Source organism: Silene latifolia, chromosome 1 (assembly GCF_048544455.1).
Source record: "Silene latifolia isolate original U9 population chromosome 1, ASM4854445v1, whole genome shotgun sequence".
NCBI classification, from domain to species: Eukaryota; Viridiplantae; Streptophyta; class Magnoliopsida; order Caryophyllales; family Caryophyllaceae; genus Silene; species Silene latifolia.
The window spans coordinates 116,495,552-116,567,640 of record NC_133526.1 but is presented as its reverse complement, the minus strand read 5'-3'; the positions used below and the strand labels follow the sequence as shown (position 1 = coordinate 116,567,640).

The following is a 72,089-nucleotide window of genomic DNA, read 5'->3' as shown; positions in this document are numbered from 1 at the left end:
ACTCATCACCTTCCATGATTCTCACCTGGTGATAGCCTTGCCTAAGATCAATTTTAGAAAAGATTCTAGTACAACTTAACTCATCCAGCATGTCATCCAGTCTAGGTATGGGAAACCTATACTTGATTATGATGTTGTTGATGGCCCTGCTATCAATACATATCCTCCATGTGTCATCTTTCTTACGAACCAGCAATGCTGGGACAGCACAAGGGCTCAGAGATTCCCTCACAAATCCCTTGCTCATCAATTCATCAATTTGTTTCTGTAGTTCTTTTGTAGCATCAGGATCACACCTATATGCAGGCCTGTTAAAGAGTACAGATCCTGGCACAAAATCAATCTGGTGCTCAATCCCTCTTAGTGGAGGCAAGCCACTAGGTAACTCAGCAAGAAAGACATCCTGGTATTGCTCCAACAATGGTCTAACTTCTGCTGGTAGCTGGTGCTCCATATCCTCATGAATTTCTTTGGACAACAAGATGAGAACAGGCTGTTCTTGTTTTATTTCCTTGACCATTTCTGCTTCAGATAGGAATAAAACCCTACTAAGCCCATCAGTCACACTTGGACTCCCATAGTTCTTCTGATTAGGTGGCAAAGGATTTAAGGTCATTTTTCTGCTACATTGCTTAAAGGAATAGGTGTTGCTCCTTCCCTAATGGACTGAGTTCTTATCAAATTCCCATGGCCTCCCCAATAACAGGTGACATGCATCCATGGGGACTACATCACACAAGATCTCGTCTTTATAAACATTGCCAATTGAGAATGGAACCAAACATTGTTTGTCAACCTTGACCTCTACTCCCTTGCTTAACCATCTGAGTTTGTAGGGATTGGGGTGCTCCTGGGTGCTAAGGTTAAGTTTACTGACCATTGTGACAGATGCCACATTGGTGCCGCTTCCACCATCAATAATTAGGTTGCATACTCTTCCCAGAATGGTACATCTGCTCCTGAAAATGAGGGACCTCTGATCCTCCTCCAAAGGTGCATGTTGAGAGTACATCCCTCTCCATAAACCAGACTATGGCCTGTATCAGGGTGAGCCATGACCATGGCCTCGGTGGATTCCTCCTCAAGGGTTGTCTCCTTAATCACAGGATCCTCTTGCTCATATTCAACTGAGCCCTCCTTTTTCTCATTCCTCTACCTCCATTGCTGTCAGTGCTCTCTTAGAAGGAGAGTCCTTCCTGAAATGACCATATACTTGGCATTGGAAGCACTTAATCTTCTCCTTGGTCAAATGTGGGTTAGATTTAGGGAACATGGGTGCCTTCCCCTTGTCTCCTCCTGTTTGGGACACTGGCTTGGATGTCTCAACAATCTTAACACCAGTGTAGGGCCTATAAACAGGTTTTGGTTTGGGTGCAGCAGGTTTAGACATTCCTATTTTTTCCACTCTGAGTACTAGGTTAACAACATCATCATATGACCATAGGGGTTGCATTCTTACCTTAGTAGCAATGTTTTTATCAAGTCCTTCTAAAAACCTAGCAATCCTTTGCTCAGGTTTCTCATTAATCTCACATTGCAAGGTTAATTGTTCAAATTCCCTTAAATAAGTTTCAATGGGTCTCTCATCCTTCCTAAGCTTAGACAACTTAATGAAAAAATCCTGAGTGTAGTCTTTGGTGACAAACTTATACAATAATTTCTTTTTAAGTTTGGACCAAGATTTAACAGGTTCCTTCCCTTCCCTTAATCTCTGGTGTTTAAGGTTATCATACCACAATGAGGTCTACCCCTTTAATTTTAACACAACAACCTTACAAGCCTTAGCATCATTGTAGTTTTTATACTCAAATATCTTTTCAACATCCCTAATCCATTCTAGCAAGTCATCAGGGTTAAGACTACCAGAAAAATCAGGAATCTCTACCTTTAGATGCTTGTCTGTTTGCTCAAAGGCTTCCTCTTATGTTCCGATGCTTTCATCTGAATCTGAGCCATAGTCCTCTTTATGATGTGGCTGTCCCCTTCCTTTTCCCACATGAAACCCTCTGGCCCTGCCTCTGCCTCTACCAGGTGGTCTTCTCCTTAGGTCGGGGTTTGGAATGCTTTCCATGACAGCATTCATAGCATTAACCATCACATTGACAGTTCCTGCTAACTGTTCAATCCTTGTTTCAATTCCTGCCATTCTCTCTTCACTCATGGTTATTTTTTGTGTTTTTAAGGTAGTTAGGGATAATGAACTCACTGTTCTCTCAACCCAAGACTAACGCAAAGGTGGAATTGTGTTATAACCTAGCTCTTGGTACCAATTTGCAGTGTAAAACCCAGGGTTTCACAACAATGCTAGGGCTGTTTGCAGGAGACACTAAAAATATCAAATGACCATTAATAATCCTGAAATTTTGTGACAATTAAGTTTAAGGGGAGAACTAAAACTGCGCCAAATTTCAAGATTTATACTGAAGTTTAAGTATTTTTAAGACTACTCAGAAACAGCATGCTCAGGGAATTGCAGACAAAGGGCTGGTTATAGTGAATGGACTGATGTAATTGAGAAGGGGATATAGTTAAGATCCTAAACTCCCACAGAATTCTCACAGGAAATTTAAGAGATTAAATTAAGCAAATCTAGACTCAGAATACACAGTTAACACAGGATTGAAAGCCTATATTGCACAACACAAATAATAGGAACCACAGGTTCATATTAATTATGCTAAGCTGACTTTGATCAATTAGCCACAGAGATCACATGCGAATTGTCAGGCCAAGGACTCAAACTACAGTTTAAACACAAGTTTGAAGATTTTAAGAGAAGTATCAAGGCTAAATTTCATTCAAAAATAATCTACTTCAAACAGTTGAGACACATATCCTTATATAGGCCTTGTTCTACATTACAATTCGAATAACCTAGCATCCAAGGGCCAAGATCTCTTTTAGAATAAGTAAAAATAACATTAAATATATTACAAGCTGGAGTTTAAGGTAACTAAGTGAAAATTAAAAGCAATGGGGTAAAACAAACTGAAATAAAGCAGAGATGCAGACTGATATTTGTCCACTGTGCACAGGTTGGTGTTTTCTCGTTGGCTAGTTGAGTACTTTCTAAAGTCAAGGCTTCTTTTAGTTTTCTGTGATTGATTTCGTGGGAGAATGTTGCAGTGGTCCTTCTGCAACAGCCTCAAAATTGCCTCACCAAAAATAGAAAGAATGCTTTATGCTTTATCAATCTTTTCAGTAGTATGTGACTGGTTGTCCATGCTTGTTTTCTATGCTGATTTTCCCTTTGCATTTACTTGGCTGATCTTGGATGTTTAGGACTCTTTGTAGGACTTAGTTTAGGCTCACCCCAGCTGGCCATATTAGCGGTTGAAAGCTGGACCTATTGAACCTCTTAACAGGTTGTTCTGGTAGTGGTGCAGGTGTGGTGTCCTCGCTTGGTTTGGGTGTGGGAGCCCTTGACTCAGCACTTGCTGCAATTTCCTTTATGTTATAAACAATTTCATTTAAGCATTTCAAGTTATATTCAAGTTACATTTCAATTTATTTCCATTTGTTACCTTGTTCTTCATTTCCAAGTTCTTTTCCCATTGTCAAGGTAATCTCATTTCTAATATTAGTTTTGTTATTCATTTGTCATTTCCATTACTAGTTAGTATGTTCATGTTTATCATTTCATATGTCATTGGTTTAGTTTTCATTATGCAAGAGTAGTTCATTTGTCTGGGGAATAGAGAAGTCATGCATAAATAGTTTTTGCAATTGTTGAATTAGGATGCTATATTAATCGTATAATAATTTCTATCACGTGCTTGTATTGATTTGTTAGTCTTTGATTGTTTGCCACTATCTTAGATTAAATTTGTTAATTCACTTTTATAAGTCGAGAGGCACGAAATTTAATTAAACTAAGCATGTTTTAGTAGACCGATCTAGCCATAGCGAGAGCTCGCTAGAACCCGTTCTATGGTTGACAATAAGGCTGAGAGGTGGTTGTCTCTAAGTCTAAAAAATTATGGTATTATCAATTTCCTAGTTTGACATGAGCATTTACATAATTTGCATGTGACCCGACTTCCTTAGGCTCTTTCTTTATTATTGATTTCTTTCATTGCTTTATCATTGTTTTACAAACCCAACCAAACAATAAATTGATAACCGGCCTTGATAGAATTCACTCCATGACAACCTGTTTAGCAACTCCCGTCTCCTTGTGTTCGACCCCTATTATTACATTTATTTGTGTCTAGGGTATTTATCTTTGTTAGGTGTGCGACAGCCTACCACGTTTCTAGGTACTTTCCACCACTTATTCACTCTCATTAGATATTGTACCTCCATTTGAATAGTCTACAACACAGACAACGTTCTAGTACTCTCCTATCCTCCCTTCCACACAAACTCTCTTGTTGTCACTCCCACTCAACTCTTTGACACCGCAACTATTTTCTTATCGTTCCACATTCCAAATCTTGACATTATGCTAACCAACATCCATGAACCGTACTCGATAAGGACCTCTCTCACATGTCCTTCAAACTCTGTTCACTAATTATGAGTCCGAACAATCGCTATGTATCCAACCTTGATCGCACTCCACTCATCATCAATAAGTTGTCTCTGATGATCAACTCACTCAACTCAAAACTTTGAATAGGCTAACATATCTTCCTAGTGTTCCCAAATTCTCAAACTTGATGACTCTATCCAATTCCATACACTCGGAGCCATATGCGAAACACTAGGGAGAGAAATCACTCTTTTGGCTCCTCAAGTTTCTTTATGGCATCGACATGTCACAGAACCCATTTCACATGTCAAATTCCGGGTGGGAGTGATGAGAATTTAGACAACTTGGAGATGCGTTAAGATAACCAACATATTGAAAATATATTTTGACACCATATTTTTAAATCTTCATACAAACAAGTTCACTTAAACACAAGTTTTTTTCCGGGAAAGGAAGCTTTGGTAGAAGTATGTCACAACCTAATCCCAAATAAAATGGTGATAAACATTTATCAACCTTGACACCATATTCAAGAGAGAATTCACAATTAAATTTTTCTGGTATACTTTCACATTTTCGAAAACTTGGAAATTTCAAGACAACTTTTTAGTTCAAATCAAGTTGACACATTATTAACAAGATTGAAGAAACCAAGGGATAATTCATGGATGAACCAAACATGAAAATAAAAATTCTGGTACACTGACTACCCATTTTCAAACCTTTTGTGTCTTTAAGACGGAAATTTTCTCAATGTAAGGCTTCACAAGGTGTCATAATGAGGAATTAACACTATATGAGACAAGTAAACCATGTTGAGAGCATAAGAATCAAAATTTTAGCATTTGTTTCACTATATTTCGAAAATATTAATCCCTTTGAAATAGTAATTTTCACCTTAACCATATTTTGACAATACCCATTAAGATCCTTGCCTAACAATTTCATTAAACAACGTTTAAGATGCAAAAACAAAATTTTGCCATGACTCATTGGAATTTTGAGGGCCTTAGTCGAAATTTTTAAAACGAAATTTTCGTTTTAAGACAATGTATAGCTTAACTAACAAGGAAAATGGTATTATAACATAGTTAAACCAAATTTTAAACATGAAAACTCAAAATTTGGACATGGTTTCCCAATATCCGAAAATTAAGACAAATTAGCTGAAGTCCAATATCTGAAAATTAAGACATGGTTTCCCCTTTGTTGATCAATTAAACCCAACAACAAGTACAAAATCCAATTATTGACTCAAGAACACAAATTTCCGAGTTCATCAATGGTGGGCAAAATTTCAACATAACAATTTGATTTTTGGCGACAATAATGGTGTAGAAGGTTTATAACTATCATGAATAAACAAAAACGTGTAAATAATCCATAAAACTTGAAGCATTTACTGTAGATATGAAGAAAATCTATTTGGGGAAAGAAAATGGAGAAGGATGAGCACACTTACATTGTTAAATTAGCGAAAACTAAGGGAGAAGAATGGAATAGAAAACTTGAATCCAAGCGACAAACAACTACAATGGAGTTTTAGAAGTATTTTTAGAAAAATTTTAGTGTTGAAGATGGGAGGAAAAATGAAGATGTGCAGAAGATAAGATAGAGAAATAAGGAGTTTTTACACGAGTTAGCAGCCCGTCAGGTCCACTCGGTCGAGTATAGAGTGCACTCGATTGAGTGCAGTTCCACTCGATCAAGTGACCATCTCCAGAAGTTTGCCAGTTTCTGGGATCGTCCACTCGGTCGAGTTTGGACTCGTACTTACTCGAGTGACCTTCTACGGCTTCCAATTCTCGATTAAATTCGAATAACGGTATCCGGCAACACAAAGAAAGGTTAAGGAGTCCACCGTCTATCGGTGACTCTCTCTGAGTTAGCTCTTACGGCATCATACTTTTCGTCCTAGGTACATTACCTTCATACTTGTCGCGACACCAAAACAACCAGTACTCAACCTGCTCCCCATATGATTGGAATTATCATATGGATCGACACAGACCACCCCAGAAATAGGTGACAATTACACAGAAACACAAACTGGTGAGCGTATCGTTGTCTGCTTTCAAACACATTTATACCCAACTACTAGCATAGCAAGAAATTCGGGGTCGATCCACGGGACGGGGGTACTTGTATTGTTCAATCTAATTGTAGTTGTAATTAGGGTTGTCACAATTGAAATGGGTTGATGATTCTAATCTAATAAAAGAAATGGAAGGTAAACAAACAATAAAACAAAATGATTAAAAGCACTAGGATGTCATGGTTTCATAGGGGATTCATGGTGGTGATCATACAAACATGTTTCCATAGTTGCAAGCAATTATTGTTGTAGAGGAACCGAGTTAGTTTATGTCTTACGGTTCATAGGAAGATTTGAGTCCCGGAGTCGAGTCGTCTAGACTGTACAACACCTACAAGTCAACTTACTTTCTTCCTATTCACTTCTATGCATGGTCTAACAAGACTCGAGTTGGTTTATATCTTACAAGTCTTGTTGAATAGATAAGAGATGGGTAAAAAATGCAAGGTTTCATAGTCTAGCATTTCATCAAACATAACATGTGCATAGGTTAACACTACAACAAGTAAGCAATCATATGATAACATATTAGATTAAATATGGATCTACCCCCATGTTATAGTTCCCCTAATCCCCCACTAATCCTAGCTAAGAGACTACTCACTACTCATCATGATTATTATGCTAGCAATGGTGTCAAACATCACAACACAAATGAACATGATGATTAAACAAGAAAACAAACAAGAGATTAACAAGTAAATAAAGAGGGATTAAGAGTGTTACCAACTTGGAGAGTAAAGATGAACATAAATAAAGAAGAATCCTTGAATAAAGATGAAGACTAGTCACTCAATCTTCAAATACATACCCAAGAGATCCAAATGTAAACAACTTGAATTGAACAAAGGAAATGGAAGAACAATAGAAGAAACCAATTGATTAATGGTGGAGAGTTGTCAATTCCCCAATACAAACCCAAGAATTCTTCAAGTGCCAAGCTAAATCTAAGATTGTATGAGAAATTATTGAGGAAAGATTAATGTATAATTTGTGGAAAGATTAAAGGGTAATCTATTCTAATCTACTCCTAATGAGAGCTTAATCTAATCTAAGACAGCTTAATCTCTTAATTATTAGAAATGGAGTATATATATAGTGGTACATCATTAGGTTAAGTAAGGTTAGATTAGTAAATAACATTTTTAAGTGTTGAATAGAGCTTTGCATGTCCCGAGGGACATGCGCGTCCTAGCTTGCAAAGAAAAGCTTCCTGTAAAAGAATCCGCTAGACCCGAGTGAAAAATGCGCATCCTGAGCTTCAACTCGAGCGGGTTGAGATTGACCCGAGTGGGTTGAGGAACAACTGGAGCGGGTTGTTCTTGAGCCGAGTGGGTTGAGCTGCAGTTTCCCTTTTTCTTGCTTTTAAGCCTATGATCCTTCTATATACTTTTTATTCCTACATCCTTGGTCATCATTCATGACTCCCCTTCATACTAGTCCATCTAATATCATCAATAAGCCTCCGAATATGCACGAGAGACGGGAATTTTGCCTCATTATCTTCTTTCCTACAAGACATATAGAATGCAATAGGAACGCAAAATAGGAAGGAATTGACGGATAAAATGGCTATGAAATGCTATATTAGTATGCAAAATAGGTTCAATTAGGGGACTAAATGTGCGCAATTAAGAGCCACATCAAACATCCCCAAACCGAACCTTTACTCGTCCCGAGTAAAGAGGTGACTAGAACTAGACCTTTATTTAAACTATCCTAATAATATAACTGATGTCAGGCAATTAGCGGGTCTCACTCCGCCCCTTCAACTCACAACAAGACATCCTTGAGGTAAGATGCCTTCTTGCAAAGCAAGGTGGGGCTTGCCAAAATGGCGATACATCCAATCATTAAGCACACAAAATAAGTAATGGATGCATCTACAAAAGAATAGCCACTTTCCTCATCTAGGTAGCGGAAATCATCTACAAGGGAAGCAATTTAAGGGTACACACTCCATCATAGATATTGGTTCTCCTAGTTACTAAGTCCAAGAGGATACAAACAAGTCACCTCCAAGTTGTGTCAAACTAGGGTACCTTTGTTCACAATCGCTAAATGCTTTCGTAAAGAGTAGACTCCTTATGGTGTTAGAAACACTGTAGGATCGCGGAATTTCCCCTCTTGCTTAGACAAGAAGAAGGGTCATCCCCTCTCCACCATGCAACAAAAATGAGATCAATGGATAAAAAGGATCAATATGCTTTGAGTTTCACAATGGTAGTTTGCTTTTGATTTGTTTTTCCCCCAAATTGTTGTGGCATTTAACTTTTTGAGAACATTTCTTTGCCATTTTTTTTTATGTTTGCCATTTTGATACTTGGCAAATTTTCAATCTTTGCATTTTTGAACATTTTTCAAAGTAACCCCATTTTGTAGCAAGTGTACTTTTATTGAAGCATAGGAGTTTTTTTCTCTCCTCATTTCATTTGATGCAATTGCAAACTTTGGACATTGATAACTTGAACTCAATTTGGTGATTTCTGTGCCCATTCCCTTTTTGTTGACAAAATAAGATGATAGAAGTGTAAGAACGGTTGCATGGGTTCAAAGGTCACCTTGGAATAAACGGTAGCCAATGAGTTATCACACCACAAGGTACTCTTGACTAGGCCTTAGTCCATGGGTCAAAAGATACTAGTATGACACATCCTAGGGTGTCTTGAGGGTATTCTAGCAAACAAAGTCTCAAGGAGAAAAATTATCTACAAGGGGCTTATATACACTTTTCAAGTTTCCCAAATTGGCATTTTCACAAAATTTTCTAACCATACAAACTACATGCCATGATGCAACTAACATATATACAATCCTAATGCATATGCTTCTATCAACTATTTATGTCACATAAACTAAATGCAATTCCTAACAACACATCGATACACAAACCGCAACAACAAAATACACCACATCCTTCTTGACATGTAAGCCCATCCTCCTCATAAAATGAAAAGAAATGGAAGGGAAAAATGGATTAGAACGATCATACCAAGCGGTCTTCATATTCCCTTGCTAATGCCTCAAATGAAGTGTCGTATCTATGTGAGAAGAGGACAAAAACACAAGTATATAAAATTCTACACTACTAAATTAAAGAACATGTTTTTGGTTTTTGAAGTTTTCAAATTTTTATGGATTTTGTTTTTACGAAATTTAAGAACATATTTTTTAGTTTTTTCGAACATTTTCAATTTTTATGTGTTTTTGGAGTATAAATTCCCACCCCCACTTTATTTTGGACATTGTCCTCAATGTACATATAGGAGTAGGAATGAAAAAGAAATACATGTTTTTGGATTTTTAAAGTTTTTTTTTTTAAGGAAAATTGAAGTACGAATGCAATGATATGATATGAATGAATGCATGCGTTAACTAAATGCAATTCTAGATGACATATATAACAAATGAATGCAATCTAAACTACACTAGATGATGCATGTTCTCTATTAAACTATGGTCACCTATGATCAAACCTCCTCAAACCGATTTAAGCATTATTTCTAGTGTAGAAAGTAATAGGTTTGGTCATTAGTGACTATGCATGAATTCTATTCTATATGAAACTAACTACATGAATCATGTGAAATATATTACAATGTAAGATATACTATATGATTAACTATGATGTATGTTACTTCATGGTTGAACCTCCCCAAACCGATTTTAAACACTATTGCTAATGTAGGAAGAAAGGGGTTTAATCATGAGGTAACTGCATAAATGCAATAAGGAAAGAAAGGGCTCTTACAATCATTGTAGGAGATGAAGATGGTAGATAGGATGCATATACAGCCATGCCACGAGCCAAATAAGAGAAAAAGTTGAATTTCAGGGTCAACCCGCTCGAGACAAATATAACCCGCTCGAGTTCAGCCTCAACCCGCTCGAGTTGATTTCGATGCGCTCGGGTTGAAGGATGGGACGCGCGTTTTCTCAGGAATCCGCCCAGATTCTCTGACAGGAAGAATTGTTTTATTTCCTTAGGTTTCAACTCGCGTGAGTTGATGTCGGGCTCCACGGATTTCAGCAAATTTTTGACCCAACACCTTTTTGATGATAAGAAAGATGTTCACAAGCCTAAATCCTCCATTTTCTTCATTTCTTTACATTTGCTATCTTGTCATTTTCATCATTTTCCTTCAAAAATGCTCAATCAAAATATGAGACCCCTTCTTTTCCTCTCTCATGCGATGAATGCATGAAAGATTAGAATTATATTACAAATGGTGGTTTGAGATAGGACACCACCAAACTAAGTCAAATGACAAATTTCATTATCCATGGAGCTTAATGTTGTTAGCAACCGATCAAAAGCTTTTGAATAGGCCTCAAATAAGCATAAGTAGGACCTTGGCCACTTCAAAATGGAATAGAGCCAATCCTCCACAAGGGGCTTTTCATTGAAATTTCTCCCCTTCACCGTGGCCTTTTTATCATAGCCTTTTTGGCTCTCCGAATTAGCAAGCTTAAAATTCTTGTCATCGGGAGGCTTCCATTCTCTCCCGTCTCTCTCAAATATGGTGATGATGATAGCATTTTGATTTATCAATCCTTCAAGAATAGAAGGATAATTCTTATAGCATTGATGATGGGATAGCTTAGGAATTGAGATTGTGGGTGCCAAGTCTCCACAAGTAAGCTCATTCATAGCTTTGCTCTTGAGCTTCTCCGCCAAGTACCTTTTATATAACAATTTGACTTTTTGGAGAAGGTCTGCAATATCATCTCCAACAATCATAGGTTCCATGTGTTGGGAAATGTGTCCTCAACAATAGTGCGATCACATGATTTAAATATCATTATTAAATCTCATTTTAAAGAATACAATTGGGAAGTATTTTTACTGTCAACTGGTCACCATATATCGGTAATGATTGGCGACTAGAGTTTGACATTTCCGTCATCGTGCGACGGTGGTGATCGATTGACCCCTAGGTCATACCTATAGGGCGACACTCTTAATTGATTATTTAATTAATCGTATAATGTTACGAGTTAATTAAATTACTTGAAAATTGACGGACGATTTTGGAAGTAAAATTTACGTATCACATTAAAATGTGATTAAATGAGATACGGTCTGAGTAATTGAATCGTATCATTACTCGGATGAAATTATTGTTTAAAGAAACAATTGAAATTGAATGAATTTTTATAAATGCGATTTATAAACGGTAAAATTTTTTGGTACAAGTAATTATGAATTACTAAGTCGATTTTGTATATGACGTATTTTTATTAATACGTTGATTTTTAATATGTTAAAAATACATAACAAATTTATGTCACATATGACATGTGACATATTGACAATTGACAAAAATAAAATGGATTCCATTTTATCTCCAAATGGACCGAAATATGGGTGTGAGTAACAAATTGTATTGTGTTAATTAAGATTAGTGGAATTCATTATTATTACTCTAATTTAGGCATGCATACCTAGTGTCTTTTGTGTAAGAGCACAAAGACCATGCATTGGCCATCCCTCTCCACCCTACCCGGTTTTCCCTTGGAAAGAACAAGGGTTCTTTTGTTTTATTTTATTATCATTCACCATATGAATGTGTGGGTGATAATTATTATTCATTCACTTGATAAAAATTATTTTTAGAGAGATAAAAATAATACTCTTCCTCTCCTCTTCTCCTACCCGGTTTTAGGAGCCAAAAACCAAATATTTTTGGGTCATTTTTCTACTACATTAATATTATACTAGTTCATGTAATATTAATTAAATTAAGGGTAAGCTTTGGGTATTATTCCTAAGGAGAGATCCTACACTTGGATCTTGTTTCTTCCATTAAAGGAAAGCTCAAGAACAAAAGAAAAAGGAGATTTCTTTTGTGCCCATAAGAACCGAAATTACTATGTAAGGGTGATTTCTTCTTTATTTTGTTAATTTGTTTGCATGCATAAGACCTTATTAATTTTATGACAAATTAGTTGAACATATATGAGTATGTTAGTATGTATATAGATCTACATTTCCTTCAATTGGTATCAGAGCCACGGTTGTTTGCATGCAAATCGGTTAAAAGTTTTTCCGAGTTATAAGAATAACATATAAAACTTGTAAAAATTTGTGTTATTATGATATATCACGAAATTAATTCATGCATGTTAATATTTCTGGTCCTAAAATGTTTTAGGATATTTTGGTTAATATTTCGGATTTTTATTGTTCATATTATACAATAATGGCATTTAAATATGTTTTTATGAGTAAAAATGTCATTTTCGGTCTAAAATTAGCTATACTTCGAATTTTCTATTGATTTTTGGATATGTTGTCACATATATTATTTTGAGATAACCTGTAAATTGTCATAATTTTTGGACTTGTTATGCTCGAAAAATGGATTTTTCATTATTAAATTCGGATTTAGGTGAAAAATAGGTTAATATGAGTTAAATTTCGAATCTGGTCATAGAAAATTAATATGTTGTCACATGCAATTTTACAAGATGTGTGTAAAATAATTGGATATAAAGAAGTTTTTTTGCATGATTTATGGATTTTTGAAGAAAAATAGCATAAATAGTGACATTATTAGTGAAAAATTAATAAAACATAATCTATGACTTAGGAAAAACGTCTAATGTTGCATTTTATTATCTTTTTCAGATCTAAAATTGAAAAGTTTATGAATATAATTTTTTCCATGTTTTTATGATTATTTTATTAAAAATCGATAAACCGCAACATTGTTTTTCCGGAAAAATTTCGAAATTTTTAACCTAAAATTTTGAACATTATGAGTGTCATTGTATTTTTCCAGAATGTTCATGAGTTTAAATTTCAAATTTTGAATTTATTTGAAATTTTGTGATTCATTTGAAGTTTATAGCTTATTTTTGTAATTTTTGGTCCATTTATGAACAATTTTATAAAATATGGGTTAATTATGGTCAAATTATTAGTGAAGACTAAATTTTGAGTCCTAAGAGGTTAGGGTAATTAACTTATGCATAAATATGAGTTTATGTATTCTTGTGATTATAAAAATGTTGAAATCACGCAAATCCGTAAAAACCGAGAAATATACGATATTGGCTAATTAAAGGCGATTTAGCATAAAATTGGGCATGATCATACATATTATAATGCTGCATTTTCTTTATGATTGTCATATTTTTAATTTATGTAATTTTAAATTATGTAATTTTTACTTAGTATGGCCTTAGATTTAATTGGTATTTCCCGAAATGTATGGGAATATCGATTCGGTTGTAATTTATTGTGATCTCATATCATCGTTTTGTAATTTAATAGATTTATTTTATTTAAGTTACAAATGTATAATAGGAAATTATGTAATTTATTATGTAATTTTATTTATCTCGGAGTTCCCAAAGACGGATTTCTTCAAGATGTTGATACATAAAGACGGTGTTACCTCGAGATGCGTGCCACAACCGAAGTTCAAGGGACCAATGGAGTTGGTTTCCGAATATGTAATAGTTAAATAGTTTTTCTATTTTAGGAAAGGCCATACTAGGATTTGTTTATTTTTATGCTTGCATTTTATTTTATGTCGCATGCATCGCTAAATCGCCATAACTAAAACATGCATTATCTTTTTATCAAGTTTATCGACCATGTCAATTAAAATTATCGTAGTTCACCGCTTTAGTTCACTTAAAACGTGATAGATAATAAATTGACATGACCTCTCGCTAAAACAATCAATTGAGACATAGCCTTACCAAATAGTAGAAACCATGAAAACCTATTTCGTGAGGGAGTGCACTCGGCCACACCGGGGTACAAACCTTGTTACGTAGGGGAAGTGGGTGATAAATGTCTATCCATCGAATTCATGTTGATGAGGGTTTCATCGGCCACACCGTGCCCAAGTTAATGTGGGTTTGGATCATGGACACATTTATTCGAAATTTGGATTGAACTCAACAAAAGTTTTTGATAAGGGTTTTATCGGCCACACCGTCCCCTTGTTGAATGTGTTTTGGGCTATAGATAAATGTTAATGTAATATTATCAACCAAGAGTTCTAAAAGTAGAATCGATTAAAACGTTAATCCACCGAGTTATATTGATGAGGGTTTCATCGGCCACACCGTGCCCAAGTTAATATGAATTTGGGTCTTGGAATCATTTATTATAGTTGGGTAGAGGTCACTATATAAATGTTCATATCTTGTTAATTAATTACAAGTATGATTTAAAAAGGCAAAATGTTAATATTTCCTTTCCTCCATATTTGTAGTGCATTACAATGAATCCATCAAACGCTACCGCACCAATAACTATTGAGTCATACCACAATGTTCTTGACGACATTTGCTCCAACAATGATTTCGACACCACTAGAGAACTTCATTTCGGGATAGGTTCGGATGGAAACCTTAACTTCATCACTTCTTCTAAACCACCTACTACTACTACTAGACCTCGTGTGAGTCTGTCTCAGGAAGACTACCTCATACAATCTATAGGGTCTTTGTCTCTGGAAGATAAAGATGCCAAAGCTAGTGGGAGCTCAAGCAATCAAGCTCTTACTTCAAAGGGCAAAAGGTTCAAGAAGAAACGAAAGAAAATCAAAAACTTCAAGCAAGTTAATGATGAGTGCCATTATTGCTATGGCATGGGACATTGGCTTAGGAATTGTCCCGTATATTTGCGAAATATAAGGGAAGGACTCATTACTCCAAAAGGTACAATTCCTAAAGAAATTTATGTTATTGATATAAATTATACTTCCACTACGACATGGGTACTAGATACCGGTTGTGGTTCTCACCTTTGTAATCATTTACAGGGTTTAAGAGATGTGGAGAGGCTTAGCAAGGGAGATGTGGATCTACGCCGTGGAAATGGAGCTCGGGTAGCGGCCGAATCCAAGGGAACTTATGTTTTAGCTTTGCCTAATGGATTTGAGTTGTATTTGCATAATTGTTTTTATGTGCCTACGCTCTCTAAAAACATTATTTCAATCGCCATGCTAGACATGGACGGTTTTTGTTTTGTCATTAAGAACAATCGTTGTACTATTTCTAGGAATGATTTGGTTATTGGCCAAGCTTCTTCCATTAATGGCATTTACATTTTAGAGACCTCAAATCCGACAAATGATATTTATAACATTCAATCAAAGAAACTCAAAACAAGTGACCCAAGTGAAGCGTTCATTTGGCATTGTCGATTAGGTCACATAAACGAGAATCGCATCAAAAGATTAATTTCAACTAATGTGATTACACCATTTGATTATCAATCATTTGGTACATGCGAATATTGCCTACTTGGAAAAATGACTCGTAATCCTTTTAGTGGTAAAGGGACACGAGCTAGTGAGCTATTAGGACTCATACACACCGATGTATGCGGACCAATGAGTATCACCGCTCGTGGTAATTATGACTACTTTATAACCTTCACCTATGACTTGAGTAGATATGGGTATATCTATTTAATGAAACACAAGAGTGAAGCGTTTGAGAAATTCAAGGAATTTCAAAACGAAGTAGAGAACCAATTGAACAAAAGGATTAAGGCACTACGATCCGATCGTGGTGGAGAATACCTTAGCCTTAAATTTGATTCACACTTGAAAGGTCGTGGTATTATATCACAACTTACTCCACCCGGAAGACCACAACTTAATGGTGTTGCCGAAAGGAGGAATCGAACCCTACTTGATATGGTTCGATCCATGATGAGTCAAACCGAGTTACCGAACTCGTTTTGGGGATTTGCGATTCAAACCGCAATTAGATCTTTGAATAATAGTCCCACTAAATCCACCGAGAAAACTCCATGTGAGATGTGGACGGGAAGGATTCCCAATATATCCTATATGAAGATTTGGGGATGTGATGCTTACGTGAAGTCTAAGAACGACAACAAGCTTGCCCCAAGATCCGAAAAGTGCATCTTTGTAGGTTACCCCTTAACCTCACGAGGTTATTACTTCTACAAACCTCAAGATAACAAAGTGTTTGTGTCTTGCGAGGCTGTCTTCTTAGAAAGACAATTTATTTCTAAGAGACAGAGTGGGAGAAATTTTGAACTTGATGAAGTTCAAGAGCCACAAACCGAGGAAGAGACGCAAGAAGATGTTCCTTCGTCATCTAACGCGGTTGTACCTCCTCCACTAAGAAGGACGGGCCGAGTAATTCGCCATCCCGATCGATATGTGGGACTTATCGAGGAAGATGGAACACTCGATGTGTTGCTTATAGAAAGTGACGAGCCCGCCACCTACAAGACCGCAATCTCTAGTCCTAATTCCTCCTTATGGCTTGAAGCCATGAAGTCCGAAATGGATTCTATGCATGAAAACCAAGTATGGGACTTGGTAGATTTGCCTAAAGGGGCAAGACCCCTCCAATGCAAATGGATATTCAAAATCAAGAATGGCATAGAAGGACATGACGATGTCTACAAAGCTAGGCTAGTGGCAAAAGGATTTACCCAAGTCCAAGGTCTCCATTATGATGAGACCTTCGCCCCCGTAGCCATGCTAAGATCCATACGGATTTTGTTAGCGATCGCCGCATTTCATGATTATGAAATATGGCAAATGGATGTAAAAACCGCTTTTCTAAATGGGCATTTAGAAGAGGAGGTGTACATGATACAACCCGAAGGTTTTGTTGATTCTAAAAATCCTAACAAAGTGTGCAAGCTTAAGAGATCTATTTATGGTCTTAAGCAAGCATCTAGAAGTTGGAATCATCGATTCAATCATGTTATAAAGGAAAATGGTTTCACTCGAAGTGTTGAGGAACCATGTTTATACATGAAATTCAGTGGGAGCAATGTTGTGTTCCTAATCTTGTATGTCGATGACATACTACTCATTGGAAATGTTATTCCAATGTTGTCTTCTGTTAAGAAGTGGTTAGGTAACCACTTCCAAATGAAGGATTTAGGAGAGGCACAACGCATATTAGGTATCCGGATCCATAGAGATAGATCCAAGAGGATATTGGCACTAAGTCAAGAGTCTTATGTTGATAAGATTCTTCGACGGTTCAGCATGGACAAATCCAAAAGGGGTTTGGTACCTATGGTGACCGGGACGATATTGAGCAAGACTCAATCTCCCTCCGAACCCCATGATGTTGAACACATGAAGTTGATCCCTTATGCTTCCGCTGTTGGATCAATCATGTATGCCATGATATGCATACGTCCTGATGTCTCGTATGCCTTGAGCATGACGAGTAGATATCAAGGAAATCCAGGTGAGAGTCACTGGATTGCAGTCAAGAACATCCTTAAGTACTTGAGAAGAACTAAGGATTCTATCCTAGTGTTTGGAGGAGACACAGAGTTGCGTGTTAATGGATACACGGACTCAAGTTTTCAAACAGATAGAGATGACTTGAAATCACAAGCTGGTTTCGTGTTTATGCTCAATGGTGGTGCCGTAAAGTGGAGAAGCTTCAAGGAAGTCAGAATCGCGGATTCTACAACGGAGGTGAGTACATTGCAAAGCATCGGAAGTCGCTAAGGAAGCTGTTTGGATCGGGCAATTCACGGAAGGTCTAAAAGTAGTACCTACCGCCAATGATCCCATCACTCTCTATTGTGATAATAGTGGGACGATCTTCCAAGCTAAGGAGCCGAAGTCTAGTAATAGATCTAGACATGTACTTAGAAAATTTCATATAATAAGAGATTTCATTGAAAGAAAGGAAATTGCGATTTGTAAGGTTGGGACGGATGACAACATAGCCGATCCGCTCACCAAGCCTTTATCGCAGGCTAAGCATGATGGACATGTTACATCCATGGGACTTAAACGTGTACCAAGTTTTTGTTAGATTTTGAAATGAAATAAAAGTGTTGTTTTTGTTCATGTTCATAATCACATTTGTCTTTTATCTTTAATTTATACATTGTTACATCCAAACGGGTTGTAGAGACAATTGAACCCCGTTAAAGTGAACACGGATTAACATAGTATTTGCCCATAGTCACTTGTATGAGGTGACGTCTCGAAGTGACTAGAGTGTGATGCGATTGATGGCAAGTTCAAGTGCCATAGAGTCATGTGAGATGACTAATCGATCACATAGGCCGACTGTTAGGAACATTTTGTCGGGCCTTATGACCGCTTATAGAGTTCTGGCAATTTATATAGCCTGGTCGTGGCGAGAGCTACTATAGTATTCAAATGAGTCGATTCTTTTGACTAAAGACTATTCACCTAAGATGGCACAGTTTCAGATTAACTTTGATTTGTGTTACTACGACCTTCGTAAATGGGGTCAAATGGGCATATTTTGGGTTATGATGGCTGTGGCTAGTCGAAGGGAATGAGTGCGATAGGAATTGTCCACCCCTAGTCAGGGTTATAACAATATCTCAGGGCCACTCGAGGAGTAATAAACTGGAAATGCGTGGCCACGCTCGGAAAGTATCTATGATAGATAAGTCCGGTCAATCAGTTATTCTCCAGATCGAGGAAACCACTCTCGATATGATCACTTGCAAGTACGACCTGAAAGACACCTTGCATGAGTGGGAGATAGTAATAGGACAAGAGAATTGGTGACGCACACTTGTCGAGGACAAGTGGGAGATTATTGGGAAATGTGTCCTCAACAATAGTGCGATCACATGATTTAAATATCATTATTAAATCTCATTTTAAAGAATACAATTGGGAAGTATTTTTACTGTCAACTGGTCAACATATATCGGTAATGATTGGCTGACTAGAGTTTGACATTACTGTCGTGCGACGGTGGTGATCAGTTGACCCCCTAGGTCATACCTATAGGGCGACACTCTTAATTGATTATTTAATTAATCGTATAATGTTACGAGTTATTTAAATTACTTGAAAATTGACGGACGATTTTGGAAGTAAAATTTACGTATCACATTAAAATGTGATTAAATGAGATACGGTCTGAGTAATTGAATCGTATCATTACTCGGATGAAATTATTGTTTAAAGAACAATTGAAATTGAATGAATTTTTATAAATGCGATTTATAAACGGTAAAATTTTTTGGTACAAGTAATTATGAATTACTAAGTCGATTTTGTATATGACGTATTTTTATTAATACGTTGATTTTTAATATGTTAAAAATACATAACAAATTTATGTCACATATGACATGTGACATATTGACAATTGACAAAAATAAAATGGATTCCATTTTATCTCCAAATGGACCGAAATATGGGTGTGAGTAACAAATTGTATTGTGTTAATTAAGATTAGTGGAATTCATTATTATTACTCTAATTTAGGCATGCATACCTAGTGTCTTTTGTGTAAGAGCACAAAGACCATGCATTGGCCATCCCTCTCCACCCTACCCGGTTTTCCCTTGGAAAGAACAAGGGTTCTTTTGTTTTATTTTATTATCATTCACCATATGAATGTGTGGGTGATAATTATTATTCATTCACTTGATAAAAATTATTTTTAGAGAGATAAAAATAATACTCTTCCTCTCCTCTTCTCCTACCCGGTTTTAGGAGCCAAAAACCAAATATTTTTGGGTCATTTTTCTACTACATTAATATTATACTAGTTCATGTAATATTAATTAAATTAAGGGTAAGCTTTGGGTATTATTCCTAAGGAGAGATCCTACACTTGGATCTTGTTTCTTCCATTAAAGGAAAGCTCAAGAACAAATGAAAAAGGAGATTTCTTTTGTGCCCATAAGAACCGAAATTACTATGTAAGGGTGATTTCTTCTTTATTTTGTTAATTTGTTTGCATGCATAAGACCTTATTAATTTTATGACAAATTAGTTTAACATATATGAGTATGTTAGTATGTATATAGATCTACATTTCCTTCACCATGGTGGGTGCGAAAAGGTCTTCATGGTCAATAGGAAAGAGGCATTCATCTTCTTCATGGAAGCATACCTCAAACTTCTTAAGGATGGGCTCCTCAAGTGAGGCAATCTCACAACTCCATTCCTCTTCTTCATTCCATAAGTCCTTGCAAGACACATATTCTGCATAAGCTTCTTCCATAGGCTTGTCATCATCGCTATCTTCATATGAACCATAAATGGGGGTTTCACTCCTCCTCATTAACTCTTTCTCCAACACCTCAATGTTCACATCAAATGACACACCCTCATACTCACTAAGGCTAAGAGTATTTGGCTTACTCAACCTCATATCTTCTTCATCAAATACCACACTTTCATACTCACAACAGCTCAAGGAGATTGGCTCTTCCTACTTCACATCTTCTTCATCAAAGGTCATTAACTCAAATTCACATTCATGGTCAATGCTCAAGGATTGGTGGGGAGTGGTTGCTTGGGTTGCCTTCATTTGGGCATTTCGAATTGTCAACTCCTCACCATGGGTAACAATGCTTTGGAGAACATTGTTCCTATTTTAGCTCTCTTCTAGAATTTGTGTGATGAAATTTTGTTGGTCTCCCATCATTTGGAGAACCATATTTTGAATGTCAAAGTTAGGCTCATCTTTTTGTTGTGGGTGGGTGTGAAAGTGCTCATATTGTGGCATTTGGAATTGGTTGCAAAGTGGGTCTTGGGTGGGTGGTTGTTGTGGATATTGGATGTGGAGATTTTGGTGGGGAAAGTTGGGGTAGTAGTTAGGACTTTTATTGTATGAGTTGTAAGGTAGGCTTGTGTTGACTTGCTCCTCAAACTCCCAATACCTATAGTCATACTCAAAAGATCCACCACATACTCCATATGTCAAGTCTTGAGCCATCATCATAGCTAAGATAAGGAAACAACTATAAGCATGGGAACTATAACAAAACGGTAAGAACGAACCTTGAGGAACAAGTTCCTCAAGGTTAAAGCACAAGAAACGAAGTTCCCAAGGAACCAAGGCTCCTCAATAAGAAAGCACAACTAAAACTAGACAAAAGAAAGATTCAAATACACAACACCGTCCCCGGCAACGGCGCCATTTTGATGAGCGTGTTGTCCGCTCTCAAACACATTTATACCCAACTACTAGCATAGCAAGCAAGTCGGGGTCGATCCACGGGACGGGGGTACTTGTATTGTTCAATCTAATTGTAGTTGCACTTAAGGTTGTCACAATTGAAATGGATTGATGATTCTAATCTAATAAAAACAATGAAAGGTAAACAAACAATAAAACAAAATGATTAAAAGCACTAGGATGTCATGGTTTCATAGGGGATTCATGGTGGTGATCATACAAACATGTTTCCATAGTTGCAAGCAATTATTGTTGTAGAGGAACCGAGTTAGTTTATGTCTTACGGTTCATAGGAAGATTTGAGACCCGGAGCCGAGTCGTTTAGACTGTACAACACCTATAAGTCGACTTACTTTCTTCCTATTCACTTCTATGCATGGTCTAACAAGACTCGAGTTGGTTTATATCTTACAAGTCTTGTTGAATAGATAAGAGATGGGTAAAAAAATGCAAGGTTTCATAGTCTAGCATTTCATCAAACATAACATGTGCATAGGTTAACACTACAACAAGCAAGAAATCATATGATAACATATTAGATTAAATATGGATCTTCCCCCACGTTATAGTTCCCCTAATCCCCCACTAATCCTAGCTAAGAGACTACTCACTACTCATCATGATTATTATGCTAGCAATGGTGTCAAACATCACAACACAAATGAACATGATGATTAAGCAAGAAAACAAACAAGAGATTAACAAGTAAATAAAGAGCGATTAAGAGTGTTACCAACTTGGAGAGTAAAGATGAACATAAATAAAGAAGAATCCTTGAATAAAGATGAAGACTTGTCACTCAATCTTCAAATACATACCCAAGGGATCCAAATGTAAACAATTTGAATTGAACAAAGGAAATGGAAGAACAATAGAAAAAACCTTTTGATTAATGGTGGAGAGTTGTCAATTCCCCAATACAAACCCAAGAATTCTTCAAGTACCAAGCTAAATCTAAGATTGTGTGAGAAATTATTGAGGAAAGATTAATGTGTAATTTGTGGAAAGATTAAAGAGTAATCTATTCTAATCTACTCCTAATGAGAGCTTAATCTAATCTAAGGAAGCCTAATCTCTTGATTATTTACAAATGGAGTATATATAGTGGTACATCATTAGGTTAAGCAAGGGAAGATTAGTAAATAACATTTTTAAGTGTTGAATAGAGCTTTGCAAGTCCCGAGGTACATGTGCGTCCTAGCTTGCAAAGAAAAGCTTCCTATAAAACAATCCGCTCGACCCGAGTGAAAAATGCGCGTCCTGAGCTTTAACTCGATCGGGTTGAGATTGACCCGAGCGGGTTGTTCTTGACCCGAGCGGGTTGAGCTGCAGTTTCCCTTTTTCTTGCTTTTAAGCCTATGATCCTTCTATATACTCTTTATTCCTACATCCTTGGTCATCATTCTTGCCTCCCCTTCATGCTAGTCCATCTAAGATCATCAACAAGCCTCCGAATATGCACGAGAGACGGGAAATCCGCCTCATTATCTTCTTTCCTACAAGACATATAAAATGCAATAGCAAAGCAAAATAGGAAGGAATTGACAGATAAAATGGCTATGAAATGCTATATTAGTATGCAAAATAGGTTCAATTAGGGGACTAAATGTGCGCAATTAAGAGCCACAACACAAACACGTTAGTTTCAATAGATAACAAAATACACAACATGATAGATGAATATGCAACATGCCAAAGATATGAATGAGACATTATTATACCATCACCATGCTGGTACCGGGACACGCCCAGACATACCCACAACTACCAGTGTCAGGGACACGCCCACGACACCACAACTCACGCATAGGTACCGGGACACGCTCACATTTCTTGTCCTTTTATAGTTGAGCTCGCGCCCCTAGGGCTGCCACTAAAAATCCGCCCCTTGACTTGTCCTTTTATAGTTGTGTTTTCTCCTGACACACTATCTTCCGTCGCCAAAATACTCGCGCCTCTTCCGGCCTACCTAGAAATTTTTGTGTTTACACACCCTCACATTTCTTGGGTTTACGTTACACGAGATCCAACACGGTGTTCAAGATCCACTTTTAAGCATACAAGTTTCCTTTTCATTATTTTTTAAGGGAGGGAGGGCTAGTCCGCCCCGCGACGGATCGTCTTCACATGTAATGTCCAAAATTTTTCGCAAAATCGATTTCCTTTTTACATATCCTATTTTCGAAGCAATTATGTCTCACGAACCGTTCTCGCAAAGTTCATTATTGCAATTTCGTAAAAAAAAAAAAAAAAAAAAAAAAATCCTCCCAACACTCATACGAAGTCCAACTCCTTAGAATTCTGTTTGCTCAAAAGACGGTTTGAAATCAAAACAATTTCAAATTAATCTCTGCAAATTCAATTTAATTTTCACAAAATCCCTGCAAATTCGAAATAATTACTATTAATTTGAACTAACTTCTCAAAATTTCTAAACAATTTTTGCAAAATTTATAACTTTTTTGAAAAATCCATGTGTGACATCATGTTACAGAAGTTTCAACAAACATTTTCTAAACAAACAATCTCCAAATAACTTCGAGTCATCGCGGTTATTTCGGCAGCTATGCATGCATGGATGCGTGTGCTGCCTGTTGCCTGTTTTCTACGGTAACATTGCAGGTATGAATGACCAAGCAAGCGGGATATTGTCGTCGAGTGCATCTCCCCGAAACACAACACAAAAAAAGCCAAATACAAAAAGAAGCTACAAAAGGCCATATATATAAACCGCCTCAAGCAAAGTACACCCATATATATATAGGGTCAGGATCCGGTGAGAACCACTAAGATAATGAGAACCGTGAGAACCATCATTAAATCTCTACCAAATCTCGATTTGAAAGTTTAGGTGAATCATTTAGCCTTAACTTATTTTGTTCAAACACATTATTTGGTATAACTAAACAAAATTTATTGATTTTATAAAAAAAATATAAACATAATGTACAAAAATACAATTAGGTATACTAAAACGACTATAGATGCACCAAAACGAATACTGGGTGCATGAAAATTTTTACATGCATGAAAATGATTACTAGGTGCATGAAAATAACGGGCTCTACATGCACGAAACGAGTTCTAGGTGCATGAAAATTGTTAGATACGAGAAAATGGGTAGTCGGTGTATGAAAATTAATAAAATGTATTTCGCCTCGATTTGCGTCAATAATTTATATTGTTTGGACCAAGAAATATGTTTTCTAGCCATAAAATTCAATGCCGAATCCAAATATGTCATTATTTTTTTAAAAAAAATTCCGTAAGATGGAGTTCTCACGGTTCTCATTATCTTGATGGTTCTCATAGGATCCCAATTCTATATATATATATATATATATATATATATATATATATATATATATATATATATATATATATATATATATATATATATATATATATATATATATAGAGAGAGAGAGAGAGAGAGAGAGAGAGAGAGAGAGTTAGGTTCTTGTGAGTTTTGTTTCTTATGGTGAGTTGTGAGTTTGTGCTTGGAAATCTTAGCCACTAGATTATATTAGAGATGAATGGCCAAGATCTAATCTTACCTATCATATAAAATCATTGTCTTTTTTTTTGGCAGCAGTAAACAAAGAGTTTTACATTATAGTGGCACGGCTCAGTAAACCATACCTATAAACTACAACATAAAACACCATAGAGCTACTAATAACATAAACTAATGGTTGGTAACAATTGCATCAGTAGACAACGTCGTGTTGATGGCGTACGAAGGAAGTCGGAACACGCTCTTCAAACTCACAATCCACCCCAATCTCTAATGGATGAGCAACGCTGGCCAAAGGAAAACACCCATCTTTACTTGTCTTGATTGATGTAGCTCCAGAGAAATACCTGCAACAAGACCGAAAAAAGGATCTCGGAGATTCATCTCCTTGGCTGTGAAAATCTTCCTCAGAAAACCAACGAGCTTCCACAAACTTATTTTTACTCGTCTTAATCAAAACAGCTTCAGAGAAATACCTACAACAAGATCCAAGAAAGCGTCTCGGAGATTTATCTCCTTGGCTGTGATACACCTTATCCGGACACCAACGAGCCCCTAGACCCAGCGAGAGAAAACAAAGTGCACTTACGCCCCAAGGACGTATAAAGAAAAGGCGGAAAGCAGAACACAAAAATCTGACTCCAGAGGAGAGAAAACTCCTACACTTTGTAACACAATCCCCGCTGACCAGAAACCCCATAGCCAAGAAAAGCGAGTAAATAGGTGAGAACTAAAGGAGGAAACCACTTGAAATTCCCCCTAATCAAAACCATCTCTACAGACCGCAAAGAGTTAGGCTCAACACAGACCTAATGCAAAGTACCAGTCGTCCTAATTAACCCGTGGATAAGAGGACAGGACACCCCAAACCACCAGGAATTTATTAAATGAAAAAGCAGAAAATGCACAAACAACGAATTAAACATGAGTTAACGATGGATTCCACCGCATCCGACCCGAACCAACAACACAGCCAACACCCGACTCCACCATACCCCACACGTCTCAACCCAAAAAAACCCAACCACACCCTCAGACACAAAAACAATGGACGGAATCGACGGATCACTACAAACCTTGACCGATGAAACGGAACAGGCCGAAACCAAGACAGCAACAACAACAACACCCGACACCAAACAATACTCCCCAGGACCATCGGCCTGCATGCAACTAAATCAACCTTAAGAGACACATATACAGACAAAAACTGGACTCGGAAAGGGACCAAAACAGGAGGACGGGAAAGGGAACACAAGACCGGCCCAAAACCGCGACCACAAAACACAAACAAACAGAGCTAAACTTATAAACACCAACCGACAAAACACAAGGAAGATTTCTACCAGGGGTGGGGGGATGGGCGGGGGAAGGGGAGACACCCCTGGGTTGCATGCGAAGCTTTCAATGACAGGACATAGCATTATAAGAACGGGAAAGACAGGAAAACAAACCAGGAAGGCCACCGAAAAGACCATCGGCCGGTCAAACCCAGATCCGAACGCCGTCAATAGTCGAGGTCAATCGGAGAGGGCGAAGACAGAGGAGAGATGCGATGAATCGTCGGAGATAGGCCTTTGGATGACCTCATCTCCGGCGATTGGGAATGGGAGACGGGAAAGGCAGTGCGTGGGCGGAGGATGCGGCGGAGCAGACTAGGGGATTTTGGGGTTTTTTTGGGATTTTTTTGGGAAAGTTAGAGAGAGATAAAGTTAGAGAGGTTTCATTAGTTCGTTTTTTTATGGGTAAGTTTTAGTGCTACTCTTTTTCTCTTTTTTCTAGTGCTACTCTTTTTTTTTACTTTAATTTTTTTTATCTCCTTTTTTTACCTCGTGTTATTATGTTTTTTTACAACTTTGAATTTTTTTTTCTCTTATGTTTTTCTCTAAGTTTCTCATTATGTTACCTTTTTTTCTTTTTCTTTTTTGTACCAGATTTTTTTTTCCTTTAAATTTTTTTACCTTGTGTTATTATGCTGTTATTGTGCTTATTTTTTACTTTGATTTTTTTTACGACTTTGATTTTTTTTCTCTTTTTTTTTTACCACATGTTATTGTCTTGTTATTGTGTTGTTATTGTTATTCTGCTGTTATTGTGATGTTATTCTGCTGTTACTTTGATTTTTTTTACGACTTTAATTTTTTTTCTTTTTTTTACCACGTGTTATTGTGCTGTTATTCTACTGTTATTCTGCTGTTATTGTGATGTTATTCCGGTGTCACTTTGATTTTTTTACTACTTTGATTTTTTTTACTACTTTTATTTTTTTACTCTTTTTTTTACCGCATATTATTGTGCTGTTATTCTGCTGTTATTGTGAAGTTATTCCGGTGCCACTTTGATTTTTTTTACGACTTTGATTTTTTTTTCTTTTTTTATACCACGTGTTATTGTGCTGTTATTCTGCTGTTATTGTGATGTTATTCCGGTGTCACTTTGATTTTTTTTTACGACTTTGATTTTGTTTTTCTTTTTTTTTTTTACCACGTTTTATTGTGCTGTTATTCTACTGTTATTGTGATGTTATTCAGGTGTCATACAATAAACTAAAAACAAATTAACTCCAACTAAAATTGAAAGCCCTAAATAATTAAACTAAAAACAAATAAACAAAAACTAATTAAGAAATTAATTTCTTCAAAGTAGTGGTGCCATACACTGGCAACTCCTCGCTGAAGGTACTAACACCAATCGAACTCAAATTCTCCAGCTCAAATAGATCAGAACTTGCACAACTTTCGTCATCGTCATCTATTTTCATCAATTCTTCATCTGAACACATCTCGAAGCTCAACAGTTCTTTGTAACTATGATCATGGTTATTATTGCTTCGATTTCGGTTGATCTTCGTTATCATTGACTCGATTTCATTTTCTTTCTTCAACTTCTTATTTTGTTGTTGATGATCGAAAGCTGCTTTTGTCGATGAGACGAGCAACTTTCGATCATCAATTTTGTGTAGGTTATCTATTCTACACAATGATTTAATATCGTCGTCTTCGATGATGAAGGTATTCACCGGGTAAAACCTAACTGAACGATTCGATTTCTCAGTCGATATCGTAGTTTTACTCATACATGTGTGTTGTCTTCAATTTATGATACTCTTTGTAAGCCTTTGAAGCCCGTAGTCTAGTGGTTATCTTCACCGAGTTTAGCATTAGTTTGCAAAACAAAGGGCTTACTTTATGGCTGAAGACTTCGTGTTGATTTAAAATTTATGCATGGTCTGACTGTTCTAAATGCGAACAGCTCGAAACAGACTACCATTGTGAGAGCGTCAGATGATTTAGGATGCAGATATGTGGATTTAGGATGGAGATTTAGGATGGAGATTTCAGGGAATATAATAGAAGAGAGAGAAAGAAAAAGTAAAGTGTGAGGTAATATAAAAGTTGCGCGTCATTGATTTATTGCTTGGTTAATCTGAGCCGAAAGATCTTATTATTCAATGGTTTAGATTTTCCAAACTCATAACTCGCCGTAAGAACCAAACTCACGAGATCTCGCCTCTCTCTCTCTCTATATATATATATATATATATATATATATATATATATATATATATATATATATATATATATATATATATATATATATATATATATATATATATATATATATATATATATATAGAAGAGATCATGTAAGTCCACCTTTTTTTGTTGAGTCCATAAGTTCTAATTTAGGCCTTTAGATCTAATAGATGAGTGGTGAGGATTAAAAGAAAATAAAGGTCTGAAATTAAATGCTCACAAATCTTTCCACCCTCTCTCTCTCTCTCTCTCTTCATTCTTTCTCAACTTCTCTCTCAATCTCTCCCTACTGCCGCCTCTGCCCTCCACTCGCCGCTGCCGCCTCACCAACCACACACCACCACCCTTTTCTTTCCTTCTCCGTCTTTCTCCTTCTCCGTCTACCACACACCACATGCCGCCTCACCAACCGCTCGCCTCCACACGCCGACGCCACAGACCAACCCTTCTCCTCCACCACGCAAACGCCGCCTCTGTCCTCTTCTCCTTTCTCTTTTTTTTTTTCAAATCTGAAAAAAAAAGTGGTGGTGGTTGTTGGTTGTTGATGGGTGAGTTGGCGTTGTCTTTTTGTTTATTTTTTTCTGTTTTTGATTTTTTTGGATGGTGGTGCCGAAGTGGGGAATGGGGATGGGGATGATGTTGGTGGTGTTTATGGTGCATGGTGGTGTTCTGCCGCCTCCTTCTCTTCCTTTTTTTTAGATCTGAGATTAAATTGGTTGGTGTTGTTAGTTGTTGCGGTTTGGAGGTGGTGGTGGGACTGGGGTGGTGGTGCTGTGGTGATTGGGGTAGGAGGTGGTAGGATGGTGGTGGCGGTTGATAAAAGAAGAGTTATTAGTATAAATTTACACTTCTGTGTATTAAAGTTGCATATTCAAGGACTAGAATTACACTCGTAATACAATAAAATTACATCTCTATTGACTAAACTTACAACCTCCAGACTAAAGTTACAATCTTGAAGGACAAAAGTTACACTTAAAAGGACTAAAGTTACAATAGTATAGTATATTAAATTAAATTTTTACATACAAACCACTATACAACTAAAGTTACGACTCCAACGACTAAAGTTACACTTGAAAAGGGTAAAGTTACACTCGTAAAAGTATATAAATTAAAATTTATACATATAAACCATCATACGACTAAAGTTACACCTAAAATGACTAAAGTTACACTTGTAGGGCAGTAAAGTTACACTCCTAAAATTACATAAATTCAAATTTATTTATTTAAAATTACATTTTTATAACATAAATTAACTTTTTGTGAATAAAATGGCTCGAAAAGGTTGAAGTTAACTCTAAAAGTTGAAGTTACAATCAAAAGTCATTAAATGAATAAAGTTACACTCATAATGCAGTAGAGTTACACTCAAAAAATGTGTGGCTGAGAATAGGACTTAGGGACTCAACCAAAATGAAGGACTCACCTGAACCTATCTCTCTCTCTCTCTCTCTCTCTCTCTCTCTCTCTTTTATATATATATATATATATATATATATATATATATATATATATATATATATATATATATATATATATATATATATATATATATATATATATATATATATATACACACACACACAAACAGAGTCTGATACAAACAACTGACCATACAAACAGAGTCTGATACAAATACTTATCATACAGACGCTGACCTAAACAATAAATCGGAGGCTACCCGCCACCTACCGAACAAACACTCCTTATATCCGTTTGAAAATGAAGAAGGGGAAGACCACAAGAATGGACAAAAAAGAAAAAATGTCTTGCTGATTTTGGACGACATGATGATCAAGGGCCATGACACAGTGCATCGCCCCAATGTTGAACCCCAATCATTAGACGTGGTGAAGATCAAGGGATGTAACACAATGCATTGCCCAAACACGGAAAGAAACAAAAATAACCTGCAAAAACAAAAACAACAACAAAGCAAACCAACAAGGGCAAACCCGCCGAATTCCATCCACAAATAAACACAAAAATCAACCCCGACTCGCCATCTTCACGCAAAACACGGGTAAATAACCCGTACAAAAAGCCAACAAAATATCCCCCCAAGTCATACACGATCCACAAAACTTTTGTCTTAAGCAGACATTCATCAGAGTCAAAACAAGCTGAAAACTGACGACGTATAACACCAAAATATCAAACGGCGGTCACGTCAAAGCAATGTGACTTGATCACGTCCCAAGGTAACCAAAACCATCTCTAGGGAGCATATCAAACCAGACGACTCAGTTTGAGTCCAAGCAGGTGCTTATTTCGTTAGTATAAGACCGTCTTACAAATGCAATGTACAAAATTCGAGCCCCTCGCAAGCAACAAGGGCCTCGCATGGCGAAAATAACTCTCCCCGACTGTAATACAACTTAGCGGGAGCTATTGTTCAAGCAACTAACTCAGTCTTCGCGAAATGAGACGGTCTGTAGATACCTGTATCCGTCGATATTGGAATAGACAGAAATCCCGACAAAACACCCGATGATGATAGGACACATGTTTACTTACATCGCTCGTTAGCGGATTTCGTTTTGTGATGCGGGACAAGCATTATTTGACGGTTTTATAATGAAATTTAAACTATTTCGAAATAATGAAATTTATTTCATCGGTTTTCTTTATTTTCAAGTTTATTTAAAATTTAAATCTTTTATAATTTATTTGAAAAATAAATTATTATTCAAAGTTTTTTTTTGAATTTATTTGAAATGAAATATGTGACGAATTCGTGTTTTATCGCTTAATTTAATTTGAAAAATTAGATTTAAAAGCGGTTTTAAACGAGGTTTTTGAAATGGTTTTAAGCTCGACTTTTGAACGATTTTGAGCACGAGTTTCAAGGGTAGCTTTGGCACATCCTCTTATCCCCATGATCCCAGGTTCGAACCCTCATACCACCACCCATCCCCTTCCCTTTCCTTACCCAAACCCGACATCCAACCAACCCCCTCCCGTGTTTTTCGAAGCCCAACCCGACACCCAAACCACCACCCAACCCAGCCTAGACCACACCACCACCTCGCCCACTAACCCAACACCTATCCCAGCCCAAACCCATATCCAAACCCATACAAAAACTCGCACCCACAACCCAACCCGAGCCCCTGTTTTGCCGCGCCAAAACAGGGTGCAAACCCGTCCTAATTTCGAGTGCCATCTAAGCCAACTCCCTTCCATAATTTCTTTTGCTTATTCCCCAAGTAATAGAAGATCTTTACCTTATCCCAATCATCTCTAAAGATCTCTCTAATAACCGAAACAATCCCTTTGTTTATCCTTTCCAAAACCGAAACTATATCCTTCCATACTTTATATCTCAACCAAACTCTCCTACCCCTTCCTCAAGCAATGTTTTTGGAACCCTAAGTAGCCAATTACCGAACCCTATCACCCCCATTCCCTTTTCCTATATAAACCACACACATTCACACCGAAAAAGGGGACGAACCAACATGGTTTTGAGAGCTCTCGAAACCCTAGCCATTGCCTTCCTTTATCACGTAACAAATCATCTCTAAACTCCTCTCATATCCAGAAACAAAGTACAAAGTTCATACAAAGGATTAGACAAGCATTAGAGCATCGATTTGCTCTCTTATTTGTGTTTTCTCGCGTTTTTGACTTCTCCTGTTGTCGTCCAATTTGAGTCGTTTTTAATCCGTTTTACCTCTAGTTTTTGCTAAAGTTTGAATCTTTGGAGTCTAAGGATTCCAGAACATCTTTCGGATGTAAATTTGAGTAAGAAACGAAGTCACAATCTTCGTTTGAAAATCGCTGCACGAAGTGCCTTTTACGCGAGAAATTGTTTTTGTTTTTCGAAATTGTTTTTGTTTTTCGAAATTGTTTTGATTTTTGTTTTACAATCGTCGAAGACGCGCCTTCTAAGAAACACTTGGATACGGGATCCCGAGTGGTGTCCAAGTTTACATGTAAGTTGAGGGTGCACAAAATGTTGTCTCTTTCTTCCTCTTTCGTTTCGTGTATGTCACGGCCTTATGGCCTTTTTATTTCGTTTTTTACATCGTTCGTTAATTATCGTTTCATTAGTTAATGTTTCGTAATTATGATGTTAATGATGGTTTAATTTCTGTTTAGAATAAATAATATGTTAATCACATGTTTGTTTTCAATTTATGACGATAACATGTTAGTTAGAATAATTATCATGTTTAAATTATAAAATGAAATAATTTGCTAATTTTATGACGATAACATGTTTTAAATTAATTAAAATGAAATTTTAGTTAGTTTATTTCATTCTCACATGATTTAAATTTGTTTAAAGTTAATTACGAAGTAATTAGAATAATTCACATGTTTTATGACTTGTTTTAGTTTTAATTATGGTGTTCCTGGCTGGAATCTAGAGCCTGCTCCTTGAATTTTTTCCAATTTTTGTTTCAGAGCTGACTCAGATTCTCTTAACTGAAGGATTTCAGCCTCTGCTTGGGCTACCTTGTCTTTCAAGCTTTCCAACTCAGCAAGTTGTTGGAGGGCTGCGTTCAATTGTTCTTCGATGGTAGGCTGGGCCATTTTCGTAGGTTATTTTGATTTTTGTGAGATAAAGAAAAAAGGATTTTAAAGAGCTAGATGCCCCACGGTGGGTGCCAATTGTTTTGTATGGATTTTTCCCAAGGAGAAATCACGTTAGGGTAGGTCTAGGCAGGGTTAACTAGCTCAAACTTATCTGCGTATATGCAGGGCAGGGTATGAAACTAGAAAAGTAAAGTAAGATAAATAAACAATAAAAAGACAAGGATTTTGTACGTGGAAAACCCTTAAATGGGAAAAAACCACGGGCACCAAGCCAGGAGAGGATTTCACTATAATATTGAGTATTTAGCATAAATGATCGTAATATAGCTTGAGTGTTGTATAAGAGTATTATATGCTAGAGTATGACTTGTGTATTGCAAATAATCCCTAAGTGCTCCTTATATAATCCATGTTGAACGACTACTGGATCTCCTTCATCAATGTTGAATATTCCGCCTTAATTGCTCGGTTTAATGCACTTTATTCCTCTCTTAATTGCCGTCTTTTATTGCCAAATCTTCTCCATTAATGCTCTTATTATCATCCGTATATTACCAATAATATAGTCATTGAATTGGCCAAATATTGTCCTTATATTTTGACCGTTGTCCTCTCCATGGCTGGCACCAGTCTTCTTGTACCCTGGCGGCCTAACGTCCTAACACCCTGATGGTCAGGCCAGGACGAAATAGCAACCTGAAATATCTGTGGATTTCCAGGCCCAACACACCCTACTCACGTTTTTCGCATAAAAGATGTGGAAACGGGGACAAAAATGCAAATTAAAAGTGCTCGTATACACCTAGATGGGTTTCTAATCTAATTCAGACAACAATTACATCAAGAATCGAGCCAGACAAAAATGCCCAAATCAATTCGAGACAAATTAGGATTTCTATCCTAATTCAATTGAACAAAACGCAAACAAAAGCGAAAGGAATCTAGAGGATTTATATACGTTGAGATGCCATGGTACTTGTAGCACAAATCCGAGCAACAAGCAAGTTTAAAGAAGGCGATTTTGGGAGCTTTTTCGTGATTTTTTTCGAAGGTAGAAGATGGAATGATAGTGAGCTGTAGTAGGAGCCAGGCACCAGGGCAACACTGATCAGGCAGCAGGCAAAAATTCCAATCACACTATCCTGTTAACAACCTCAGGCCTGCATTGGGAGGTCTCAAGTATCAGTACAAGCTCAACCACCAGCTGCCACCTTGGCCAGCTGAAACATTAACCAACTAAGATCAGAAAAGTCCTAAGGAGCCAGGCCTAATTCAAATTCACCCTGCAATCAAAAGAAAACCAAACTGAAAGTCAAGCTGCTGAAAGGGACATAAAGCACATTGCCATTTCTGGCTAAACAAAGAAGGAGCTGCTGCTAGGAAGCTTTTGCTTGTCTCTTCATAATTTAGATACCACCTAAGAGCCAAAGTCAAGCCTCTACTGCACCCATTCATCCTTATACTCCCAGCCAAAGCAACACAGCAGCCTAGGAAGCAGCATGTCACTATTACTGCAAGATTTCTGTTGTTTTATTGCAGTTTCCTTTAAATCATTTTGTCATTATTGTAAAATATTTCCAGTACTTTATTTATGTCCTAAGAACGAATCCTGACCCTTGGATGACATTTCTAGGTTAAAGTTTGTAACATAATTCCAAGAGGAAGGCCTATATAAGAACCTCTCCTCCAACTGCATTAAGGCAGCTTTTGATGAATATTAAACCTGAGTTTTCTCTCAAATTTAAATCTCTATAACTTGTGCTTAGTCTGTAGTTAAGAGTCAGGCCTGTTAACATCTTGTGCTTAGACTGTAGGTGTTGAACAAAGTTTGTTAGTGAGGTTCATTCAATCCTCTGCTCAGACTGTGGGTTGTTTGGTCTTGCTGTTAACTTGAGTTGGTTATTATCTGTGCTAGGCTGTGATAATTTCCAGTTTAAGTTGTCCAAATTGTTAGCTTGCCTCCCTGTGAGTATTCTGTGGGATTTAAGTTGATAATTATATCCCTTGTTTCTTGTTCAGTCTCAACATCAATCCTGTGTCAGTTTGCCTGATTTCCTTCTGTCAGACAACTTTAATTAATTCATCAAAAATACTTAGAATGCTTCAAATTTCCTGAAATTTTACTCAGAGTTAGTTTATTCGTTTTACTAGCTTGTCACCAAATTTCATGATTTTACCAGGCCATTTGATATTTTTAATAAAATCCTGAAAGTCCATTGCATCCTGAGAACATCAGGTCAGTCAGGCTAAGTTAAAGTCTCAGTCTTGTGTCAGGCCTAAGGTTTGACACTGCAAATTGGTGAACAGAGCAAGGTTTAATATAATTCCACCTTTGTGTTAGTCTTGGGTTGAGAGAAACTGTGAGTTCATTATCCCTACCCACAACAACAACAAAAAAACCATGAGTGAAGAGAGACTTGCTGGTATTGAGACCAGAATAGAAACCCCTACAGGAAATATGGATACACTACTTAATGTTATTCATGTAGTGATGGAGAGGTTTCCAAACCATGATCCAAGAAGACAACCACCTCCCAAAGGAAGAGGTAGAGGTAGAGGCTTCTTTGTGGGAGCAGGGAGAGGACAACCACCACCTGGGTATGAATCAGAATCTGAGGAGAGCATCAGAACACAAGAGGAGGTTCCTGGGCACACAAACAAGCATTTAAAGATAGAAATCCCTGAATTTTCTGGTAGCCTAAATCCTCATGATTTGTTAGAATGGATTAGGGATATTGAGAAAAATTTTGAGTATAAAGGTTACACTGATGTTAAAGCCTTTAAGGTTGCTGTCTTGAAACTAAAGGGGTATGCTTCTCTTTGGTATGATAACCTGAAACGACAAAGGATTAGGGAAGGAAAAGAACCACATAGGTCATGGTCTAAGCTTAAGAAAAAGATGTTAAGTAAATTTGTCACCAAGGATTACACTCAAGATCTCTTTATTAAACTGTTCAAACTTAGGCAAGATGAGAGACCAGTTGAGACCTACCTGAGGAAGTTTGAACAGTTAACCCTGCAATGTGAGATAAATGAAAACCCTGAGCAAAGGATAGCTAGGTTTCTTGAGGGTCTTGATAAGAATATTGATACAAAGGTTAGGATGCAACCCCTGTGGTCTTATGATGATGTAGTTAACCTGTCTTTAAGAGTTGAAAAAATGGGAAATGCTAAGCCTGCAGTGTCTAAAACTACCACTAGACCAGCATTCAGACCAGTTACTGGTGTCAGGATTCGTAGTACACCTAAACCAGCTGCATCACCTACACTAGATAAAGGGAAAGCCCCCATGAACCAGAAAACCAACCCACCTATGACTGAGGGAAAGATCAAGTGCTTTCAATGTCAGGGATATGGCCACTTTAGGAAGGATTGTCCTTCTAAGAGGGCACTAACAGCTATGGAAGTAGAAGAGTGGGAAAGGGAAGGATTGGTTGAGTATGAGGAGGATAAGAGCCTAGTGTTGGAGGAAATGGAAGCTGAGGAGGAATCAGGCCAAGATCAGATTGTAGATCACCCTGACACAGGGCACAGCTTGGTCATATGGAGAATTATGCATTCACAACAGGCACCCTTAGAAGCTGACCAGAGATCCCTGATCTTCAGGAGTAGATGCAAAGTTCAGGGAAGGGTTTGTAACTTGATCATAGATGGAGGGAGCTATACCAATGTGGCTTCCATCACCATGGTCAACAAGCTGAATCTGGTGACTCAAGATCATCCAAATCCTTACAAACTCAGATAGTTAAACAAGGGAGCAGAGGTTAAGGTTGACAAATAATGCCTAGTTCCATTCTCTAATGGGAAAGTATACAAGGATGAGGTACTGTGTGATGTTTTACCTATGGATGCTTGTCACTTGCTGTTAGGGAGGCCATGGGAGTTTGATAGGAATACAACTCATCAGGGGAAGGAAAATGTTTACAGCTTCAAACATGAAGGTAAGAAGGTCACCCTGACCCCCTTACCGCCAAATCAAAGAAACTATGGGAGTCCAAATATAACAGAAGAGACCAGTGGTGTGTTGTTCTTGTCTGAGGCTGCCATGATCCAGGAAATGAAACAGGAACAACCTGTGTTGATCCTGCTGTCCAAGGAAGTGACTGAAAGAGAGGGTTCAGAGTTGCCTGCAGAAATTGAACCTTTGATTCATAAGTTTAGGGATGTTTTTCCACAGGAACTACCTAGTGGACTGCCACCCTTGAGGAGAATTGAGCACCATATTGATCTTGTACCACGTGCTGTATTGCCTAACACACCTGCTTACAGGAGTGATCCAGCAGCCACCAAGGAGTTATAACATCAAATTAAGGAGCTCATGAGCAAGGGCTTTGTCAGAGAGTCTCTAAGTCCTTGTGCAGTCCCTGCATTGCTTGTTCCTAAGAAAGATGGGACATGGAGAATGTGTACTGACAGTAGAGCCATCAACAATATTACTGTCAAGTACATACCCAATTCCAAGGTTAGATGACATGCTTGATGAACTGAGTGGTGCCAGGATTTTTTCCAAAATTGATCTTAGGCAAGTGTACCATCAGGTGAGAATCAGAGAAGGAGATGAATGAAAGACTGCCTTCAAGACAAAACATTGGTTATATGAGTGGCTTGTAATGCCATTTGGCCTCTCAAATGCACCCAGCACTTTCATGAGGTTGATGACTGAAGTGTTGAGGCCATGCTTAGGTCAGTTTGTTGTAGTGTACTTTGATGATATACTGGTGTACAGCAGTAGCAGGGAAGATCATATCAGGCATCTTGAAGTGGTCTTTAAAATTCTCAGGGAGCAGAAACTGTTTGGCAAGCTAGAAAAATGCACCTTCATGGTTGAAGAGGTGACCTTTCTAGGGTACATTGTCTCTGGAAGAGGTATATCAGTGGACCAGGAGAAAATCTCAGCAATCCAGTCCTGGCCAGTCCCTAAAACAATCACTGAAGTTAGGGGATTCCATGGATTGGGTTCCTTTTACAGAAGGTTCATTAAAAACTTCAGCTCAGTTGTAGCACCAGTCACTGAGCGCATAAAGAAGGGAGAGTTTCAATGGACTGACAATGCTCAGCAGTCCTTTGAAAGAATTACGAAGTTGATGTGTGAAACCCCTTGTAATACTACGGTTTTTTGAGTTTCTGGGTACTGTATCGAGTGGGGCTTAGTCTGTCGAGTAAGCATGTTTTGATTTACGAAACAGTGTTCTGCCTATAGGGTACTCGATCGAGTAGCCTTGGTACTCGATCGAGTAAGTGGCACTCGATCGAGTATGTTAGTTACTCGATCGAGTAAGTCGGTTAACGGGTTATATCTCGACGGGTTTTGTTAATAATGCGAATTAGTATTTATATTACGCCGTCATCTTTTATAAACACTTTTTATAAACCTAATACACTCAAAAGAGATTGCAAAGTACGTTGTTCTTCCTATTCGCATTATTGGCAAATCCCGGAGCTAGAGAGGTTGGATTTCATTGTTCTTTGTATCATTGTGATCCTTGCGTCAAGGGTAAGTCCTACGTACCATTTTTTATAGCATTTGATTAAGGTTGTTTAAACCCTAATTTTGAGATTGGGGGTTTTCTATGTTTATGTTGATGTGGTAGTGATTGTATGATTATGTGTATAGGAGGAGGGTTCGTAGAGGAAAGGTTTTGAGATAGCTGCTAGATCGTCTGCTGTTTGTGTTGCATTCCAAGTAGGATTTTCCTACTCAGTATTAGTCACATAATGTGTTGATTGTTGGTTGTGATTGTTGTATAGTATCGTTATTCGTATTGTGACGGTTGTTGGAATTGGTTATTGTTGATGGTTGTGATTGATTGTATCTGTCTGTGTTCTTCGGGGTGTGTCCCTGGCTGAGTGGGGTCACTTGCGGGAGTGGCTTCACGCCCATTATTCGCCTTCTGTGGAACCCGCCACAGAAGGGATGTGCACATTAATGGATTTGGGGTATTCGCTCAATGGAGATGAGCGGGGCTTAGGTGAGAACGGCTGCGGTCCCCCACTGGCGGAGTGGAGTTACCTGTTGCGATGGGTACTCTGGCAGGGCTACACACTTTAGTGGGTAGTCAGTGATGCGGAGTTGAATACGGAGTTTGGGTTATGTGACGATTGAGCTGTGTTGGTTTCTGTTATTTTGTAAATGTATAATTGTGTGATTAGTACTGACCCCGTCTTTGTTTTGAAAAACTATGGTGATCCATTCGGGGATGGTGAGCAGTGTTGGAATATGTGTCCTCCGACAATAATGCGATCACAACTGTCGATCATAATGATCACATGTTTAAATCTCATTTTAAGAATACATGTGGGATGTAATATTTTCTGATCAATGGTCCACACATATCGGTAATGATTGGCTGACTAGAGTTTGACATTACTGTCGTGCGACGGTGGTGATCAGTTGATCCCCTTAGGTCATACCTATAAGGAAATACTCTTAATTGATTATTTAATTAATCGTATGCCGATACGAGTTAATTAAATTGCTTAAAATTGACGGATGATTTTGTGAGTAAAGTTAACGTGTCTTATTGTAATTCGATTAAATTAGATACGGTCTAAGTAATCAAATTGTCTTGTTACTTAGATTAAATTATTGTTTACGAAACAATTGAGATTGAATGAATAATTTATTATAAATACAAGCCGTTGTAATTTATAATTTGATAAACCGTTTTGGTACAAGTAATTATGAATTACTAGTCGATTTTGTATATGACATATTTATGAGTATGTTGATTTTTAATATGTTAAAAATACATTACAATTTCACATGTCAAGTAACATGTCACATATGTCACAATTGACAAATGACAACAAATAAAATGGACCTCCCATTTTATTAAGTGTACCGAAATGGAGGGTTAGGGTCTTTAAAATTGTGTTAATTATTTTTAAGTGGAAAACACAATGATAAGACCTTGCTTATAGCCTTGCATGCCAATGATTTCTTGGGTAGAAAAACTAGCCCATGCATTGGGCACTCTTACTCCCTCCAACCGGTTTTTCCAAGTGATATGATAGAGTTTTTCCTCTATCATTATTCATTCACACTTCAACTCATTTTTCTAGTGTAAGAAAATGTATTTTCTCATTCACTCTTCAACTCATTTTTCTAGTGTAAGAAAATGTATTTTCTCTACAACATGTGAAATTTTAGAGAAACAAAAACACACAAAAATCCTCTCCTCTGAACCGAAATAGAGGAGAACAAAATCAATATTTTGGGTCAAACATTTAAGCTAGATTAATATTATTACTAGATCATAATAATGTTAGTCATTAAGAGATTTCCCTGGGTATGTACTTTTGGGAGAGGTTCTATTTTGAACCATGTTCATCCATTGTTGGAAAGCTCAAGAACTAACAAGAAGGAGATCTTGTTGGTGCCCAAATGACCGAAATTTAGATGGTGAGAAATCGATTTTTCATCTCCCTTTTATTATGTTTGCATGCATAAGATCTAGATTTAATTTTATGACTAAATTAAAATATCACATATATGAATATGTTATATAATGAGATTAATATTTCTAACAAGCGGTATCATGAGCCTTAGGTTGTTTGCATGCAAATCGGTTTATAGTTTTTCCGAGTTATATGATTAACATATAAAACTAATTAATTGGTTTTATGAAGATAAACCTTAAAATAACTTTCCATGTTAAAAGTTTCTAGTCCTAAGTGATTTTTAGGATATTTTGGTTTATTTATGGATTTTATTGTTCATTTTATATTATATTGGCATTAAAATATGATTTTTATGATAAAAATGTCATTTTTGGACTAAAAATAGCTAAACTTCGATTTTTTTAGTGATTTTTAGATATGTTTTCACATATATTATCTACTGATGGCCTGTAAATTTTCATGATAAAATGAGTAGTTTTGCTCGAAATGTGGATTTTTCAAGTTAAAATCGTATTTAAATGGGTAAATAGGTTAATATGAGTTATATTTCGAATCTGGTCATGGAAATTTAGTATGTTGTCACATGCAATTTTACAAGATGTGTGTAAAATATTTGGCTATAAATGAAGTCTTTATGCATGATTTATGAATTTTTGATGAAACATCACATAAATAGTGACTTTAATTAGTAAAAATGCTAAAACATACTTCATGACTAAGGAAAAACGTCACATGTTGCATTTTATCATATATTTCAGATCTAAAAGTGAAAATTTGGTAAAAATATTTTTCTCATTTTTTATGGTCATAATTGTTAAAATCGATAAACCGCAACATTGTTTTTCTCGATAAATTTTTGAAATTTTTAACCTAAGTTTTGAACATTATGAGTGTCATGGTATTTTTCCAGAATGTTCATGAGTTTAAATTTCAAATTTTGAAATTATTTGAAATTTTTATGATTTAATTTGAAGTTTATGGCATAATTTTGTATTTTAGGTCCATTTATGAACAATCTTAAGAAATCTAGGTTAATTATTGTCAAATGTTAGTGGAGACTAATTTTGAGTCCTAAGAAGGTTAGGGTAATTAACTTGTACATAAATATGAATTTATGTAATTATTGTGATTTTAATAAGTTAAATCATGCAAATCCGTAAAAACCGATTAATATACGATATTGGCTCTTTAAAGGCGATTTAGCATAAAATTTGGCATGTTCATACATATTATAATGCTGCATTTTATTTATGATTGTCATATTTTAATTTTATGTAATTTTTTTTTTGAATTATGTAATTTTACTTAGTATGGCCTTAGTTTTAATTGATATTACCCGAAATGTATGGGAATATCGATTCGGTTGTAATTTATTGTGATCTCGTATCACCGTTTTGTAATTTAATAGATTTATTTTTATTTTAATTACAAATGTATAATAGGAAATTATGTAATTTATCATGTAATTTATTTATTCCGGAGTTCCTTGAAGACGGTGCCACTCGAGAAGGCGATTCATCAAAGAATGTTGCCTTGAAATGCGTGCCAAGACCGAAGTTCAAGGGACCAAAGGAGTTGGTTTCCGAATTTGTAATAGTTTATTAGATTTACTATTTTAGGACGGCCATACTAGGATTTTATTTATGCTTTGCATTTTATTTATATGTTGCATGCATCGCTAAATCGCCATAACTAAAACATGCATTATCATTTTAAATCGAGTTTATTGACCGTGTCAATTACAATTATCGTAGTTCACCGCTTTAGTTCACTTAAAACGTGATAGATAGTAAATTAACATGACCTCTTGCTAAAATAAACAATTGAGACTTAGCCTTACCAAAAAGTAGAAACCATGAAAACCTATTTCATGAGGGAGAACACTCGGTCCTACCGGGGTACAAACCTTGTTACGTAGGGGAAGTGGGTGATAAATGTCTATCCACCGAATTCATGTTGATAAGGGATGAATCGGCCCTACCGTGCCCAAGTTGATGTGGATTTGGATCATGGACACATTTATTCGAAATTTGGATTGAGCTCAACGGAAGTATTCGTGACCGTAGTCGCATGTGTTCCGGGCTAAAGATAAATATTAATGTAATTTTATCGACCAAGAGTTCTAAAAGTAGAATCGATTAAAGAGTTAATCCACCGAGTTATATTGATAAGGGATGAATCGGCCCTACCGTGCCCAAGTTAATATGAATTTGGATCTTGGAATCATTTATCATAGTTGGGTAGAGGTCACTATGTAAATGCTTTACTTGTTATTATATTTACAAGTATTATTATAACGATAAATGTTTTGTTTTCATTATTCCGTTATCATATTGTTCTATTTCTTTACCTCAAATTATATACAATATCATTTCGATTTTGGTTCAAATCTCCATTAAAACATCGTAACTAAAGACAAAATTTGAATTTTTCTTCTAAAAACCTCGTATTATCCATTGTAAGGATCTCTTGTGAAGAGTATAGATAAAAGTTATTCGTGATCAAAAGGGTTTTTGATTCTTGACTAACATATCTACTTACAATGAATTGTTTCTCATATGCTTAATTGAGTTAAGTACTTTGAAACGTTACATCATTTTGGTAACTAGATTTGTTTGAAATCAAAATTGACCAAAATACCGCAACCACTTCAATGAAAGTTTTAAGACTAAACAAACGAATGAAGAGTAGTCTTCATGAATTTCAATTTTGCTTCTCTTAGCAAAGACTCATTGAATTGAGTGAGAGCATTCTCTTAAACCGTTAAGAAAAGGATAAGGTTTTAAAGAAGTAAAATTAGAATGGAATTGATACAAGGTAATGTTAAAATTAAAGTTAATGAGAATAACGATACTAAACCTATCAATCCCGACCGATAAAGTTTCCATTGTCTTAATTGTTGGACGCTAGAAAGGAAACTACCCCAAATTATTGAAGAATCAACAAGTTAGTTGTGGGACATCGAATGGGGCCTTCTTCTTTAAATGTTTATTTGATTGACATAAATTTTGCTAGTACTACTTCGTCAATATTAGAAATCGGTGGTGGTTTTCATCATTGTATTTGATACATAGGATGATTAGAATATGACGACTAGCAACAATGATGTTGAGAGATAGAGTCATTGTGTACTCAATCTAGTTTTTGGGTTTAGAGTTGTACTTAATTGTGACTATTAAGTGCATAAATTTTAAATAAGAATATAAACTTCTTAAGATACAAAAGAGGTTTCACTTATGTGACCCTATACACCATGATTTGATGTATGGCTAGCCTATTATCAAGGTGATTATATTCTAAACCAAACTAGAATGATATATCATGTAGATGATGCAAGACTCAAATTGGTAACCCAAGATTGAACCTTAGATTCTGGAATGATGAACGCAAAGAGTTATCGAGTACTCTTGAAACCATTAGATCTTATGGTATATGCGTATCTTGTATTCAAAGCAAGATGTCTCGTGCCTTTTAGTTGAAAAGGAGATCGAGGTTGTAAATCATTGATCCAAAATAGGTTGATCATTTTCTTTTACCAACGATTTAAGTTGACGCTAATGTGTTCACTTAATAAGGTAAATAAAGAAATCTTTGAAGAAGTTCAAAGAGTTCAAGGAATCACAATTTAGTCGTGATGGGATTATCAAAGTGAAGACTATTATATAAGCCAAATGAAATGTGATATAGTATCACAAGTTAATCTCTCTTAACACACATTATGGGATAATGTGTGGTTGGATAAGAAATCAAACGCTATTCGATATGGTTTGGACTTCAATCAAGTTACTTTGAGTTACTTGATCCCTTTGGGGATTTTATCATTTTGTCTAAATTATTTTTCCACTAGATCTAAAACGAATCATATGAGATATGAAATGGTAGGGTACCATGTTTGTAAGTTTTCAAAAGAAACAAATGCTCATTTTTCCTTACTATAATCACGAGTACAACGGGATTGTGGCTCGTGAAGCTGTCTTTCTAGAATACAAGTTTATTTCTAGAAGACAGAGTGGGAGAAATTATTCAAGAGCCACAAAGAATGTTATGTCGCAAATTCAAGAGCCACAAAGAATGTTATGTCGCAAGAAACTGGTCCTTCTTGGCTACATGAGACGTTTTGTGTAAGATGTTGTTTCTTCAAAACAAAGAATGTTATGTCGCAAATTCAAGAGCCACAAAGAATGTTATGTCACAAGAAACTGGTCCTGCTTGGCTACATGAGACATTTTGTGTAAGGCGTTGTTTCTTCAAAACCTAGGAGGTTAAAGTCATCACTTGTTGAAGATGATGAATTAGTGTTACTTTTAGAAAGTAAAGAGCTTGCAACTTACAAAGAAATTGTTTGATTCAAGTTGATTACTTCTGGAAAGTAATGAACATATGAACATATGACTTACATGAGAGTGTTTAAGTCACAACTCAATACAAGGCTTAGAGCCATGAAAATCCGAAATAAATTCCAAGTGAATTGTTAGATATCAAAGCTTGATTGGTAGCAAAGGGTTTTGGACTAGTTGAAATGCTTAAGTCTATTTGGATCTTCTTAGGGATTGTGTTTCATTATGAGATACATATATAGCGAGTGAATCTAAAACCCACTTCTTCAATTAGAAGGAATGTATTCAATACATGTCCTGAGTTTTGTAGATTCTTGCCATCCTAAGATAATGTGAAACTTAAGAGAGGCTCTTAAGTAGGACATCAATGAGTTGGAATCAATGTTTTGATCATGTTATAAAAATTTTCTCGATAAGTCGAGAAGTTGTGTTTATACATGGAGTTTACTGGGAGTTACGGTAATTTTAATTAGTCTTATATGTGGATGACATATTGATCGTTGGGAATGATTTAAGACTTTTGGAGTATTATAATACATCTTTAATATCCAGATTTATGGAGATAAATCCACATGATATTAGCACCAAATAAGAAGTCTTATGTTGATAAGATTTATGATTAGTTCAATCGAATTGAACATATTTGATTGATTCCATTTGCTTCCGCTGCCGAATCAATTAAATAGGAAATGATGTATAACACTTCATATACTTTGAGTATGATGAATTGTTTCAAATCGAATTGAAGTAATAGTTACCAAGTAAGCCATAAAGATTACCCTTAAGTGCTTGCAGAAGCATTAAGGATGTAATGCAAAGTGTTTTTGATGCAATTTTGTGTAAGGGTGTTACACAAATGACAATTGACAATTGAGATTGCGCATGGTTTCCGACAAAACCATAATCAAAACACATCAGGATGGTTAAGATACCATTGTGGCTATGTTATTTAAGAAATAGATTTTCTAGAATCGTTCTAGGCAATAAAGAACAATGAGAAATATTTACAATGGAAATTGAGTACACTTGCAATCATGGGATGTGCAAGAGGGATGAGTCCCGCACACTGTGAAAACAGTGGGAGCTATTTTAAGGCAAGAAAGCCTATGTCTAGCTTGGATCTAGACACGTACTCAGAAAGTTTTGTAACGCAAATGTATACATTACGAAAGGAAAACAAGTATGTAGCAAGATTGAGCAGGGAGTTGTTAAGACCTACTTACAATGCCTATTCATAGGCTTAACATGATGAGTCATGTCATTTCAATTGGATTGAGATGAACAACTACATACAAGATCAAATTAGATTATAGAATATGAAATAATAATCAGGCATTGACTATTCATATATGATAATCGCATTTGTCGTTCGAGTTTTACTTTAAAACTCTTTTATTATACTTTGTTACATCCAAACGGGTTGTATGACGATATTGAACCTCGTTAAAGTGAACCCGGATTAATATGGTATTCGCCCATAGTCACTTGTATGAGGTGACGTGAAGCAAAAATAGCAACAACACCAAGCTCCATTTTCCACGGTTTTGGGCCATCTCTTAAAATGAGGTCCAATTTTAATTCCGTCTAAGAACACAAGCCATTTTTCGGCCTAAGACTATTCTATGATGAGTTTAGAGCCTTTTTGCCTAGGATATTAAGTCTTGAAGAGGATTAAATCTGGTGCTAAAGAGAACAAACAGCCGGGTGGTCCAATGGGCACGGTTTTGGAGAGAAGCACAACCATCGCTTTCAAGCTTTCTTCTTTTGTCTAGGCAAGCTTTAAGGGACCTTTTGCTGCAATTTTGGGTCTTATACTCCTTATGGACGAGCCCCACCAGCTGCCCAAGAAATCTTTATAAGATAAATAAGTGAAGCATGCCAAAGGAAGCTTGTACAATTACCAACAATCCTCTTTATTTTCATTTGTCTTGTAGCCTTTTGTTTTCTGATTTGTGTAGGGCTTTGAGCCGTTTTTCTTGGAGTATTAGGAGGCTCTTTTGAGCCCTTAGATGCTACTTTAGATGAATGGCTAGGATTGCAACAAGGACTCTATTTAAGGAGCTATTTTCTCATTGTAAAAATCAGATTTGAGTGAATTAAAATATGAGTTTGAAACTGAAGTTTTCAATCACTTTTCTTCTTGCTTAGTGCAGAAAACCCCTCATTACTTAGTGTTTGAGGTGGGATTAAGCTCTTGCTTCGTGATCTTGAGTTTAATTCCAAGGCTTAAACCTGCTTCGTGATCTAGTTTAAGTCATATCTCGGTTACTTGTTCTTGTTTTCGTGTCAAAACAGTCCCAAAGTTTCTGTTTTGTTGCCTTAAGTCATTATGGGAATTGTTATTTGAATGTTTAGTTCATAAGCATTTAAGTTACAATCTTATTTCCATTGCTTTCTTTCAAAGTTATCAAGCTAATTAGGATCTTATATTCGTCCAAAACAGCTGTTTTCGTGCCTTGCTTTTGGTTGAATCGTTTATTAGCTTCTAAATCTGTCCTTATATAGTTTGTTAGTCCTTAAAACAGTCCATCTAAGTGTCCAAATCGAGTCCTTTGTTGAGTCTAATTCTGTCAAAGTTAGTTCTTGTTTTCGAGTCTTATTTGTCCCAAAATCAAGTCCTAAGAGTTTTACTCCATGACGTCTCGAAGTGACTAGAGTGTGATGCGATTGATGGCAAGTTCAGTGTCATACAGTCATGTGAGATGACTAGTCGATCACATAGGAAGACTGTTAGGAACACTTTGTCGGGCCTTATGACCGCTTATAGAGTTCTGGCAAATTTATATAGCCTGGTCGTGGCGAGAGCTACTATAGTATTCTAATGAGTCGATTCTTTTGACTAAAGACTGTTCGCCTAAGGTGGCACAGTTTCAGATTAACTTTGATTTATGTTACTACGACCTTCGTAAATGGGGTCAAATGGGCAAATTTTGGGTTATGATTGATACGTGCCTAATGTATAGTCTTTTTGGCCTATTTCAGCACGTATTTCTATGCATTTCTATACTGTTTTTATAGTATTTTGCCCCGAATTGGCTACTTTGGTGTATTTTGTCCTTTTTGTAGGAATGATCGCGGAAGTAGTGGAACCATGCTCCTTTTCGTCCTTTTTGTATGCATTTAGAGGAGACGGGATTGTCCCAGAGTGAGATACTGTATTTGGAAGCGTCGTGGCACGCATTACGAGGCACTTGGGTGAAGACGTGAGCTGAATTGAAGATACAAGTGCTCGATCGAGTCGTTTGCTGGTCGATCGAGTGGTTTCTAGGCTCCCTGAGGCTCGATCGAGCTACTCCTTAGTCGATCGAGTAAGCTGCACATGACCAAGCCCTCGATCGAGTAACCTGTTGGTCGATCGAGGGACTTCTGTTGAGATGTTGGTCGATCGAGTGGTTTAATCCACTCGATCGAGAGGTTTTCGACATTATGGGCTTTAATTCAGTCCGTGTGTTTAATTATTTCGCTAAACATTGTTTGTTTTCCTATTTAACCTACGTTTAACTAGGTTATTAGGATGATCTCTTTTACTATCTTTTGATACTAGAAAACTCTCTACTGAAACTTAATTACGTTGCTCTCATTCTTCTTACTGCTACTTTCGTTTCGGATTATTATTGCTCGGATTCCGTTGTTCTTTACGCCGGATTCGCTCAGATTGTAATCTTTCCCTTCTCTTTATTATTAATAATCACTTGTTGCTTTTAATTCTTGTTTATGTTATCATTCTTTCTTGCCCTAATTCCCGTTATTGCATTTTATTATTATTTCGTTATGTCTTCTGCTGGTAATTTATTTGCTGTTAGATTAATTACGAATATGAGTAGCTAAACCCCTTCATGTTGGGATTAGGGGATCTGCGGTAGAAATGTGACGACGTAGTAAATGAATTAGACGGATTAATCGCGAGACTCTGTCACTATAGCAATTTAACTGTAATTCCCGACCTAGTTGAGTGCACGCTTCTAAGTCACCCATTAATCTGGCTAAATTTGATCCTGGATCGAAAGATTGGACTAAATAGGCCTGCTATAAACAGTAGACTACCCTAATGAGGACGAAAGTTAAGTTAGTGGTACTTTAGGATAGAAAGTGGACCGAAAGGACCTTTTAACATCCGTCTCACACCTAGTTTGTCTGAATCATTTACAGCTGAGTCACAGGACTACCGTAGTGAACCGAATTTCCGACATGTCCCTCTCTTATTGATAGTTTTAAATCACTTTCGTGCTTTACTGCTCTCTACTTTATTTCTCTTTCCTTTCAACTCCGTAGTTTAGGAACCAAAATTCAATTCAACACCAATTGTTACCATAGGATTAGAAATAGATAGCTGTAGTTGCATTACCTCCCTGTGGATTCGATACTCGACTGCCTCTGCTACATTTTTAGTTGAGACCGTTAGGTTTTATTTTTTTTGTGCACGCGACGGACGTGTCAAATTTTGGCGCCGTTGTCGGGGAGGCAATTGTTCAATTTACTAGCTATTTTATTTTTAATTCTTCTTTTAGTTTAAGGAACATCGTTCCTTAGACTATTCTTATATCTTGTCCGCAGTTTCTTCTTATGCGCGCAGTCGCAGGGTGGTCCACTACTACCTTTTGATCCCGAGATTGAGAGATCTCTGCACGTAAAAAGGAGACTATTTCAAGAACAACAGGCAGAGGAAGAGCCTAGTTCTCGTGGTAGCTTTTACGAGAACGAGCTTTTCGAGGAGAATCCACCGTCTTCTCCAGTTTCCAATTCATCAGTTGAATCTATTACTTTCCCAGATTTTCCCGAAATGGCTGAGGAAGCAACCATTGCTAGTCACTCCGAGCCCACGGCTGACAATCTCTATAAGGGGTTCGAATTACCAGGAGATGCTAGGAAGTTCGAGCCCAAGCCTGCATACATCAATATGGTCGAGAAAAATCAGTTCGGGGGAGCTGCAACTGAAGATGCAGCTCAGCATATGGAGACCTTTATTGATTACTATCTTTCCATACCTCCTCCCCGGGCGTGGCGGATGATCGATAAAAGAAACCATGTTCATCTTCTCACTCCGCGATGCTGCAAGGGAGTGGTATAGGGATTTGGACCGAGCTGCCCACAACATAACGGATTGGAATTCGCTAGCATTAGCGTTCTATAAGAAGTACTTCTCTGCTTCAAGAACCATCGCCATCAGAGCTCAGATAACAAGTTTCAAACAAGGGCCTGACGAGAACTTCCACGAGGCATGGCTTCGATTTAAGAAACTAGTGCGAACCATACCGCACCACGGTTTCGAAAAGTGGAGCCTGTGCAACCATTTTTACAATGGTTTATATGATGATCAGAGGGCTATTTTAGATGCTGCAGCCAATGGTCGATTTGCTGACAACTTGGGAGCAACCAAAGGGTGGAAGATCATAGATGATTTAGCCACTCATAGGGCTGAATATGGGAATTCAAGAGGAAACCAAAGGAGAGCCGCTGAATCCTCTTCAGTAGCCGCATTAGAAGCCCTTACCGCGAGGTTTGACAAGTATGAACTAGGGGGAGCTCTCAAGGGAGGGATGTACCAGGTTAATGCTATGACAGACGGTCCTTTCGTCTGTACAAGGTGTGGGGGAGATGGACATGTCTCTGATTATTGTCCTAGTCCTTATGAGCAATGTGCTGCCTTTCAACATTACAGGCAAAACAACACTCATTACGAGCCGAATATCCACCCCAATTTGAGGTGGAGTAGCCAGAACGTACTCAACCCCACCGCCCCTCCAAATCAGCCCGCAATGACCATATATTCCTCCACACCAGAAGCAACAAGGCTATCAGAAGCCTCCGTCTTTCAACCCTCCTAACCAAGGTGCTTCGTCATCTAGTGGGGTGAGTGAGATGGGTGAGTTAAAGTCCATGATGCAGTCCATTGCAAAGCAATTACAACAGAAGGACACGGCATTCAAGGCACTTGAGACTCAAGTTGCCCAACTAGCTGAAAATCAATCTTCAAGGAAGCCCGGTCATTTACCGACTCAAAATGACAAGAACCCAAATGAGACAGTACATCTGATAGAGTTGAGAAGCGGTCTTTCTTATGAGGGACCGGAAGTACAGAAATCAGACCCGAGGGAAGCTCTCACTGATGGTGAACAGTGTTCTGTTAAGAGAAAAGGACTCACGACAAATGAGTTACTCGATCGACTGAAATCTGGAGCTCGATCGAGTGGAAATGGTGAAGAAGCTGGTCGATCAAGTAGAATTCCTGCTCGATCGAGTGAAGCAGATGATGAGGTTGGTCGATCGAGTGGTACGTTTGCTCGATCGACTGGTTTTGAAGAAGAAACTGCTCGATCGAGTGGAGAAGTTGTTCGATCGAGTGATATTGATGACGGGAAGCTTATTCGAGAGCCTGCTAGTGCTCGTTTAAGCGAGGAATTACCAGAAAGGCCTCGTTCGAGAGGTAAGAAGCGTCCAAAGGATACCGAACTTGCTCCGGAAGACACTTTGGAAGCGAGAAACAAGGGGCTCGAGATACCAATTACGGTTCCCTTCCCGAGGCGGCTGCAGAATACCAAGGTTAATCAACAGTTTGGCAAATTTGTTGAGCTCTTGAAGAGTTTGGAAGTCTCCGTGCCGTTCACTGAATTGCTGACTAAGGTACCCTCTTATTTAAAGTTTATGAAAGAAATTTTAGCAAGTAAGAGGACTATTAATGATAATGAGACCGTAGCTTTGACTGAGGTGGGGTCAGCCCTATTTCAAAATAAGCTACCCCCTAAGCAATCAGACCCGGGTAGTTTTTCAATTCCCTGTCACATCGGTATGCAATTGATTGATAATGCGCTATGCGATTTAGGCGCTAGCGTAAGTGTTTTACCTTTGTCTCTAGCTAAGAGACTTGGTGTGACAAAGCTGAGTTGCACCAACATGACTGTCCAGATGGCCGACCGTAGTTTATCACGGCCACTAGGTGTAGCAGAAGACGTACCTGTTCAGATCGGGAAGTTCTTTATTCCCGTTGATTTTGTCGTCTTAGATATCCCCGAAGATGCACACACCCCTATCATTTTAGGGAGACCATTTTTGTCCACTGCCCGTGCAGTAATAGACGTCGGGGGGAAGACTTTGACCTTTCAGGTAGGGGATGAGGAGCTGACTTTTCATCAGTCCAAGTTCCGGAGGGCTCCCATGCAAGCTCAGCCTTGCAATGCCCTCTCTTCTGTTGACCCTATTATTGACACTCCGGATGAAAACTGGGAATATTCTTTGTTATTGCTAACCCTCCGCCTAATACTGAGAGCAAAAAGGAGGAAAGTTCGTCTGTTTTCCTTACTGCAGGTACAGATGAAGGCAAGAAAGGAGCTGTCAAGGGACATGGTGCAACCATTATCAATCAAACTGGAGCCAAGGATGCCAAAGAAGATGACAGAGGGGCGAGAACGAAGAAAGTTCGAACCTACATAGATTGGAACTATGTTCCTCCTCCTCTTGCAAACAGTAATTCAAGCTCATGGAAATCAAAGAGGACGGTTAGTATCGCTGAAGTGACGTCCTCCAGTCAGAAGCCCACCAAGGGGCTACTGAAAGCTGATGGGAATTAAACGGGGAAATGCCCCGTGTAACAAATTGTAATAGATATTTGTTTGAATTTCTTGACTTTGTTTATCACGTTTTTTTTTAATTAGGACAATTAGTTTAGACAATTCTTTAGCTTAGACTAAGACTATAGACTGTGTTTTCTGCGTATTTGGTATTTTGGGATGTGTTTGGATGCGTTTTATGCAGGTTTGGGGAAGTTTCACGCATTTCGAGGAAGTAAAGACGGAAATTCAAAGAGTCTACAAGAGGAAGTCCTTGATCGAGTACGTTTTGTACTCGATCGAGTGGAAATTGGGTCGATCGAGCCGTCTGGTTACTCGATCGAGAAAAGCCAAAGAGGAACTGGTCGATCGAGAGGATTCTTACTCGATCGAGCAAAGGGGACATCAAAAGTCCTCGATCGAGTGATTAAAACCACTCGATCGAGTGAAATGAACAGTGGACACGGGAGTTTTCTTTCTTAAAACTCTTTATTTTCCTAATTCTATTTCATTTCACCCTAATTCTCTCTAACCCCCTCCCTAATTGCGATTTTCACTCCCCCAAATCCCCATTTTATTGCCCAAAATCACCAAATCCGTCACCTACATTCCTTTACTAGCACTTTAATCTTCGATAGCCCCTTATTTTCCTTCTCTTTTGTGCTCGTTTTCGCGGTTTTTAAAGGGAATTAGGGTTCGCGGGTTTTTCAATCGAAAATCCGCCTTTGTTGCTTGTTATTTGAAGTTTAATTGCTATTGTAGGATAATCATCATCAAGTAAGTGTTTCTTTCACACTCTTTGCATTTTCTCTTCATTTAATTCGAATTTCTTGAGGTGATTTTGAATTAGGGTTCGAAAATCCATGTCTAGTCGATTTTGTTTCGATTTGATTGTGTTTATATGCCCTTAATTAGCTTGTTGATGATCTTTTCGCAATTCCTCGCTGTTGTTACATGTTTAATTCGAATTTTGCGCGAGATTCCGCGATTAGGGCCTGTAAGTCGAAATTTTTCGACTGCTAGACGGTTTTTATGCTACCATGCTATGTCTAACTGCAGTTCTTGACTACTTGTTGCTGCTGTTATCTGTTTTTCCGTCCCCTATCGCCATTACATGCTGTGAATCATTGGGAATCTTGTACTGTAAGTGTTTTTCGTCTGCTAGGAGTCCCACATGCTTTCATATGCGGCTTTCATGCCTCTTAGTCTCCTTTCGCAGTCATTATTTTTGTCACATTATCACCATTCACTTGCTGCCAATTCGAAAATCCAGAGGAATTGTTGGGATTTTGCTTGCTGTAAAGTCGATCTTTTCGACTTTTAGGGACTTACATGCTGCCACATGCTGGTTAACGCGTTATTTTAGCCACGGTTAGCAGCCGTTCTTTCTTATTTAGTCCCTTGATCTGATTGCAGGATGGATGCTAGTTCTTTGGCTTCTGCGAGTTCATCCTCCAGCCCTTCTTCGAGCGAGCCAGTGGTCCCTGCTGTTGCCACTAGCTCCGCCCTAGTCACCACTGCAGCACCACTTCTCCTTGTCTCGGCTGCAGGGATAGTTTACACTGCAGCTAGCTCAGCCGGGAGCTCAGTTCAGGCTTCACCAGCCACCACTCCAACCAGGCCCTTCTCCCTGCTGGACTGCGGATTCACTCCTCGTTTCCCACAGCCTGGTATGGTGCCACCGAGGCCGAACCAGCAGGCTAGCCAGTTAGCCATCACTTTCAGCCCTTCTGAGGCTGTTGTTGCGGGAGAGGGCACTCTCACACCTTTACCAAAGATGCCCACGGTACGTTTCACTTCAGAGGCTCACCGGACTCGGTTAGCCGCTTTACTTCGTTGCCCTCTCTCCCCCACCCGTTTCCTTGCGCGGACTGACCTAGAGACCTTAGGAATTTATGAGGAGGTCTGTAGTTTGTTGAACGGGACGGGTATGTCGGGTCTGATCACCATGCAGGAAGCTACTATTCGTACCTCTACATACGAGTTTTTCAGCTCCTATTCTTTTGACACCGACTCTTACGATGCTGACCACTCCAGTTCTTGCATTCACTTTCGACTCCGCAATGAGTCGCACCACTGGACTTTGGCCCGGTTTGGGCAGGTTTTAGGCCTAGTTAGTGACGGTCCCACTGACCCACCTCGAGACCTCCTTCAGCCACTTTGGGCTGCACTTACTCACACTCCCTTCCCCTCACGGAGGGGAGCTCACGTTCACTTACCGCGCCCGTTACTACTTGCGCCCGATAGGAGAGACCATCTTTGGGCGACCGAGCCCAATAACGTGACCAACACCGAGCTAGCGATTCTCGCGGGGTACCTCAACATTGACTACGGTACCCCGTTTGTTCTAAACATTGCCTATCTTGTAGCTCAAAGATTGGAAAGGAATTGGGACTCGGGTCAAGACCGTTGTCCGTGGCGGGCTAGTGACTAGGATTGCCCGCCACCTTTACCCCACCGAGCCCGGACTCACCGCACCCGATGAGATGGCTCACCTTGACCCGGGTGCCATGGCCGACTTCGCCTGGTTCCCAAAGGCGAAGGGGAGTGCGAGGACGTGGAAGATCCGTGGTTCCACGTCTGTTACCTTACCGTGCTCTACCCTTCCTCCACTCTTACCGCTCCCGTCTGCTGCCGAGGGAGCGAGGCCACCTCCACCCACCTACCACCTTACCTTCACCCCTACTTCTTCTTCTAGGAAGAGGAAGCGGGAGGCCGGAGCATCTTCTAGCTCTCGGGCTCGGACTCGAGCCCAGTGGACCGACCCCCACGCCCGCGCCTACACCCACACAGACTCCTACTCTTCCTCCACTTGTCCTTTCGGTTCGGCTTTGCCGGCCAATTTTGTTTGCCCTCCTGTTTTAGGGGCGCCTGAGGTCATGGACCAAGGGCGTCGTGATCCCTTACTTTTGGATATGTGCGGGTACATTATCGAGATGCGACGGGATATGGCTTTGGCCGTATTCCCGCTCTACGAGTACCATATCCGAGCCGGCCGACCGATTCCAGAGGGGTGGCCGCATCCCTCCATCTACCGATACCCAGCGGACGGGTACCCTCCACTTCCTTCGACTCGAGGAGGAGGAGGAGGAGACATGTAGCACGAGAGGTGCGGTTCTTTGGCCGAGAGGCGGCACAAACGAGCCGCCGAGAGAGAGGAGGAGAGGGATCCCCGTTTACACCGATCGCGGAGGACTTGGTTGGAGGTGACGACTAGAGGTCCCCCTTGTTTGTTGCTGGTTTGGGGAGACCGTTTTGTTGAGTCGGAGTACCTGGGAGACGGCGATGCCGACGACGAGTAGCTACTGGTCTACTCACTTCCCCAGTTTCCTGGCTGGTTTGGGGAAGTTCGTGTTTTGTATGTTCTCTTACTCTTTTTTTTATTTCGTCTCCTTTATTTTTCTTTTATTGGTTGTATACTCCCATTCCCCATTTTTCTGCTGGTGTATGCTGGAGGACAACGAGGGCGTTGTCCGTTTTGGTTTGGGGAGGGTATTGCATCCTTTTGAGTCTGCATCTGCATTTGTTTTGCATTCACGTTTAATTTTTCAGTTTGCATTTGTTGTTTATTTTCATAAAAATCAAAAATCCAAAAAAATTAGAAAATGTCAAAATTCAAAAAAAATTTCATGTTTATTTTTTGCATTTAGGTTGAGTCGGAACGGTAGATTTCCATGATGACAATGCACTATAACTTGTCAAATTACTTGAGCCTTGCACTTTATTGATGGTTTTTAGCCTTGTCATACGCATAATCTACGAATTTCTGTTCAAATAATAGCTGACTGTTTAGACTTGACCTATAAACTGGCAAACTACTTAAAAATTCTGAGTTTTTAGAGCCATAACTGGTGCCATTCATGACCAGTTCATTAGGAATTTTGAGAGTAGTACTCCTTGCATAGCATGTTCATCTCATTTGCACATTCATGACATTCAATTTCTCGTCAAATGCACATATTCGGGTTTGTGGTTGGTGTCATATGCAGGGAGGGTCTTGCAAATTCCCCTTTCTTTACATCTTTCACCCATTTAGCTCCACATTGACCAAAACTTGCCTTTTTGACCCATTAGCCACATTCCAAACTAAGCCTGCCTAGTCAAGCTAGTTAGTCTGTCCTTTTGTGGTATGTCTACCATTGCAGTTTGGTCTGTCTTTCTTGTTGGAGTTGGTGTCTGTATTAAGGAAGGAGGAAAGAAAAAAAAAAGTATTGAAAAAGAAAAAAAAAAGAAGGAAAACGTGAAAGAAAAGAAAAGAAAAGAAAAAAAATGAAAAACAGAAAAAAAAAAAAAAAAAAAAAAAAAAAAAAAAAAAAAAAAAAAAAAAAAAAAAAAGAAAAAAAAAACTTTTGTTGAGAAAACAGTTGTACCCTCTTGTCAGAGTTGAGAAGATGTTCGAAGATGTACAATTGAAAAAGGTTGTTTGTTCCAGTTAGTATTTTCAGACGGTGTTTAAAAAAGGGAATTTTGTGACCGTCTGACTCCTCCACTCTTATTCTATATTTTTTTGAGGAGATTGTGCTTTGAGTCTAGTGAGTTTTGTGCCAAAGAAGGGCACCTGTGTTTAGTCTTTCAGTCAGTTGAGATCCGGATGGTTTATTATGGTCCTGTTAGGAACTAGCTTGACGCTTTTACCTCCACATTTCCATAACTTGTTTTGCCTTTTCTCACCTGAACCTCACTATTCCCATATTATTTGCAAATCCTCGGCTGTGACGGACATTATTGGTTGGAGTGTGTGCATTAGTACTTGAATTGTCTTTCATTTTTGTTGCATGCATGCTATGTAGGTCGCAGTTAGGTGAGTGACTGTCCTGTCTTCTCTCTTTTACATATAACATTTGCCCTTTGCTTCATGAGAGAAGAGTGACCACGTGAGAGTCCAGTTTTGTTGGTCTTGCAAGGTCGATAGGTCACTTTATTTCGAACGACTTATAATTCGTTTGCGTATTGGTCGCTTAGCTTTAATCGTTGATTTTGTTGCATTAAATCGGTTCAAGTAGACAAGTTAAGCTAGCTCTGAGTTATCATTTCCGTTCCATTAGTTTAGTTTTGAGTTTACTCGAGGGCGAGTAAAGGTTTGGTTTGGGGAGATTTGATACGTGCCTAATGTATAGTCTTTTTGGCCTATTTCAAAGACGTATTTCTATGCATTTTGTCATCGTTTTTATAGTATTTTGCCCCGAATTGGCTACTTTGGTGTATTTTGTCCTTTTTGTAGGAATGATCGCGGAAGTAGTGAAACCATGCTCCTTTTCGTCCTTTTTGCATGCATTTAGAGGAGACGGGATTGTCCCAGAGTGAGATACTGTATTTGGAAGCGTCGTGGCACGCATTACGAGGCACTTGGGTGAAGACGTGAGCTGAATTGAAGATACAAGTGCTCGATCGAGTCGTTTTTGGTCGATCGAGTGGTTTCTAGGCTTTCGAGGCTCGATCGAGCTACTCCTTAGTCGATCGAGTAAGCCGCACATGACCAAGTCCTCGATCGAGTAACGCCTTTGGTCGATCGAGGGACTTCTCTTTGAGATGTTGGTCGATCGAGTGGTTTAATCCCTTTGGATCGAGAGGTTTTCGACATTATGGGCTTTAATTCAGCCCGTGTGTTTAATTATTTCGCTAAACATTGTTTGTTTTCCTATTTAACCTACGTTTAACTAGGTTATTAGAATGATCTCTTTTACTATATTTTGATACTAGAAAACTCTCTACTGAAACTTAATTACGTTGCTCTCATTCTTCTTACTTCTACTTTCGTTTCGGATTATTATTGCTCGGATTCCGTTGTTCTTTACGCCGGATTCGCTCAGATTGTAATCTTTCCCTTCTCTTTATTATTAATAATCACTTGTTGCTTTTAATTCTTGTTTATGTTATCATTCTTTCTTGCCCTAATTCCCGTTATTGCATTTTATTATTATTTCGTTATGTCTTTCTTTGGTAATTTATTTTGTTAGATTAATTACGAATATGAGTAGCTAAACCCCTTCATGTTGGGATTAGGGGATCTGCGGTAGAAATGTGACGACGTAGTAAATGAATTAGACGGATTAATCGCGAGACTCTGTCACTATAGCAATTTAACTGTAATTCCCGACCTAGTTGAGTGCACGCTTCTAAGTCACCCATTAATCTGGCTAAATTTGATCCTGGATCGAAAGATTGGACTAAATAGGCCTGCTATAAACAGTAGACTACCCTAATGAGGACGAAAGTTAAGTTAGTGGTACTTTAGGATAGAAAGTGGACCAAAAGGACCTTTTAACATCCGTCTCACACCTAGTTCGTCTGAATCATTTACAGCTGAGTCACAGGACTACCGTAGTGAACCGAATTTCCGACATGTCCCTCTCTTATTGATAGTTTTAAATCACTTTTCCTTTTATCGCTCTCTACTTTATTTCTCTTTCCTTTCAACTCCGTAGTTTAGGAACCAAAATTCAATTCAACACCAATTGTTACCATAGGATTAGAAATAGATAGCTGTAGTTGCATTACCTCCCTGTGGATTCGATACTCGACTGCCTCTGCTACATTTTTAGTTGAGACCGTTAGGTTTTATTTTTGACAGGTACGCGACAGACGTGTCAATGATGGTTGTAGCTAGTCGAAGGGAATAAGTGCGATAGGAATTGTCCACCCCTTGTCAGGGTTAAAACAATATCTCAAGGCCACTCGAGGAGTAATGAACTGGAAATGCGTGGCCACGCTCGGATGGTATCTATGGTAGATAACTCCGGTCAATCAGTTGTTCTCCAGATCGAGGAAACCACTCTCGATATGATCACTTGCAAGTACGGCCTGAAAGACACCTTGGATTGAGTGGGTCATAGTAATAGGACAAGAGAATTGGTGACGCACACTTGTCGAGGACAAGTGAGAGATTATTGGAATATGTGTCCTCCGACAATAATGCGATCACAACTGTCGATCATAATGATCACATGTTTAAATCTCATTTTAAGAACACATGTGGGATGTAATATTTTACAGTCAACTGGTCCACACATATCGGTAATGATTGGCTGACTAGAGTTTGACATTACTGTCGTGCGACGGTGGTGATCAGTTGATCCCCTTAGGTCATACCTATAGGGAAATACTCTTAATTGATTATTTAATTAATCGTATGCCGATACGAGTTAATTAATTTGCTTAAAATTTACGGATGATTTTGTGAGTAAAGTTAACGTGTCTTATTGTAATTCGATTAAATTAGATACGGTCTAAGTAATCAAATTGTCTTGTTACTTAGATTAAATTATTGTTTACGAAATAATTGAGATTGAATGAATAATTTATTATAAATACAAGACGTTGTAATTTATAATTTGATAAACCGTTTTGGCACAAGTAATTATGAATTACTAGTCGATTTTGTATATGACATATTTTTTGAGTATGTTGAGTTTTAATATGTTAAAAATACATTACAATTTCACATGTCAAGTTACATGTCACATATGTCACAATTGACAAATGACAAAAAATAAAATGGACCTCCCATTTTATTAAGTGTACCGAAATGGAGGGTTAGGGTCTTTAAAATTGTGTTAATTATTTTTAAGTGGAAAACACAATGATAAGACCTTGCTTGTAGCCTTGCATGCCAATGATTTCTTGGGTAGAAAAACTAGCCCATGCATTGGGCACTCTTACTCCCTCCAACCGGTTTTTCCAAGTGATATGATAGAGTTTTTCCTCTATCATTATTCATTCACACTTCAACTCATTTTTCTAGTGTAAGAAAATGTATTTTCTCATTCACACTTCAACTCATTTTTCTAGTGTAAGAAAATGTATTTTCTCTACAACTTGTGAAATTTTAGAGAAACAAAAACACACAAAAATCCTCTCCTCTGAACCGAAATAGAGGAGAACAAAATCAATTTTTGGGTCAAACATTTAAGCTAGATTAATATTATTACTAGATCATAATAATGTTAGTCATTAAGAGATTTCCTTGGGTATATACTTTTGGGAGAGGTTCTATTTTGAACCTTGTTCATCCATTGTTGGAAAGCTCAAGAACTAACAAGAAGGAGATCTTGTTGGTGCCCAAATGACCGAAATTTAAATGGTGAGAAATCGATTTTTCATCTCCCTTTTATTATGTTTGCATGCATAAGATCTAGATTTAATTTTATTACTAAATTAAAATGTCACATATATGAATATGTTATATAATGAGATTAATATTTCTAACAAGTAGTTGTTGAGCAGGTATGAGTCGAGGCATATGGGCTAGCTGGGATGTGTCACCACGAGATGATAGAGTCTTCCGCTGTAGTTTGAGTAGTTGCCAGACATTTTGTTAAGTTGTTAGACATTTGGTTTCAGAACCTGTAACCGTATTTTATCAGTTGGTTTTGGATTGTATTCACTAAACTTTATACTATTTAAATGTTGTTTCTTTATTGTCTTTTGATTATCATTGCCTCGGGAAACAGAGATGGTGACATCTTTATACCTGAGTGGTCCTGGTAAGGCACTTGGAGTATGGGGGTGTCACAAAGTGGTATCAGAGCGACGATCCTGAAACCTGTAACCAATGAATCTAATGAACATAGGGAGTCAATTAAAATGAATCCGGGGTAGAAGTTGTAGGAGCTAATGCAAAGGCTTGGGAGACGTCCTAAAGTCGCGAACTTGCCCTACAATTTTGAACCGGTCACCATGGGATATGAGTCGGGATCGCTATGTGTTTATCTTGTGAATTGTGCATCTTTGTAGCAAAGTGTGGTATGAATCGGTGGATGTATGTATGTGGAGAATGGGGAATGTGTAGAGAAAGATGATAATGAAGTGATTTTATACATTATTGACTGAAAGCATGGTAAGTTGTTTTACGATATGGCAGTATAGAAATATCGAAAGGAAGTTTGTTTGGTTTGAGTTATACATAGAGTTATGTATATATATGTTGTTGGTAGTGTTGTACGAGTTTATATAGCTGAAAGTTTGAGTAAGAGCATGAATAATTGTTGGAAAAAGATGAATAATTCTTGCATGATAATATGATTTATGATTAAGCATGTTATGTAATGGAAGTTATTTCATAATGTTGTTATGCTAGTAACATGTGAATAGGGGACTTGATGTCATATATTTGTGATTTTGTTTACGTAAAGTTATATAATAAAAACATGCGGGTAATATGTGATTGGTAAGTTGAATGATATACATGGATTGAGTTATTTGTTGCTTGGCTTTTGAAGATAGTAACATGTAGTTAGGGATAGAGGCTTTATGAGTATTGAGTTCTTTTTGTTTACCTTGTTGTTGATTAAGTTGTTTGAAAGTAAAAGTCAAATAGTTATGTCGTCTGATTTCAACAAAGGTGTCTTTAAACTGTTATAACTTGAGATTAATAAATGATTTTGAGGTGATTCAAATTGGAGGTGATAGCTTGTTCTTTTAAGATTCTAACGATAGGTTACACGCCCAAAACGACCAAGAAACGAGTGAGATATGACTGTTTTACGAAAATTGGACAGTGTTGAGAAATGCGTAGGGTACTCGATCGAGTGCACCTCTTGTTACTCGATCGAGTAGCCCTGGTAATTTGTTTTACGTGCTTCTGACCTTCACCTACTCGATCGAGTAAGTCACTTACTCGATCGAGCTACCTGTACTCGAACTAGTGACCCCTGTTTTGGGTCATATGCTTATCTTTTGACTTCGTTGCCTAATATGTTTGATTCAAAAGTGTTCTTTTACTTCTTTATGCATTGTTTTACGTAGGTGTTGGTCCTGATGCGTAAGTTACCTAATCTTAGGGTGTAAGGAGTGGCACCTGTGGTGAGTAAGAGTTCGGTGAGGAGGACATGAGTTATATGTGGTTGTGATAGATAGAGGAAAAAGAAAAGGAAGATTGGCAAGGCTTAATTGAAGCATAGAGCATGTTTTGTGAGACGAGATGAGTGGTATGATTGTGTGTTGAGTAATATAAAAGTAAGTGAATGTGGACAAAGGGTAATGTAAGTTTATGGAATGTGAGAATGAAAGATTGAAATGAGAGACGCATATGGTGGTAACTTTGGATGTTTAAGGATTATGAAAGGAGGTAGTTATCACTCGGTTGGTTAAGAATATATGTAATGGAAAGAAATGGTGTATTAAGAGCTTAGATTGAGTTATGCAGCGATGTGGATTTGTAGATTGAGATTTAGTTTGGGGAATTTGGTTATCAAGAGGTGGAACTAATGTGTGATTTCCTTGGGCCGTTAACAGTATGAAATGAGTTTTGGGAGTGAAAAAAAAAAAAAAAAACGAGATGGAGTAGACTGACCGTGTAGATTGATTGGTGATAAGTGTGAGTGATAGCATGATAAGAGAAGATCCATGGTAAGAAAGAGTAAGATAATATCGATAAGAAATAATGGGATTTGAGTTTTGCAGCAATGAGAAGGTAACCGGAGCACTAAAGAGTTAGGAATAAGTAATAAGGAGTTTTATGGTTAATTGATTTTGTCGAATGTAAAAGAAAAGAATGAGGGGAGTAAAACTACGAAAATGTTGACCAGAGTTATGTGATATAGAGGTAAGGAGTCGTCGAGATGTGTGATACCAATCATGAGGATGTTAGTTAATGGTTATATAGGAGTTTCAGGACAACATGATTAGTCTTGAGTTTTGAGGAATTAAGGGAGTAAGAGGTTGATTTAGTATCTGCACTCTATGAGATTTTGGTGGAGAGTTAGATGACTATACAGTTCGGGATAGTATTGGGCAGAATGTTAAGGTAAATTTTGTTGATAGGTTGATGTTCGTTATTTGGGAGATTAACCGAAGATAGGAAAGAAATCGTGATGTCTAGAGATGAGTATAAGAGGCTTGATATCTGAACGACGGTAGTGTTGAGGTGTTGTCACTAGTGGTTAAGGGTGATGATAGATAAGAAAGATAGCAATTCTAATGAGGTTGATTTTGTAGAGGCCGGGTAGAAATGTATGGTTGTAAGGAAGTATAAGATGTGGTTAGATGAGACGGGTGCTAATCGTTGAATAGTAATGGTATGGTTATACTTGGCATGAGGTGATGGTTATGTGAATGGGGGAATATTTTATGAGGGGCATATGAGTTAAGCTCGGGCGACAGGTAACCTTTATCGAGTGGTAACTTACGTGATCAGGATTGACTAGTTGGATGTCATTATGGGTCTAAGATGTATATAAATATTGGTGTGAGGTTCTGACCTCACGATAAGTGGTATGGTGTGATAGTTATAAAGTTGTTATCTGAATGTTCTGTAATATATGTTGGATACGGTAAACTAATGGAATGAGGTTCAAAAGGTAATAATTTGTCTGATCTGGCATGGCTAGTTAAAATTGTATGTGTATTCATGATATATGTTTATTTCGTGAAAAGGTATGGATGGTATTCATGAGGTTCTTATCTGTTTATTCCGTATAATATGTTGTGTTGTGATCTAGTAAAATGGTTTTGAGTAAGTTTTCTTGTACGGAAAGTTATTCTGAGTCAGTGTTTATGGGTATGTAGTTGTGATGTCTATCGATGTGGTTGTTGTGCCTCGGGTGGTGATCCGGGCATGGTACTTAGTGTTGTGATGCGGGTATTTTCGCACTGCGGTGTGGCTGTTGGTGGCGGTGTTGTGATGCCGTCACCGGTTGTGATGGAGTAGGCGAGATGATTATGATACGAGTTTTCGAAAGTACATACTAGTTATACATAGATTGTTGTTTTGTTTGCTGTTGTTCCTTGTGAGTTTTCGTTGAACATGTAGACTGTTGTTTTGTTTGTTGATGTTTCTTACCAGTTTCAGTTTGGGAATGAGGGTAGAGTATGATATAAAAGAGAGTTGTATATGTTTTCGTTGTTGTCATAGTATAGTGATATTCTGTTGATGGGACACAGTTGCCAGAAGTTGTTACAGTACAGTTGATCTTGTTGTAGATGAGGCATTGGTGCACATAGTCATGACAAGTAATTCGTAGAACATGTGTGGTAATGATCTGAAAGCTGCAGGTGGTTCATAATCTTTCGTTGAGACAGTGAGTGTAGGGTGTTGGAAATTAGTGTCATGTTAAGTTATGTATGAGTTTTGCGGTAATGAAAGAAAAGAACTTGAGGATCTAGTGTGAGTGCATGTAATAATTGTGGATCGTGAGTTATGAGTATGGAGATAGGTGCAGGTATAGAGGATTATGTCGTTTTGGCAGTAATAGGGAACAATTGAAGTTTTGGTTAAGCTAAAGATTTTGAGGTATAGGTTAGGTGGTGTGACGAGTGAATTAAAGTTTGAGAATTGTTTAAGTAAGAGAGCCTTAGATATATGCATGGCGAGTGTTTAGATTATAGGTGGTTATCTTTGACATGCGGTGGTGATGGGGATAATGAGAAGAAATACCTAGGATTTAGTATTAGTGAGTTACGAGGACGTAACATTTATCTTAAGAGGAGTAGGATGCGATAAAAGAGATTTTGATGGTTGTGCATATGGTAGTATAATTGGAAGTAGAGTGTTGGTGTAGCATAAAGGATGGATATTTGTTTTGATTGCTTTTATTAAAGGTCATGACCGTGCTTGTAGTAGTTCGATGTTTAGGAATGGGAGAATATTTCAATAGTGTTGACAGTTGGATGATGATTTTATGAGTGTGAGTAAACTTCGAGGACGAAATTCCTTTTAAGGGTGGTAGAATGTAACATTCCGTTTGATGTTTATGGGTGTCTTGGTTTTGGATTTGCTGGTGAATAATATGTTAGTGAAACGGAGCTAGCAGCGTTTGTGGATGGTAGTTGCTAGTGTATGGAGTTAGTGTCGAGAGAGGCTATAATGTGATGGATACGATATCGTGAGTCATGTTGTGGAGGTAGACGTAGTTGGTGGAGTTGGTGTTGAGAGTTCATGTTTTATAGGTTGGGTTTTCGTTTGAGTTCTTAGCTATGTTGTTGTGTCTTGGTCGAGTTTGTGTGTTATTTTTTTGTATGGGTTGAACTTCGGGGGACGAAGTTCTTTTTAAGGAGGGAAGACTGTAATACTACGGTTTTATGAGTCTCTGGGTACTCTATCGAGTGGTGCTTACTCTGTCGAGTAAGCATGTTTTGATTTACGAAACAGTGTTCTGCATGTAGGGTACTCGATCGAGTAGCCTTGGTACTCGATCGAGTAAGTGGCACTCGATCGAGTATGTTAGTTACTCGATCAAGTAAGTCGGTTAACGGGTTATATCTCGACGGGTTTTGTTAATAATGCGAATTAGTATTTATATTACGCCGTCATCTTTCATAAACACTTTTTATAAACCTAATACACTCAAAAGAGATTGCAAACTACGTTGTTCTTCCTATTCGCATTATTGGCAAATCCCGGAGCTAGAGAGGTCGGATTTCATTGTTCTTTGTATCATTGTGATCCTTGCGTCAAGGGTAAGTCCTACGTACCATTTTTTATAGCATTTGGTTAAGGTTGTTTAAACCCTAATTTTGAGATTGGGGGTTTTCTATGTTTATGTTGATGTGGTAGTGATTGTATGATTATGTGTATAGGAAGAGGGTTCGTAGAGCAAAGGTTTTGAGATAGCTGCTAGATCGTCTACTGTTTGTGTTGCATTCCAGGTAGGGTTTCCCTACTCAGTATTAGTCATTTAATGTGTTTTTTTTTTGGTAAAATGTAAAAAATATATTGAAGCTCAAAAAAACCATATACAATGTTCACAATACTTATTCCTAGCACAAACTCAGTTACTATACTACATATAAGTCCATAGCAGCTATTACATTAGTTTCTCAATCCAATGCTTATCCTTCCTGGACATCGTACCCTGCAACTGCTGCTTAATCCTGCTTCTGATATCCCCTTGTATCATTACCACACATCTGCCAAGGCTGATTATAACACCCTCATGCCTGCTCTCATTTCTTTATTTCTAGATATAATACATGGTAGCATTGAGGATACTATTCAATATCCCATTCTTCAATCTAGTGAATCTCCTATGTTGCCACCCATTCTGAGTATTGGCATCAGACATAGTCACTCACGTCCATTCCTGTATCCTCTGAAGAACTCTCTTGTTGTACGGGCACTTAAAGAAGAGATGTTGAGGTGACTCTTCCTCTTGAGCACATATACATCAGCTGCTGTCAAGGCTGATACCAAGTCTAAATAATTTGTCCTTGGTATTAAAACTTTGCTGGTAGTACAACCAAAATATAAAGCTGTGTTTGGGAATTGACCATTTGGTCCAAACAATATGACACCAGCTTACATCCTGTCTGTTTTGCCTTAGCCAGAGGTACCTCTTTTTGATAGTATATTCCTTGCCTGGTACCATTGTCCATTCATTCTGATTATATGCTGGATGAAATTCCCTCTTCAATTTGCATACCTTTTTCCAAGTCCAACTGGCATCCTGGGGAGGGTTATAATTCTCCCATCCTTATCCTTTCAGATAAACACTATGCACCCATTGCACCCACAGTTTAGATGGATGAGCCTGAACCCACCAAACCAGTTTCCCAACTGCTACTTTGTTCCATGTGTACTCATCTCTCAGTCCAAGTCCCCCCTCCTTCTGATTAGTACAAATTTTTGACCAGGCTACAGTAGGGGTCCTAGCATACTCAGTCCCTCCATGCCACAGAAAGTTCCTGCAGACTGCTTCAATTTTGAGTAGCACTGCCTTTGGAATCATGAAAATTGAAGCCCAGTAAGAGTGTAAAGTTCTATATACTGCTTTTATCAAAACCAATCTCTCAGCATACGAGAGTTTCTTGGTCCCTAATTGTCTTATTCTCTCCAAAACTTTATGAATCAGTGGCTGGCAATCTTTGATTGATAGTTTAGATGGTTTGATGGGCACACCAAGGTATTTGAATGGTAGTTGGCCCTCAATACATCCCGAAACCTGTACTATTTCTCTTCTGATTTCACTGGTTACTCCATTAAAGTACACATACGATTTTCCCCTACTCATCTGAAGTCCTGATGCTTGTGAAAAGGTTTAGAAAGTACGTAGCAGTATCATAATGGATTCCATATCCCCTTTAGAAAAAAGCAGCAGATCATCTGCAAACATTAAGCTGCTCAGTTTCATGGATTTGCAAAGAGGGTGAAACCTGAACTTCATTATAGAGGTAGTGTAGGCTAGCAATTTGGTCAGATATTCCATACAAATCGTAAACAGCAGTGGGGACAATGGATCTCCTTGCCTTAATCCTCTTTGTCCCTTAAACCAGCCAAAGCTATCCCCATTCAGATTCAAGGTGTAAGTTGCAGTTGTAACACATTCCTTAATGAGAGCAATAAAATCATTTGGGAGATTCAATTCCTGCAGCATCTGAAAAAGAAAACCCCACTCCACTGAGTCATAAGCCTTCTGCAACTCTATTTTGAATAGGCATCTAGGTGAGACACTCTTCCTTCCATAGAGTTTAACTAGATCTTGGCAGATTAGAATATTCTCCATTATGCTTCTACGTTGAATAAAGCCTCCTTGTGTGACTGAAATTAAATGAGGGAGAACCAAAGCAAGCCTTGCACAAAGAAGCTTTGAAATGCATTTGTATACCACATTACAACATGCTATGGGCCTGAATTGCATTACAGTCAATGGGTTTGGCACTTTAGGAATTAATGTAACATTAGTAGCATTCAGTTGCTTAAGCAGTTTGCCATTCCTAAAAAATTCATGGACAGCAGCACATACATCACCTCCAACAATGTCCCAACTAGCTTTAAAGAATTGACTAGAATAGCCATCTGGACCCGGGGCTTTTTCATTTGGTATACTCAAGATAGTGCTTTTGATTTCTTCATCAGTAACTGGTGTTAGTAGAATCTGATGGTGAGACTCGTCACATTTACTACCTTGTTGTACTACTCTGGAGCTGACAGGAGTTGTGGGATGAGATTGGCCTAACAACTGAGTATAGAAATTTATAAAGCTCTCCTGAACACCCTTCTTATCAGTATGCTGTTTCCCCTGATGATCAGTAATTTGGACTGTCTGATTCTGTCTCCTCCTAGTTTTTAAGATACTATGAAAGAATGATGTATTTGCATCCCCATCTGCATTCCATTTCATCTTTGCTTTTTGTTGCAGAAACTGATTCTGAGCTTCAGCCAGCTGCTGGTAGCTCTCTCTAGCCTCACATTCCTGCTGAATTAGGCTTAGGTCCTGAGGATTCACTCCCAAGGTTTGCTGAATTTTGGTAAGTTTAGTAAGAGCCACCTCAGCATTGCTCTCAATATCAGCAAACCTGGTTTTGTTCAGCTGCTTGAGCCCTTGCTTCAGATTCTTCAATTTCCTAGCCAACTCATACATCTTAGTTCCAGTCTGCATACAATTCCATCCAACTTGAACAGTCTCTTTAAAGTTGGAAGCCAGACTCCACATATTAAAATATTTAAATGGTCTGGATCTCTTTTCATCAGTAAGATTAGCCTGTACCACACAAGGGGTGTGATCAAAAGTCCCCTCAGGCAAAAAGTTTGCAAACAAAAGAGGGAATTCATTGAGCCAGTCCTGGTTCACCAGGAAACGATCTAGTCTACTATAAACCCTATCAGCAGGGCATTGTTTGTTATTCTATGTGTATAGAGCTCCCATGGTCGGACTATCTATCACTTCACATTGATGCAAGCATTGCCTGAAATCTTCTGCATCCTGCCTAGAAAATGAGCCTCCCACTCTCTCATCCTCGGTCAAGACACAGTTGAAGTCTCCTCCAATGGCCCATGACCCTTGAATGTTATTTGCCAGTCTGCTTAAATTAGCCCAAAGAGACTGCCTCTCAGTGCTTCCATTGAAAGCATAGACCATAGTGGCATAAAATCTTATGTTGGTACTCTTATGAGGAACTGTCATATGAATAAATTGGGCATCATATTCCAGAAAGTTTATATCCCATTCATGAGCCTGCCATAGTATCCAAATTCTGCCTCCTTGATGGTATGCTGAGTTTGTAGAAATACTCCAATTGCTAAAAAAATTCATGGTTGTGTGCAATTTATTTGGTTTGATTTTTGTCTCTAATAAAGCAAAGAAATTAACATTATTATTTATAAGAAATCTATTTATAACTTGCTGCTTACTCCTCCTATTCATACTCCGCACATTCCAAAACCCCAGCTTAATCATTGATCAGGGTTATGGTTGGGGTGTCCCTATGAACTAGTGCCCTTCCCTGCTGAATCAGTAAGTAGCACTACAGTAGTCCCTCCTTCTTTTACTGGTGGATGCATTGTCAGCGGGGGGAATCTTTAATCTAGACCAGAACAGGCTCTTCCTCCACCCTAGGTGCAGAAACTCTAGGTGTGATTAAAGGATTTTCAGAACTTGCCTGATCTGAACTTTTGGGCTTCTCCACTTTCCTCCAAACCTGTTTAACAAGTTTAATTGATTGGACTTGTTGGAATATGTGTCCTCCGACAATAATGCGATCACGACTGTTGATCATGATGATCACATGTTTAAGTCTCATTATAAAGAATACAATTGGGAAGTAATATTTACTGTCAACTGATCAACATATATCGGTAATGATTGGCTGACTAGAGTTTGACATTACTGTCGTGCGACGGTGGTGATCAGTTGATCCCCTAGGTCATACCTATAGGGCAACACTCTTAATTGATTAATTAATTGATCATATAACGTTATGGGTCAATTAATTTATTTAAAATTGACGGACGATTTTGGAAGCAATATTTACGTATTTCATTATAATATGATTAAATGAGATACGGTCTGAGTAATCGAATTGTATTGTTACTCAGATGAAATTATTGTTTAAAGAAACAATTGAAATTGAATGAATTATTATCAATACAATTTATTGTGATTTATAATTGGTAAAATATTTTGGTACAAGTAATTATGAATTACTAAGTCGATTTTTGTATGTGACGTATTTTTAATAATACGTTGATTTTTAATATGTTAAAAATGCACAACAAATTTATGCAACATATGACATGTGACATATTGACAATTGACAAAAATAAAATGGATTTCATGTTATCCATATGGACCGAAATATTGGGAGTGATTAACATATTCTTATAATGTTAATTAAAATTAGTGGAAGATGTAATCATTTTTATACAACTAGGCATGCATACCTAGTGTCTCTTGTGGAAGAGCACCAAGCCCATGCATTGGCCTTCCTCCACCCTCCTACCCGGTTTTCCCTAGAAAAGAACAAAGGTTCTTTTGCTTAAAATTGATTATTCACCATATGTATGTGTGTGTGATAATTTTCATTCATTCATCTCATCAAAATATTTTTAGAGAGATAAAAATATTTTCCTTCCTTCCTCTTTTTCCTACCCGGTTTTAGGAGACAAAACCAAAATTATTTTGGGTCAATTTTCTTACAAAATTAATATTGTACTAGTATTTATAATATTGATTTTAATTAAGAGTGTGCTTTGGGTATAATTCCTTGGGAGAGATCCTACACTTGGGTCTTTGTTCATCCAAAAGGAAAGCTCAAGAACAAAAGAGAAGGAGATCTCTTTTGTGCCCATATGAACCGAAATTCCAATGTAAGGACGAATGTCTCTTCTTTATTTTGTTAAATAGTTTGCATGCATAAGATCATTTGTTAATTTTATGACAAATTAAAATGGAACATATATGAATATGTTATAGTAATAGATCTACTTTTCCTTCAATCGGTATCAAGAGCCATGGTTGTTTGCATGCAAATCGGTTAAAAGTTTTTCCGAGTTATAAGAATAACATATAAAACTTGTAAAATTTGTGTTATTATGATATATCACGAAATTAATTTATGCATGTTAAAATTTCTGGTCCTAAAATGTTTTTAGGATATTTTGGTTATTTTACGGATTTTTATTGTTCATATTATACAATAATGGCATTAAAATATGATTTTATGAGTAAAAATGTCATTTTTGGACTAAAATTTGCTAAACTTCGAATTTTCCAGTGATTTTTGGATATGTTGTCACATATATTATTTTGAGATGACCTGTAAATTTTCATAATTTTTGGACTTTTTATGCTCGAAAAATGGATTTTTCATTATTAAAATCGGATTTAAGTGAAAAATAGGTTAATATGAGATAAATTTCGAATCTGGTCATAGAAATTTAGTATGTTGTCACATGCAATTTTACAAGATGTGTATAAAATAATAGGCTATATTGAAGTCTTTGTGCATGATTTATGATTTTTTGAAGAAAAATAGCGTAAATAGTGACATTATTAGTGAAAAATTAATAAAACATAATCTATGACTAAGGAAAAACGTCACATGTTGCATTTTATAGTCTTTTTCAGATCTAAAGTTGAAAAGTTAATGAATATATTTTTCTCATGTTTTTATGATTATTTTAGTTAAAACCGATAAACCGCAACATTGTTTTTCCGGAAAAATTTCGAAATTTTTAACCTAAGTTTTTGAACATTATGAGTGTCATGGTATTTTTTTCCAGAATGTTCATGAGTTTAAATTTCAAATTTTGAATTTATTTGAAATTTTGTGATTTATTTGAAGTTTATAGCTTATTTTTGTAATTTTTGGTCCATTAATGAACAATTTGAGAAATATGAGTTAATTATGGTCAAATAATTGGTGAAGACTAAATTTTGAGTCCTAAGAGGTTGGGGTAATTAACTTATACATAAATATGAATTTATGTAATTTTTGTGATTATAAAATGTTGAAATCACGCAAATCCGTAA

The 72,089-nt window shown here is 37.6% G+C and overlaps 1 protein-coding gene across 1 annotated transcript; it reads left to right on the top strand.

Moving 5' to 3' along the window:
* Positions 1–36,966: 36,966 nt before the first annotated feature.
* LOC141653705 (uncharacterized) lies at positions 36,967–37,422 on the top strand. The gene has a single exon (XM_074461546.1). The coding sequence runs from the start codon at positions 36,967–36,969 to the stop codon at positions 37,420–37,422; it is 456 nt and encodes a 151-aa protein (XP_074317647.1).
* Positions 37,423–72,089: the final 34,667 nt, after the last annotated feature.

What these genes read in the sequence shown, in the direction of transcription:
- LOC141653705 (XM_074461546.1), top strand. Translation starts at nt 36,967, where the DNA reads ATGGATGCTTGTCACTTGCTGTTAGGGAGGCCATGGGAGTTTGATAGG.